This window comes from Scardinius erythrophthalmus (assembly GCF_964197995.2).
Source record: "Scardinius erythrophthalmus genome assembly, chromosome: 12".
In the NCBI taxonomy this organism is placed as follows: domain Eukaryota; kingdom Metazoa; phylum Chordata; class Actinopteri; order Cypriniformes; family Leuciscidae; genus Scardinius; species Scardinius erythrophthalmus.
In genome coordinates this window covers 28,601,592-28,673,680 of record NC_138232.1, presented here as the reverse complement: position 1 = coordinate 28,673,680, position 72,089 = coordinate 28,601,592, and the positions used below count along the sequence as shown (strand labels likewise).

Genomic DNA, 72,089 nt, shown 5'->3' with positions numbered 1-72,089 from the left:
AAACATTTTGTAACTGACTTTGACATACTCTTACTATATATACCTCCTTAAATGTACATTTCCCAACCATGCTCTGTCTTCCTAAAGCCACCGAGTGTTGATGGCACGGGTGCGAGGGCCCTTTCATCGCTGCTTGCAGCTTTAATTATTATTATTATTATTATTATTATTATTATTTTGTCAACCTTTCGGCCACTTTTGGGGCCCTTAACATGCTCGAAAACTCTTGAAATTTTGCACACAGGTCAGAACCAGCGGCCGTCAGGGCCGGACTGAAGCTGGTACCCGGGCGTGGCAGGGGGGCTCGACAGCGCCCCCTGGAACGGGATCCGAACACTTGTCCATAAATCAGACACGCTTGCATGTAATAATATGAAACTCGGTACACATATAGATCTCATCGGGCCGAACAACTTTCGTGCTCTAAGTTTTACGCCAGCCCAACAGGAAGTCGGCTATTTAGGGTTGTTTGGAAACGCATGCTGTGGAATTTAATGTACTCCTCCTAGGGAATTCATCGATTTGCCTCCAAACTCGGTGTGCATGAAGTCAAGACATTGAGGATGCTAAATTGCGGACGGATTTTTGATATCTCGAAAGGTTTGGCCGTGGCGAGGAAACGAATTTATGGCGAAAAAATGAAACAGGAAGTGTGTTATAACTTCTGCATACATTAACTGATCTTGATGAAACTTCAGCAGTGTGTTCGTTGTACGAGGCCGATCGCACAGATGTGACTATTGTGAGTCAAAGTTATAGCGCCACCAACATGCAGCAGGAAGTACATCACTATTAAAATGCTTTGAAATCACTGTCTTATTTTTACCAGATTTGCTTCAAATTTTATGTGTACAATGTAGACACACGGCAGATGTAAACCTGTGAAAGGATTATTGATATCTTAGATACTGTTGCCGTGGCAACGCATCAAACTTTAATATTCTTTTTTTATGCTTTTGAGACTCTTAACATACTTGAAATTGCATGAAACTCGACAGACACATCACATTTATTATCCAGTAGACATGTGCAAAGTTTCAGAAACGGGCGTGGTGAGGGGCTCAGTAGCGCCACCTTTAGTCATAAGTGGGGGGGTTAGTTTTATCAACAGCAACAAAACTTGGTATGTGTATTGTTCTCATCAAGACGGACAACTTTCTAATTTACATGAACCATCTCCGACCAACAGGAAGAGAGATATTTTGGTTTGAATGTGGATTTTCTGAAGAATTTTCTCTCCCTCTCTCTGTGTCTGTGTGTGTGTGAGGGGAGGGGGGGATTTGACTATTGCTTTTATATTGTTAATCAAGGTTTCAGGGGCTTTTGGGGTCCTTAACGTGCTCAAAAACTCCTGAAACTTTGCACACAGGTCAGAACCCATGGCCATCAGGGCCGGGCTGAAGCTGGTACCCGGGCGTGGCTGGGGGGCTCAACAGCGCCCCCTTGAACGGGGTTCTAAAACTTGATCCATATATCAAACACGCTCGCATGAATTAATATGAAACTCGGTACACATATAGATCTCATCGGGCCGAACAACTTTACCCCTGTCAAGTTTTACGCCAGCCCAACAGGAAGTCGGCTATTATGGGTTGTTTGGAAAACGCTTGCTGTGGAATGTGAAATACTCCTCCTAGAAAATTCACCGTGTCCCCTCCAAACTCGGTGTGCATGTAGTCAAGACTTTGAGGATGCTAAATTGCGGACGGATTTTTGATATCTCGAACGGTTTGGCTGTGGCGAGGAATCGAATTTATGGCGAGAAAAGAGAAACACGGAAGTGGAATAACTTCTGCATACATTAACTGATCTTGATGAAACTTCAGCAGTGTGTTCGTGGTAAGAGGCCGATCAGATGGATGTAGCTATTGTGAGTCAAAGTTATAGCGCCACCAACTGGCAGCAGGAAGTGTGTCACTTTCAACATGCTTTTGACAAAAGTGGGGGGGTTAGTTTTAACTACAGTAAAGAAAAAATAGTTTGTATATTGTTCTCATCAAGCCGGACAACTTTCTAATTTACATTCAATAGCTCTGGCCATCAGGAAGTCAGATATTTTGGTCTGAATGTGATTTTTTTTGCAAAATCAGCCTCTGAATTTTTAGCCACTCCTCTTAAACTATTTATTTTATTCGTACCAAACTTTTTCAACATGATGAAACTACATTAAATATGCTAAATTGTGAATGGATAATAAATATCTCAAACGGTTTTGCTATGGCGAGGGATTAAATAATGTCCAAAAACGAAACACTAAAAATCTTCTAAAAATGTAATTATATACCATTTATTTCTATATAAAAGTATACAAATATCACAACTAAACCCATTTTATTCTGTTTTTGCAATTCAAGAAGAATGAAAAAGTTAAAACAGGCTATTTATTGCTATTTGGTTCAACAAAAAAGCAAACATAGGGCTATACTGCCCTCTTGTGTCCAAAAGGACATCAAAATAGTATATAAAACTTTTTACCAGGTAGGCCAATATTGTATTTAAATATACATGTATTAGGTATGTGTCTGAGGATATTTTCCCACCGGTTAATCGACGTGTGACACGAGTGGGTGCTTTTAAATCGCTAATATAATAGTGTAAGAAAAATAATGATAATGTTGCACACACAAATCACACACATGTGGGAAAGAATGATGCTTTTAAACAACACTTAAACCGCCATTAGGTGTCGCCAGGCATCCATCTTAATAAGCGAGTCATTGATTCATTCGTTCAAACGATTTGTTCGAATGAGTCGATCATGATTAAGACAGATGTTTATGGATTGATCATTCAATCTTTGAGTCAACCGATTCGTTAAAAATGCTGAATCGTTCAGTTATGAGAAAACACGTGATGCGTGATGGTTCTGCCGTGATCTTTGTTTAACTATTTTCGCTGCTGAAACAGAACAAAAACAGTCAACATTGCATCTAAAATGTAAGTGACTTAATTGTAACTGTTTATTAACCTGTTGTATGAAATCTAGGGGTGGGAGAAAAAATTTATTCTTAGATGCATCGCGATGCGGACGTGGACGATTCTGAATCGATTCACAAATGTCAAAAAATCGATTCTCTAAAAAAATATTTTTCTAATAACGTAATATTGACGGAAGGCAAAAGGCGGAACTCTAAGCGGACGTGCGTGGAGTCTGTGGCGCGCACATAACAGAGAAGTTTCTTCTGCTCACCAAGGCTGCATTTATTTGATTAAAAATACAAACAAAAACAGTAATATTGTAAAATATTATTCCAATTTAAAACAGCTGCTTTCTATTTTAATATATTTTAAACTGTTATTTATTCCTGTGATCAAAGCTGAGTTTTCAGCATCATTACTCCAGTCGTCACTGTCACATGATCCTTCAGAAATTATTCTAATATGATGATTGATACTCAAGAAACATTCATTATTATTTTAAATGTCGAAAACAGTTGTGTACAGTCTTTGATGAATAGAAAGTTCAAAAGAACAGCATTTATCTGAAATCTAAAGCTTTTGTAACGTTAAACACTACCGCTCAAAAGTTTTGGGTTAGTAATAATTAAAATTTTATTTTTTGGGGAAATAAATAAAATAAATCAGTACTTTTATTTATGAAGGATGAGTTAAACTGATCAACAGTTACAGTAAAGACATTTATAATGTTAAAAATATATATATTTGAAATATATGCTGTTCTTTTGAACTTTACATTCATCAAAGCATTTTGAAAAAAAAATCTGTACACAACTGTTTTCAACATTGAAAATAATAATGAATATTTATTGAGCATCAATCATCATATTAGTATGATTTCTGAAGGATCATGTGACACTGAAGACTGGAGTAATGATGCTGAAAACTCAACTTTGATCACAGAAATGAATTACTATGTAAAATATTTAAAAATTGAAAACAGCTGTTTTAAATTGGAATAATATTTCACAATATTACTGTTTTTGTTTGTATTTTTAATCAATAAATGCAGCCTTGGTGAGCAGAAGTGACTTCTCCTAAAAACATTAAAAATCTTACTGACCCCAAACTTTTGAACAATAATATATATATATATATATATATATATATATATATATATATATATATATATATATATATATATATATATATATATATATATATATATATATATATATATATATATACATACATATATATGTATGTGTGTGTATGTATGTATGTATTTATATATATATATATTAGAGGTGGGCATAGATTAATTTTTTTAATCTAGATTAATCTAGATTAATTTTGAAATTAATCTAGATTAATCTAGATTAAAATGGCTCATTTGAATTCTGCCGAAGGCATTCAGAATATGTGTGCTACCCAAATAATGACTATAAAAGTAAGTCTTTGAGAACGGGTTTCTCAAGACAGGTGGCGCATTAGACCAGGGGCTCATCTCCTGTTTCCAAAATGCATCACAAACTGCTTGAGAAAGCTGTTCTACTCATAGACTGTAAAAGGTTACTACTGTACTGTTACCGTACATAGGCAACATTAGGTAGGCCTATGTTATTATCAACTACTATAGGCTATCAATTAGGGATGGGCTATATGGCCTAAAATCCATATTGTGATATACATTGCAGCCTCTTGCGATAACGATATTATAATAAAACCATTTCAGAACAGGTTACACAGACCCTGCTAAACAACTGCTAAATGTAATTTTTTTTTTTTTTTTTTGGAAAGGGTGTATGTAGTTTTGAGAACATATATTGTACAAAACTGTAAGTATACAACATAATTTTGCAGATAAATAAAATTTAAGTACACTAGCTGCAGAGACTTTTAGGTCTAATGTTTATTATGGCTTGGAGCTTATGAAACCCCAAATTTAAAATTTGAATATTGTCTAACTGATGTCTTTTCAGTTAAAAAGAAACACAACAACGATTCTTAAAATCGGGCGCTTTTAATAAAAAGAGATTATGTGCTACACCACTCACTAAGATATATTGGGAATAATACGCGCACGCTGGTATTCAGTGATATGTTTCGTTTTGAATTTGAGGTGGTAGAACGGATTAGTCGTGTGTTTACTTACCGAACTGTTACCCCACACAGTCTACGTCGGACGGCTTAAATCCGAACCAAGTCCAAATAATGAATGTTGCACCGATCTTTTACACCAGCTTTCACTTTCAGCCGTGTTTACTTAAGATGACGACGAATATGATGCGTTGCAGCCGGGTGTTCCTCGCGGCCGCGGGTAGATTGCGTCATCATAGCTTGTGTAGCTTGAGCCAGCTCCCAACCCAACTTGGAGAATAGATTAACGGCGATATTTTTTTTATCGCGCGATAAGAGTCTCGCGTTAACGCAGCGCGTTAACGCCGATAACGGCCCACCACTAATATATATATATATATATATATATATATATATATATATATATAAATATAGCTGCATGCAGCGATGGAGGGCCAAAGCCGGCGGTACCGCCACCCCGGTGCCTTTAGGTAACTAAAGGCACCGGGGTTGCGGTGCCGCCGGCTTGGGCCCGTAATCGCTGCTCGCAGCTATATTTATTATTATTATTATTATTTTGTCAACCTTTCGGGCACTTTTGGGGCCCTTAACATGCTCGAAAACTCTTGAAATTTTGCACACAGGTCAGAACCCGCGGCCATCAGGGCCGGGCTGAAGCTGGTACCCGGGCGTGGCAGGGGGCCTCGACAGCGCCCCCTGGAACGGGATCCGAACACTTGTCCATAAATCAGACACGCTTGCATGTAATAATATGAAACTCGGTACACACATAGACCTCATCGGGCCGAACAACTTTCGTGCTCAAAGTTTTACGCCAGACCAACAGGAAGTCAGCTATTATGGGTTGTTTGGAAACGCATGCTGTGGAATTTGATGTACTCCTCCTAGGAAATTCATCCATTCGCCTCCAAACTCGGTCGGCATGAAGTCAAGACATTGAGGATGCTAAATTGCGGACGGATTTTTGATATCTCGAACGGTTTGGCCGTGGCAAGGAAACGAATTTATGGCGAGAAAAGAGAAACACGAAGTGGAATAACTTCTGCATACATTAACTGATCTTGATGAAACTTCAGCAGTGTGTTCGTGGTAAGAGGCCGATCAGATGGATGTAACTATTGTGAGTCAAAGTTATAGCGCCACCAACTGGCAGCAGGAAGTGTGTCACTTTCAACATGCGTTTGACAAAAGTGGGGGGGTTAGTTTTACCAACAGTTACAAAAATCAGAATATATATTGGTCTCACCGAGCCGGACAACTTTCTAATTTACAGTTATTAGCTCAGAGCAAAAGGAAGTCAGATATTTTGGTTTGAATGTGGATTTATTTGCAAAATCGGCCTCTGAATTTTATATATATATATATTTTAAAGTGACAAGACAGAGAATATTACTTGTCCGATATATGTGTATATATATATATATATATATATATATTACATTTATATATATATATATATATATATATATATATATATATATATATATATATATATATATATATTTATAAATATAGCTGCGAGCAGCGATGGAGGGCTCAAGCCGGTGACACCGCCACCCCGGTGCCTTTAGTGTAACCAAACTTTTTCAACATGATGAAAATACATTAAAGATGCTAAAGTGTGAACGGATAATAAATATCTCAAACGGTTTTGCATTTAGCATGCATAGTTTAGCATTCTATGATAAAGAATAGTTTAGCATAATGTAACTAAAGGCACCAGGGTGGCGGTGCCACCGGCTTGGGCCCGCAATCGCTGCTCGCAACTATATTTATTATTATTATTATTATTTTGTCAACCTTTCGGGCACTTTTGGGGCCCATAACATGCTCAAAAACTCTTGAAACTTTGCACACATGTCAGAACCCGCAGCCATCAGGGCCGGACCGAAGCTGGTACACGGGCGTGGCAGGGGGGCTCGATAGCGCCCCCTGGAAAGGGATCCGAACACTTGTCCATAACTCAAACACACTTGTATGTAATAATATGAAACTCGGCACACATATAGATCTCATTGGGCCGAACAACTTTCGTGCTCTAAGTTTTACGCCAGCCAAACAGGAAGTCGGCTATTTAGGGTTGTTTGGAAACACATGCTGTGGAATTTAATGTACTCCTCCTAGAGAAATCATCCAATCCCCTCGAAACTCAGTGTGTATGAAGTCAAGACATTGAGGATGCTAAATTGCGGACAGATTTTTGATATCTCGAACGGTTTGGCCGTGGCGAGGAAACAAATTTAGGGCGAATAATGGAAACAGGAAGTGTGTTATAACTTCAGCATAAATTAACTGATCTTGATGAAACTTCAGCAGTGTGTTCGTTGTAAGAGGCCGATCACATGGATGTGACTATTGTGAGTCAAAGTTATATCGCCACCAACTGGCAGCAGGAAGTGTGTCACTTTCAAAATGCTTTGAAATCACCCTCTTATTTTAATCTGATTTGCTTCAAACTTTATGTGTATAATGTAGACACATGGCAGATGTAGACCTGTGAAAGGATTATTGATATCTTAGATACTGTTGCCGTGGCAACGCATCAAACTTTAATATTCTTTTCGGATGCTTTTGAGACTCTTTACATGCTTGAAAATGCATGAAACTCGACAGACACATCACATTTATTAGCCAGTAGACATGTGCAAAGTTTCAGAAATGGGCGTGGTGAGGGGCTCAGTAGCGCCACCTTTAGTCAAAAATGGGGGCTTAGTTTTTCCTAGAATCACAAAAATCGGTATGTATATTGTTCTCATCGAGCCGGACAACTTTCTAATTTACACTTATAAGCTCCAACCAACAAGAAGTCAGATATTTTGGTTTGAATGTGGATTTTCTGAAGAATTTTCTCTCTCTCTCTGTGTGTCTGTGTGTGTCTGTGTGTGTGGGGGGGGGGGTTTGTCTATTCCATTTAATCTTTGTTTTTCAAGGTTTTAGGGGCTTTTGGCACACTTAACGTGCTCAAAAACACTTGAAACTTTTCACACAGGTCAGAACCCACGGTCATCAGGGCCGGGCTGAACTGGTACACGGGCGTGGCAGGGGGGCTCAACAGCGCCCCCTTGAACACGGTCTGAAAACTTGGTCTATATATCAAACACGCTTGCATGAATTAATATGAAACTCGGTACACATATAGATCTCATTGGGCCGAACAACTTCCGCACTCTAAGTTATTAGCTCCGCCCAACAGGAAGTCGGCTATTATGGGTTGTTTGAAAAACGCATGCTGTGGAATTTGAAACACTCATCCTAGAGAATTCATCCGATCCCCACCAAACTCGGTCAGCATTAAATCAAGACATTGAGGATGCTAAATTGCGGATGGATTTTTGATATCTCGAATGGTTTGGCTGTGGCGAGGACACGAATTTATGGCGAGAAAAGAGAAACACAAAGTGTTATAACTTCTGCACACATTAACTGATCTTGATGAAACTTCAGCAGTGTGTTAGTGGTAAGAGGCTGATCATATGGATGTAACTATTGTGAGTCAAAGTTATAGCGCCACCAACTGGTAGCAGGAAGTGTGTCACTTTCAAAATGTTTTTGACAAAAGTGGGGGGGTTAGTCTTACCCACAATTACAAAAATAAGTACTTATATTGGTCTCATCGAGCCGGACAACTTTATAATTTACAGTCATTAGCTCTGACCAACAGGAAGGCAGATATTTTGGTTTGAATGTGGATTTGTTTGCAAAATCGGCCTCTGAATTTTATATATATATATATTTTAAAGTGACAAGACAGAGAATATTACTTGTCCGATATATATATATATATATATATATATATATATATATATATATATATATATATATATATAAATATAGCTGCGAGCAGCAGTGGAGGGCCCAAGCCGGTGACACCGCCAGCCCGGTGCCTTTAGGTAACTAGAGGCATCGGGGTTGCGGTGCCACCGGCTTGGGCCCATAATCGATGCTCGCAGCTATATTTATTATTATTTTGTCAACCTTTCGGGCACTTTTGGGGTCCTTAACATGCTCGAAAACTCTTGAAACTTTGCACACACGTCAGAACCCGCGGTCATCAGGGCCGGGCTGAAGCTGGTACCCAGGCGTGGCAGGGGGGCTCAACAGCGCCCCCTTGAATAGGGTCCGAAAACTTGGTCCATAAATCAAACACATGTGCATTTAATAATATGAAACTCGGTACACATATAGATCTCATCGGGCCGAACAACTTTCGTGCTCTAAGTTTTACGCCAGCCCAACAGGAAGTCGGCTATTATGGGTTGTTTGGAAACGCATGCTGTGGATTTTGATGTACTCCTCCTAGGAAATTCATCCAATCGCCTCCAAACTCGGTCAGCATGAAGTCAAGACATTGAGGATGCTAAATTGCGGACGGATTTTTGATATCTCGAACGGTTTGGCCGTGGCGAGGAAACGAATTTATGGCGAATAATGGAAACAGGAAGTGTGTTATAACTTCTGCATACATTAACTGATCTTGATGAAACTTCCGCAGTGTGTTCGTTGTAAGAGGCCGATCACATGGATGTGACTATTGTGAGTCAAAGTTATAGCGCCACCAACTGGCAGCAGGAAGTGTGTCACTTTCAAAATGCTTTGAAGTCACCCTCTTAATTTTACCCGATTTGCTTCAAACTTTATGTGTATAATGTAAACACACGGCAGATGTAGACCTGTGAAAGGATTATTGATATCTTAGATACTGTTGCCGTGGCAACGCATCAAATTTTAATATTCTTTTCGGATGCGTTTGAGACTCTTAGCATGCTTGAATTTGGATGAAACTCGACAGACACATAACACTTATTAGCCAGTAGACATGTGAAAAGTTTCAGAAACGGACGTGGCAGGGGGGCTCAACAGCGCCCTCTTGAACAGGGTCTGAAAACTTGGTCCATATATCAAACACGCTTGCATGAATTAATATGAAACTCGGGACACATATAGATTTCATCGGGCTGAACAACTTCCCCTCTGTCAAGTTTCACGCCAGCCCAACAGGAAGTCGGCTATTATGGGTTGTTTGGAAAACGCTTGCTGTGGAATTTGATGTACTCCTCCTAGAGAATTCATTCAATCACCTCCAAACTCAGTCAGCATGAAGTCAAGACATTGAGGATGCTAAATTGCGGATGGATTTTTGATATCTCGAATGGTTTGGCCATGGCCAGGAAACAAATTTATGGCGAGAAAAGAGAGAGACGAAGTGTTATAACTTCTGCATACATTAACTGATCTTGATGAAACTTTAGCAGTGTGTTCGTGGTAAGAGACCGATCAGATGGATGTAACTATTGTGAGTCAAAGTTATAGCGCCACCAACTGGCAGCAGGGAGTGTGTCACTTTCAAAATGCTTTTGACAAAAGTGGGGGAGCTAGTTTTACCAACAGTTACAAAAATCAGTATATATATTGGTCTCACCGGGCCGGACAACTTTCTAGTTTACAGTCATTAGCTCCGAGCAACAGGAAGTCAGATATTTTGGTTTGAATGTGGATTTTTTGGATATGTCAGACTCAGAGTTTTTAGCTACTCTTCCTAACTGGTTTATTTTATTCACACCAAACTTTTTCAAAATGATAAAAATACATTGAAGATATATATATATATATATATATATATATATATATATATATATATATATATATATATAATATAGCTGCGAGCAGCGATGAAGGGCCAAAGCCGGCGGCACCGCCTCCCCGGTGCCTTTAGGTAACTAAAGGCACCGGGGTTGCGGTGCCACCGGCTTGGGCCCGTAATCGCTGCTCGCAGCTATATTTTATTATTATTCTTATTTTTTTGTCAACCTTTCGGGCACTTTTGGGGCCCTTAACATGCTCGAAAACTCTTGAAACTTTGCACACAGGTCAGAACCCGCGGCCATCAGGGCCGGGCTAAAGCTGGTACCCGGGCGTGGCAGGGGGGCTCAACAGCGCCCCCTGGAACAGCATCCAAAAACTTGGTCCATAAATAAACACGCTTGCATGTAATAATATTAAACTCGGTACACATATAGATCTCATTGGGCCGAACAACTTTCATGCTCTAAGTTTTATGCCAGCCCAACAGGAAGTCGGCTATTCAGGGTTGTTTGAAAAACGCATGCTGTGGAATTTAATGTATTCCTCCTACAGAATTCATCCGATCCCCACCAAACTCGAGATTGAGGATGCTAAATTGCGGACGGATTTTTGATATCTCAAACGGTTTGGCCGTGGCGAGGAAACGAATTTATGGCGAGAAAAGAGAAACAGGAAGTTCTTCTGCATACTTTAACTGATCTTGGTGAAACTTCAGCAGTGTGTTCGTTGTAAGAGGCCGAACACAAGGATGTGACTATTGTGAGTCGAAGTTATAGCGCCACCAACTGGCAGCAGGAAGTGTGTCACTTTCAAAATGCTTTGAAATCACTCTCTTATTTTTACCCGATTTGCTTCAAACTTTATGTGTATAATGTAGACACACGGCAGATGTAGACCTGTGAAAGGATTATTGATATCTTAGATACTGTTTCCATGGCAACGCATCAAACTTTAATATTCTTTTTTGATGCTTTTGAGACTCTTAGCATGCTTGAAATTGGATGAATCTCGACAGACACATCACATTTATTAGCCAGTAGACATGTGCAAAGTTTCAGAAACGGGCGTGGTGGAATGGCTCAGTAGCGCCACCTTTAGTCAAAAATGGGGGCTTAGTTTTTCCTAGAATCACAAAAATCGGTATGTATATTGTTCTCATCGAGCCGGACAACTTTCTAATTTAGAGTTATTAGCTCCGACCAACAGGAAGTCAGATATTTTGGTTTGAATGTGATTTTTTGGAGAATTCTCTCTCTCTCTCTCTCTCTGTATCTGTGTCTCTGTGTGTGTGTGTGGGGTGTGGGGGATTTGTCTGTTAGGAGAAAGTTGCTTTTATAATTGTTTTTCAAGGTTTGGGGCCCTTAACATGCTTGAAAACTCTTGAAACTTTGCACACAGGTCAGAACCTGCGGCCATCAGGGCCAGGCTGAAGCTGGTACCTGGGTGTGGCAGGGGGGCTCGACAGCGCCCCCTTGAACGGGGTCTGAAAACTTGGTCCATATATCAAACACGCTTGCATGAATTAATATGAAACTCGGTACACATATTGATCTCATCAGGCCGAACAACTTCCGCACTCTAAGTTATTAGCTCCGCCCAACAGGAAGTCGGCTATTATGGGTTGTTTGAAAAACGCATGCTGTGGAATTTGATGTACTCCTCCTAGAGAATTCATCCAATCACCTCCAAACTCGGTCAGCATGAAGTCAAGACATTGAGGATGCTAAATTGCGGACGGATTTTTGATATCTCGAACGGTTTGGCCGTGGCGAGGACACGAATTTATGGCGAGAAAAGAGAAACACAAAGTGGTATAACTTCTGCACACATTAACTGATCTTGATGAAACTTCAGCAGTGTGTTCGTGGTAAGAGGTTGATCAGATGGATGTAACTATTGTGAGTCAAAGTTATAGCGCCACCAACTGGCAGCAGGAAGTGTGTCACTTTCAAAATGTTTTTGACAAAAGTGGGGGGGGGTACTTTTACCCACAGTTACAAAAATCAGTACCTATATTGTTCTCATCAAGCCGGACAACTTTCTAATTTACAGTCATTAGCTCCGACCAACTAGAAGTCAGATATTTAGGTCTGAATGTGGATTTTTTAGATATTTCAGACTCTGAGTTTTTACCTACTCCTCCTAAGGAACACGAGTAAAGTACAAATCCTATAATAAAGAATAGTTTAGCATCCAAATACATCGCAAATGTTGAAACATTTTGATTCTAATGGGAGGATTACATGAGCCCAACACTGTTGACCTTCTTTTTTATTTTTACATTAAATTTAAAGGATTTGTTGTGGAATATTTTGAGTGTATCACAAAAATCAGAATAAGGTAAGTCAAGTAATATTTTCTGTGTATATATATATATATATATATATATATATATATATAAATATAGCTGCGAGCAGCGATGAAGGGCCAAAGCCGGCGACACCGCCACCCCGGTGCCTTTAAGTAACTAAAGGCACTGGGGTTGCGGTGCCACCGGCTTGGGCCCGTAATCGCTGCTTGCAGCTATATTTAGGGCCCAAGCCCTGAAAGGGCGAAGGCCCTATTGTTTCCGTAAGGATTTTTTTTTTTCTTTTTTTTTTTTTCATTATTTTTTTTTTTTTGCCTTTTTGCCACTTTTGGGGCCCTTAACATGCTCAAAAACTCTTGAAATTTTGCACACACGTCAGAACCTGCGGCCATCAGGGCCGGGCTGAAGCTGGTACCGGGGCGTGGCAGGGGGGCTCAACAGCGCCCTCTTGAACAGGGTCTGAAAACCCTGAGAGAAAGGAGAGGAGACGAAGTGTTATAACTTCTGCATACATTAACTGATCTTGATGAAACTTTAGCAGTATGTTCGTGGTAAGAGGCAGATCAGATGGATGTAACTATTGTGAGTCAAAGTTATAGCGCCACCAACTGGCAGCAGGAAGTGTGTCACTTTCAACATGCGTTTGACAAAAGTGGGTGGGTTAGTTTTACCAACAGTTACAAAAATCAGTATGTATATTGGTCTCACCGAGCCGGACAACTTTCTAATTTACAGTTATTAGCTCAGAGCAAAAGGAAGTCAGATATTTTGGTTTGAATGTGGATTTTTTGGATATGTCAGACTCTGAGTTTTTAGCTACTCTTCCTAACTGGTTTATTTTATTCACACCAAACTTTTTCAAAATGATAAAGATACATTAAAAATGCTAAATTGTGAACAGATATTAAACATCTCAAACGGTTTTGCTATAGTGAGGGACTAAAGTAATGTACAAAAAGGAAACACTAAAAGCCTCATCTTCTAAAAATGTAATTAAACACCATTTATTTCTATATAAAAGTATAAAAATATCACAACTAAACCCATTTTATTCTTTTTTTTCAATTTAATTAATATTTATAAGTTTAAAAATAGTAATTGTACTATTTAGTCACATAAAAGTCAAGTCATACATAGGGCTATACTGCCCTCTTGTGTTCAAAATCAGGTAGGCCTATTGTATCTACATAAAAATATACTAGGTATGTGACGGTGCGAATATTTTACCACCGGTTAATCGACGTGTGACACCGCTGGGGGCTTTTGAATCGCCAACTTAAAAACGAAAGTAAAATATGTTCGTCCGCACTGACATTGATAGTGGTTGAGCGAGCGTTTCAAATGAATTCCTATGGAAGTAGGAATTAACTGAAAAACGTTCCCTCTGTTCTGCTCGTTCCTCGCCGTGGACGCACACCGTTATGAATGCCAGTGCAGCCATGAGCATTTTAGTTTAATTTTAAAATTAGCGCCTTTCGGGGGGTGGATTGCTTGAAATTATTTTACAAAAGCACAATGTTGTGTTTTATTGCGACTGTACACAAAGTTAACACTTTGCAGTTTGAATGTCGTCCTGTATAATGACGGAGTATGTTTTTATGTGTCCACTGTTCAATCGCGCCCACGCCACACACACACACCCACACACAAACACACACACGGTTTACTATCTTTGTGGGGACTCTCCATAGATTTAATGATTTTTATGGGACAGGTATCTGACCCAGAGATAATGGGTTCGAGCCCCGCATGGGATGATTTAAAAAAATTGTGTGTAATGTTGTGTCATGTCGATTCCTTTATTATTCAATGTTGTACTACTCTTTCTTCCTCTTGGATTAATGTATGTCTTGTTCATTATATGTTCATTCTCATCTGAACTTCTGTTCATTTTGAGTTAATTTTCACCTGTACTTCTAAACCAGCTCTTTTTTCTTCAATTTCTGCTGATTTACTATTCCTGCTCTTGCTGCTGCTTCAGGGGCTTGGCCCCGTATCGCTGCTTGCAGCTATATTTCCACTTGTTCCTTAACATGTAACCAAGAATACTAACACACACACAGACACAGTTTCTTCAAGATTGGATTTGGTGAGGAGGAGAGTCTTCTCAAAACATTAATAAAACATGTTATTTCTCTCAAGGAGAGGACACTTTAAATCTAACTGTAAAGTAAAGATTTTAACTAAGAAATGGTCTCTCAACTATAGGTTTCAATGACTCCTGAGACCATTGCTATCAGGGTAGCCTAGAAAAGCAGATGGATGTAGTGACACCTGTTAAAGAAGTCCATATTTCATCTCTGGAAGCCAGGCTAAATGAGCAAGCACTGTTACTGCATTCCTGGCATGGGCCAGACCCTTCAGTTACACCTCAGATATCAAATACAGACATTTAAAGAATGCATGAAATAACATTTTCGATAATCACACTGATAATTTCTATAACAAAGTAAAATCTCATAAGCCTAGAGAAGTCATTCAACTCTTTTGATATTTAGAAGGAAAACTATTGATTAATACCTTGATTATAATCACTCATTAGATATACTTTGAAGCAGCAGTGTGTTCCAGAATCCACTTCTTCAGGACTTCATAACAAAAACTTAACTTGAATCATTACAATAAGGGTGTTGCTTATTTATAACGCTGAAAATATGATTAACCTAAAATATCTGCTTTTTTTAATCAATGAAAGAATTGTGTTGTACAAGGAACAGCAGTTCTAATACATGCTTTTACCTAATACATTTATCAAAGTTAATTGAGTAGAGTGATCACTGGGAACATACTATAACCATTGGAACATGAAAAAAGGAGAAATTACAATAACTTTTTAATAATAATATATTTGTACTGGACTTACAGTAAGGTAGGTATTGGCAGTATTTAACATGTAGTAAGTCAGTCTGATCACTATGAAAGTACTACAACCTTTGGAATATATAAAAAATACTATAGGTGAATTACTGTAATTTTTTAAAAATTAATATTTGTTTACTGAACGTACAGTAAGGGAGCTATTGTCACAATTTCACCTGTAGTAAGTCAGTGTGGTCACTAGGAAAGCACTACAGCCTTTGGAACAGGAAAAAATACTTTAGGGGAATTACTGTAATTTTTTCTTAAACTTATTTGTTTATTGTACGTACAGTAAATGAGGTATTGTCAAAATTCCACCTGTAGTAAGTCAGTGTGGTCACTAGGAAAGCACTACCGCCTTTGGAACAGGAAAAAAATACTTTAGGTGAATTGCTGTAATTTTTTCTTAAACTTATTTGTTTATTGTACGTACAGTAAGGGAGGTATTGTCAAAATACCACCTGGAGTAAGTCAGTCTGGTCACTAGGAAAGCACTACAGCCTTTGGAACAGGGAAAAATACTTTAGGTGAATTACTGTAATTTTTTCTTAAACTTATTTGTTTATTGTACAGTAAAGGAGGTATTGTCAGAATTCCACCTGTAGTAAGTCAGTGTGGTCACTAGGAAAGCACTACTTCCTTTGGAACAGGGAAAAATACTTTAGGTGAATTACTGTAATTTTTTCTTAAACTTATTTGTTTATTGAACGTACAGTAAGGGAGGTATTGTCAAAATTCCACCTGTAGTAAGTCAGTGTGGTCACTAGGAAAGCACTACAACATTTGGAACAGGAAAAAATACTTTAGGTGAATTACTGTAATTTTTTCTTAAACTTATTTGTTTATTGTACGTACAGTAAAAGAGATATTGTCAAAATTCCACATGTAGTAAGTCAGTCTGATCACTATGAAAATACTACAACCTTTGGAATATATAAAAAATACTATAGGTGAATTACTGTATTATTTTTTTTAATTAATATTTGTTTACTGAACGTACAGTAAGGGAGGTATTGTCAAAATTTCACCTGTAGTAAGTCAGTGTGGTCACTAGGAAAGCACTACAGCCTTTGGAACATGAAAAAATACTTTAGGGGAATTACTGTAATTTTTTCTTAAACATATTTGATTATTGTACGTACAGTAAGGGAGGTATTGTCAAAATTCCACCAGTAGTAAGTCAGTGTGGTCACTAGGAAAGCACTACAGCCTTTGGAACAGGAAAAAATACTTTAGGTGAATTGCTGTAATATTTTTTAATTAATATTTGTATACTGAACGTACAGTAAGGAGGTATTGTCAAAATTTCACATGTAGTAAGTCAGTCTGATCAGTAGGACCATACTACAACCTTTGGAACATGAAAAAAAATCCCTTTGGTGAATTACTGTAACTTTTACATAAAACATATTTGCGTACTGTATGTACAGTAGCCTACACAAAAGTACACTAAAGCAGTCAACAAGTCAACAAGTACACTAAAACAATATGCAGCAAATATCAAACCTGAAACTATTTCTACCCTGGTTGGCAACTTTATTTATTTATTTTTTAACTTAACTATGTTCAAGGTGCTGTCCACGTATGTGGTCCTGAAGGTCCTACATGATCAAGTCTGCAACTTGGGTAAAGTTGATTTTATATTCGCATATTCGCGGAGTTCCGCGTTCAATATCTCGTGAGCTGAATATTGTTACTACATAAATAACATTGTTTTAATATTTAAATCTTCCTCAAAACGAGCTTTCCTTCGGGTTTGCACTTTGCAGATGGTCCCTTCTTAGCAGCCTGCGCATAGAGATCAATGTATTTTGTCCAGTGCGAAGGAAAGATCGTTTTGAGGAAAATTATGTTGTACCTTCTGGTGTTTAATCTGTAGTTATATGTGATAGGTGTTTTGTGTAGCAACAACGTTTAGTTCACGAGTTATTGAACGCGGAAGTCCGCGAATGTGCGAATATGCGAATATAAAACCAACTTTACCTAAGTTATTCACGGGACATCACAGCCCACCTGTCTTTATCAGAAATGTCCTGTTTACTTTCTCACTGTTACACACTTAGTTAAGGGTCTTTCTCAAGGGCACCACAGTGGTATTGAGGAGGCAGGGGACAAATGCTGTTCCCCCCGCCCCCCTGTCACAGTGTCTGGTTTATGTTCCTTGGGTCACCACTAGATGTCCTCCTTCCTCACGGTGTCCAGCACACTCTTGCACTACATTCCCCATGATCCTTGTCTGTTCATTGCACTCAGCTGTCCCTCATCACTGATCATTGCACTCAGCCTGTTTCCCATTATCATTGTCATTTCCCTGTGTATAAATACCCTGCCTGTTTTGTGTTTGTTACGGATTCCTTGTTATTCATCACGCCACTTGTGAGGTCTGTTCCACTCGTTGTTCCTGTTTATTGTTTTATGTTTTGGACAGCCTTTTTGTATTATTGACCCCTGCCTGGACTGTTTTCTGATTTACGGATTTCCCTATTAAATTCCATTTTTGCACTATTGGATCTTCCTGTGTTTCCCTGAGTGTGGATCGTGACAGAAGGAATCCGTCACATATAAGATCCAGCATTATGGGGTTTCGTATCTCTCCCCCTAAGACGGAGAAGGAGAGGAGGGGACGGGTCCAAAATTTGATGGGTCTACACCAGCAGGGCCAGACGGTGGGTTGTCTGGCTCAGACTTTTTGGACCCTCTCTAGAGGCATGGACTACAATGATGCAGCTTTAAAGGATTTTTTTAATGGCTGCCTGGATGACCCATTGCCTGGGTGGGAGATGAAGGGGTTGGAGGTCCTGGACTTTTGGGGGTTCACCAAATACCTCCATCATCGGAGCCAGTGGGACACACCAGTCACGCCAACCATCAAGCCAGCCACCGGATCTGTCTATTGCTGTCCAGGACTGGTTTCCAGTGTGGCCGATTCTCCGCTGATGTCGGCGCGTGTTGCCAGGAGGGCCATCGTGTCTGGGTCTCGTCCCACCAGGGCCGTCCTGCCTGAGTGTCTTCCCACCGAGCCTGCACTTCACGTCACGTCTGCCCAGCCAGAGACTGTTCACGTCACGTCTGCCCAGCCAGAGACTGTTCACATCACGTCTGCTGAGCCGGTGTCTTCGGACAAGATGGCCGCCGCCGAGAGTGTTCCCGTCACGTCTGCCGAGCCTGTGTCTTCGGACAAGATGGCCGCCGCCGAGAGTGTTCCCGTCACGTCTGCCGAGCCTGTGTCTTCGGACAAGATGGCCGCCGCCGAACCTGTTCACGTCACGCCTGCCGAGCCTGTGTCTTCGGACAAGATGGCCACTGCCGAGCTTGGGTCTTTGGACAAGATGGCCGCTGCCGAGCCGGAGCCAGTGTCTGTTCCTGAGCCGGAGCCAGTGTCTGTTCCTGAGCCGGAGCCAGTGTCTGTTCCTGAGCCGGAGCCAGTGTCTGTTCCTGAGCCGGAGCCAGTGTCTGTTCCTGAGCCGGAGCCAGTGTCTGTTCCTGTGTCTGTTCCTGTGTCTGTTCCTGTGTCTGTTCCTGTTCCTGTGTCTGTTCCTGTGTCTGTTCCTGTGTCTGTTCCTGTGTCTGTTCCTGTGTCTGTTCCTGTGTCTGTTCCTGTGTCTGTTCCTGAGCCGGTGGTGCCAGTTCCAGTGTCTGTCCCTGTACCTATGTCTGTTCCTGAGCCGGTGAGGTCGGTGCCTGAGCCGGTGGTGCCAGTTCCAGTGCCTGAGCCGGTGGTGCCAGTTCCAGTGCCTGAGCCGGTGGTGCCAGTTCCAGTGCCTGAGCCGGTGGTGCCACTTCCAGTGCCTGAGCCGCTGGTGCCAGTTCCAGTGCCTGAGCCGCTGGTGCCAGTTCCAGTGCCTGAGCCGCTGGTGCCAGTTCCAGTGCCTGAGCCGCTGGTGCCAGTTCCTGGGCCTGAGCCCTGGCCGCCCGAGAGGCCTTCTCCGCCCTGGCCGCCCGAGGGGTCTTCTCCGCCATGGCCGCCCGAGGGAAAGTCTCCGCCATGGCCGCCCGAGGGGTCGTCTCCGCCCTGGCCGCCCGAGGGGTCGTCTCCGCCCTGGCCGCCCGAGGGGTCTTCTCCGCCCTGGCCGCCCGAGGGGTCTTCTCCGCCCTGGCCGCCCGAGGGGTCTTCTCCGCCCTGGCCGCCCGAGGGAGAGTCTCCGCCCTGGCCGCCCGGGGGAGAGTCTCCGCCCTGGCCGCCCGGGGGAGAGTCTCCGCCCTGGCCGCCCGAGGGAGAGTCTCCGCCCTGGCCGCCCGAGGGAGAGTCTCCGCCCTGGCCGCCCGGGGGAGAGTCTCCGCCCTGGCCGCCCGAGGGAGAGTCTCCGCCCTGGCCGCCCGGGGGAGAGTCTCCGCCCTGGCCGCCCGGGGGAGAGTCTCCGCCCTGGCCGCCCGGGGGAGAGTCTCCGCCCTGGCCGCCCGAGGGAGAGTCTCCGCCCTGGCCGCCCGAGGGAGAGTCTCCGTCCTGGCCGCCCGATGGACCCTCTGCTCCGCCCTGGCCGCCCGATGGACCCTCTGCTCCGCCCTGGCCGCCCGATGGACTGTCGTCCCCGTCCTGGCCGCCAGATGAGCTGTCACTCCCTGTTTCTGTTCCCCTCCATGGACCTGGCCCCCCATCCCTCCCCCTGATCCTCCACCGTTCCACCTCCCGCCTGGACTCTTGTTTTGTTTGTTTCTATGTCTTGGAGCGTCTGGTAGCCGCTCCGTAGAAGGGGGGTCATGTCACAGTGTCTGGTTTATGTTCCTTGGGTCACCACTAGATGTCCTCCTTCCTCACGGTGTCCAGCACACTCTTGCACTACATTCCCCATGATCCTTGTCTGTTCATTGCACTCAGCTGTCCCTCATCACTGATCATTGCACTCAGCCTGTTTCCCATTATCATTGTCATTTCCCTGTGTATAAATACCCTGCCTGTTTTGTGTTTGTTACGGATTCCTTGTTATTCATCACGCCACTTGTGAGGTCTGTTCCACTCGTTGTTCCTGTTTATTGTTTTATGTTTTGGACAGCCTTTTTGTATTATTGACCCCTGCCTGGACTGTTTTCTGATTTACGGATTTCCCTATTAAATTCCATTTTTGCACTATTGGATCTTCCTGTGTTTCCCTGAGTGTGGATCGTGACACCCCCCAACTGATCTAACACCAATTTAAAGCAGAACATCTTTTATACAATAAAATAAAATGTAATGCATGTTGATTACCTTTTTCTAATGTTTCATTCATGATTAATTCATCTTGTTCCATGTTTTTTTTAAATATAGCTTAAGACCATAAAAATATTTTGAAAATAAGTGCATGTCATTTACCTCAAATTTTTAATTTTCATTTATTTTAAAAATAAATATGTTCTCTTCCCTTAGATGCTGTGAAGAGGTGGAGCCCATATGCTACAGACACTGAAATTGATGCAGCAATGGCAGAACACCTGAAACACACTCCAGGAAGAGCTGGGGGGGTGGTGGATACAACAAATGAGCCAAACAATGTGTTTAAGCGATAGTTCACCCAAAAATGAAAATTGTCATCATTTACTAAACCTCATGTTTCAAACCTGTATACCTTTCTATGTTATGTTTGGAAGAATGTTTGTAACCAAGCAGGTGTCGCTTCCCATTAACTACCATAATAATTTTTTCTCCAATAATGGTAGTCAATGGATGCTCTATTTGCTTGGTTACAAACATTCTTCAAAATATCTTCTTTTGTGTTCAGCAGAAGAAAGAAACTCATACAGGTTTGGAATTTGGTGAGTAAATTACATAATTTTCATTTTTGGGTGAACTGTCTTTATATAATAATTCAGTATTTTGCAATTGGTATTTTAGTTTGGTTAACAAATCGAGAGCTTAGAATTATAAGGTTCTATCTCCGTTTATTGTAGTTTATTGAGGATCAAAGTTTTTAACTCGGTTTATGTTTTGTGAGATGGAACTTTTTTATTTTATTAATAACTACTAACAAAATATTTTTTTTACAAAAATAACACCACACAGGCATTAATAAACACCTAATGGATCATATTGTCAAAAACTCAATTTCGACCAAAAGTGGAGATTATAATTCTAAGCTCACGAAATGTTAAACATTGAAAAAAATAAAGAGAAATTTTGTCTGTTCAAGATCAATAAAATGTTGTGCTTAATCAGAACATGCTTCTTTTTTGCTTATGTCCACAAATAATGTGTTATTGCTTTTGATGTACACGTGATTAAAACGTTTTATTGACATTCAGGTCTGACTGGACCAATTTTGGACCTTTTTAGAACCTTTGTCAAGATGTGTAAACCTCAAGACTTGATTGCCTTTCACGATGTTACACAATAGGTGTGTGATTATTTTGTATGCAGGCTTATATATACACTTAAATTATGCAGCAACACATTAAACACATATGACGACGCATTTAAACGTCCAGGGACGCGCAGAAGAGACGTGGAATTCACGGCCAGAAAAGACGTGGAATTCACGGCCAGAAAAGACGTCGGTTCAACTTCCATTTTGGAACTATTTTTCAACCATGACGGGACGTCTCTGTCGGACGTCTTTTCAACGGTCATTAAACGTCCAAATGTTTGCTGGGTATCATCATGTGGCGAACACAGTAGATAAGACGTGTTTAGAGTCTTCAATCTTCGTTAAGTTTCGCGCTCAGGCTCACCTTGTTCGGCTGAGACGGGGAGGGGGGGCGTGGGGGAAGGAGGACGTGGGTGTGCAACAGCCGCTGAATCTGTGTCTACGATACATGATAACCCGGAGACAGCAGAGATGTTATGATTGTTGGATGTAATGTAAATCATAATTCAGTAATTATTTTACTAAGCTAGCTAGATAAAAGCGGGTCATGATGTAGCAACAAAAATAAGTAACTCTGAAAGTTTTGGAATACAGGAATAGGGCAAGCTACCTTTCTTTTTGAAAAACTGTGTGACATAGGCTACTGTTGACTTCGGCGTTCTCTGTCTTCTCTTTCCTTCTTTTCTTTCCGTTTTTGATGCCCTGACTTTTGATGTGACATGCCTGCGTGTGTCACTGTCTGCGCTGCATCATAGCAAGTGCAATAAGCAAGAGACGCTACACTAGCGATCGTAGCTCGGACAGCGCAGGTGGAATGAACCATTGTGAGGGGGAGGGGTGTGACTGAAACAGTAAATACATTTTTTTTTATATATATATATATATTATATCTATGGTCAAAACGGACAAAATACACATTTAGTGCATGAGGGGCCCTAGCACATTAAAAAGAGAAAATAAATAAGAAAAGAAAAAGTGGGTCTGCTCTTCTGGGCCCTAAATCAGCCTGGGCCCTTAGAATCGTCCTCACCTTCCACCCCTTTACGGCGCCCTTGGTTTTAAGCAACGTACGAAAAATGTGCCCGTGCCCCAGTAGAGCTTCACGACTAGAACGCCCCTGGGTGGGGGCTTACTATGATATTAGACTACATAGCCTATAAAAGATGATGAATTTCAAACCTGAACCAAGCATATTTTTATTTAAAGTTCAACAGTCTGTCTTTAGTCTGCCACACAAAACAACAACTTTAACCTAACTTACCACATAACAAACTTTTTAAATTGTCATGTGTTAAAATGTGTTAGCACTGAAAATATTGCTAAGGCAAAAACAAAAACAATTATAAACAACAGGTTTTTGGAAGCCACTGATGGATGATGTCCTGGGAACACAGGCTAAGTCACTGATGTCTCTAAAGTAATGTCAACGCTGACAATGTTGACATTCGTCAACATCTTCTGGTCAAATCAATCAGGCCTTGGAGTCCAGACTTAAAATCTTCTGGTTGATTGTTGACAGCATTGTCCAACATTACAGTCACATCTGGCCATTGCAGAGAAAATTCCCTCTGCAGTTTCCTGGTCCTGTGCACTCTGAAAGGGGTTGGTGCCAAAGTGTGATACTAGGCAAAAAACAAATAAATGACTTCAAAATTCGTTTTCCACATGTGGGCGGCCTGACACGCCCCCTTCCGCCGAGTGGTCAAGCAAATCTGAGCATGTGACGTTATGAGTTGTCGCTCAGGTCTGTTCAACAAAATAATAGTCCTCTACTATGGCTACAGATTCTTAAACTGTACAGGGCAGGTCCTATTGGGCTTTCTTCTGTGCAACTTTACACGTTCCACAGAAATCTTTACATCAGAAATATTAATTATTAGTCTGCCACCAGCCTGTTTTATTTAGCTGTGCGGAGTTAAATCTGTGTGGTGAAGCTGCGCTGGACAGCGCCGAGCGGGAGAGGCTCACTGACCAATGTTCAGGCAGCAGTCAGAACTTTTCTTTTAGACGCTCCGTTTTGACACGGAATGGTGATTGCAAATACTGTAATGCCAATCGGCTGAGGGTGGGTACCGATGATGGTGAAATACATTTTTATACATTGAAACTGTAATCATATCCGCGACCTGTGAGAATGGGACGATAGCGCAGGCAATTAAAGGCGCAAGATAACTTCTGTTAACAAAAAAAAAAAAAACATAAATAAAAAAGTGTTTAATATAAGTGACTTTGTCTTTGTTTTATTGTTTTTGTTGTTTTTAATCAAATAAGTGTGAACCACAAACTGAGCCTTCGTTTTTTAAAGGGCAATTCCAAATATATATATATTTATTTATTTATTTTTTTGTTATAATATGGGCATTTTATAATACAGCATAAATAAAAACAAATGTGTAATATGTGCAAAACACCACAGTTTTTTGGTTTTGTTTGTGTGAACTTTTATCCCCAACCATATTTCTTCATGGGCTCCACGCCAGGGGTCATGCTCAGCACCCCTATTTCCCATGGTACTAACTGTAATTAACAGTATGCTGACCCAGTTTATATGTAAAATCTTTGGTATATGTAATCTGTATGTAATATCTTAAAACACTTTACAGTGTGATGGAAATAAACTTTATTTATTAAAATAAAATGCTTCACCAAACTCAGCTCAGACCTTCAGACTGGTCTGACTCGCTTATATCTTTTCTAACTGGTCAGACTTACTTTCCCAAAAAAGCCATTGATTTGCGTTCTCTGAGCAATGAAGGCCGTAATACTTAATGCTGTCCACTAGAGGGAGCGACAGGATAATTAGTGTTTTCTACTCTCTTTCCCTGTTTGCATCAGTTTAAATGCATGAATGAATAAATGCATGAATTTCATTCATAAATAGGCCATATCTGTGTATGAGAACAAGATTTACACTTCAAGCTTTACAACTAATGACTTTAACCCTACTTCAAAGTTTGCCACTCTGTCGTTTCTTTTAAGATATTGTTATTCCACTGGTTTTTGCATTTAATGTTTGTCCATCTGGAACTTTTATTTGGCATGAGCTCTATATTTAAGATGTACTAGAAAAAAATATGATTCAACAACACAAACTCCGTTTTTACTCGGCAAATTTGTTTTCCTTTCAAGTAGGGTATTAGACTACAAGTTATCTTGCTTTCTGCAGGCTTGCCACACTGCCCAGAATAAATTTTCTCGACACGAGATGTTTAAAAACCCTGCATGTAGTTTTTGTGAAGACGAGTCGAATCTTACAAAGCTTCCAGTTTTGTTTAGGCTATTGTAGTTTGTAATGCTTGTTATGTTCCTTAATTTAGATCTATCTGTCTGTCTGTCTGTCTGTCTGTCTATCTGTCTGTCTGTCTGTCTGTCTGTCTGTCTGTCTGTCTGTCTGACTATAACACACCACCTTTTTTAAACTTGTTATTTAAAAATCTGCTATATTTCACAAAGGAAGCCCATTTGTGAGGTCGTTGGCGTTATACGAGAATGACATTCTGAATATGAGCCTACTGTTAGCTGGCTTAAAAATGCGGATTGATCATTGCAGAGTTATTCCTTATTGCAGTGCAATACAAGAAGTGCTTAGCCTATGTTATTCTTCAGTGCACAACGTTAGATCGTTTGAGCAATGCAATGCAATGCAACAACTCATGTCATCTCTTTAAGTCATGGGAATGACTTAGTTCTGGTTTGCAATGCAATGCAATGTGAAATGTGAGTGTTGATTATTCTTCACTGCACAACGTTAGATCGTTCGTGCAATGCAATGCAATGCAATGCAATGCAACAACACATATGTCATCTCTTTAATGAACTTTGGATTTAGTTAGTTTTGGTGTGCAATGCAATGCAATGCAAGAAGTGCATACCCTTTGTTATTCTTCAATGATGCACAACGTTAGATCATTGAAGAGTAACATAGGCTATGCACGTTTTGCATATTGCATTGCATTGCACACTGAAACTAACTCCTTCCCATGTTCAGTAAAGAGATAACATGGTGAATTGCATTGCATTGTAGAAAACGATCTAACGTTGTGCATTGAAGAATAACATATAGGCTATGCACTTTTTGCTTTGCATTGCATTGCACAACAGAACTAATTCCTTCCCATGTTCATTAAAGAGATAACATGTTGCATTGCACAAACGATTTAACGTTGTACATTGAAGAATAACATATAGTCTATGCATTTTTAGCATTGCACACCAGAACTAACTCCAAATGTTTATTAAAGAGAAACATTTTGCATTGCATTGCACAAACGATCTAACGTTGTGCATTGAATAACATTTAGGGTATGCACTTTTTGCATTGCATTGCACACCAGAACTAACTCCAAATGTTTATTAAAGAGATAACATTTTGCATTGCATTGCACAAACGATCATAGACTCATCGACACCCTCTGATGCTTTATAAGCCAGATATAGATGTCCATATCTGACCTTTCGTACTTATTTGTGGTCAAAGTGTCCTCCAAATTTTTTAAACTATATAAAGTTATATACTCCTTTTGATGATAAATCGAGCCCGATGATAAATCAGCTATTCAGAGGTCCCCTTTTGACCTCCTGAACATATTTCTGGCCAAAGAGTCCTAAAAGATTAATGCAGTATACATTCAGACCGATATATTCGGATATGATATCATCCTGACAAAAGTCCATATTTGACATACTGAATTTTTTCTGGCCAAGGAGTACTCGAAACTTGACCTTTCCATATATACTCGTTGACTCGTTCTGATGTTACGTCAACCATACAGAAGTCCATTTTGACCCAAGGAATATAGAGTCCTCGATCTTGGGCTTTCTATACATACTCATAGACTGGTGCAATGCAAAAAGTGCATAGCCTATATGTTATTCTTTAGTGCACAGCATTAGGTCGTTAGTTCAAAACTAAACAATGTTGCATAACATCTGTTATCTCTTTACTGAACATGGGAAGGAGTTAGATCTGGTGTGCAATGCAATGCAAAAAGTGCATGGCTATGTTTACTATTCAATGCACAACGTTAGTTGTGCAATGCAATGCAAGAATTGCATAGCCTATATTATTCTTCAATGCACAACGTTAGATCGTTTGTTGCAATGCAATGCAAAATGTTATCTCTTTAATAAACATTTGAAGGAGTTAGTTCTGGTGTGCAATGCAAAGCAATGCAAAAAAGTGCATAGCCTATGTTATTCTTCAGTGCACAGCGTTAGATCGTTTGTGCAGTACAATGCAACAACACTTGTTATCTCTTTAACGAACATGGGAATGAATTAGATCTGCAATGCAATGCAATCCAAGAAGTGCATAGCCTATATGTTATTGTTCAGTGGACAACGTTAGATCCTTTGTGCAATGCATAAATGTTATATCTTTAATGAACATGGGAAGGAGTTAGTTCTGGTGTGCAATGCAATGCAAAAGTGCTTTATCTATATGTTTATTCTTCAGTGCATTCTAACGTTGCCCAACGACAGAATGCACTTAAGAAATGATGTTTTATTAACAAAGTTCGGGAGGAGCACGTTCAAATAATCAAGTAATCAATCAACTCATCAAACAATTACCATGTCTACCCTATCAGCATGAGAGGAAGCATATATATATTCACTCTGTCAACTCATCTAACTTCCTTGACAGTTTTCAGCATCCCTCCACCACCCCGACTCCTCACTCTTGGCTTGTTCTTTCACAGCCAGGAATACGGGGGGAGTACTCTGGGTTCGGGCCGAATACCGAGCCCGGAGCCCTCTCCTGGGACAGCACGCCAAATACGCATTTATTCTATCTGACTTATTTGTAAGTGTGAACTCGTGAATAAACATAGACAAAGCACTTTTCGCATTGCATTGCACACCAGAACTAACTCCTATAATTGTGTCCATTGTAAAGCAACAGCTAGTGCAATGATTTTCCTTCACTGCACATTAACCTACTTATACATTCAGTCAACTGATGTTAACTTTCTATACATACTCTTCGACTCCTGATGTACGTAAGTACATGTTTGACCAAAGTAACATATTTCTGGCCAAACAGTACTCGATTTCTATACATACTCATTGACTCCTGATGCTTCATAAGCCAATATAGATATCCATACAGATATGGCTTATGGCTTACCTTTTGAAATTATTTCTGCTCAAAGTGTCCTCAAAATTTTTCAAACTATGTAAAGTTATAGTCTCCTTCTGATGATAAATTAGCTATACAGAGGTCTCCTTTTGACCTCCTGAACATATTTCTGGCCATAGAGTCCTCGATCTTGGGCTTTCTATACATACTCATAGATTCCTTCTGATGCTTCATAAGCCATATAGATGTCCATATCTGACCTTTTGAACTTATTTGTGGTCAAAGTGTCCTCAAAAAATTTTCAAACTATATAAAGTTCCTTTTGATGATAAATCAGCTACTCAGAAGTCCCCTTTTGATCTACTGAACATATTTCTGGCCAAAGAGTCCTAAAAGATAAATACAATACATTCAGACTGATATCTTCGGATGTTATATCCTCCTGACAAAAGTCCATATTTGACATACTGAATTTTTTTCTGCCCAAGGAGTATTTGAAACTTGGGCTTTCAATACATACTTGTTGACTCTTTCTGATGTTACGTCAACCATACAGAAGTCCATTTTTTAACCAAGGAATATATTTCTGGCCAAAGAGTCCTCGATCTTGGGCTTTCTATACATACTCATAGATTCCTTCTGATGCTTCATAAGCCATATATATGTCAATATCTGACCTTTTGAACTTATTGTCAAAGTGTCCTCAAAATTTTTCAAACTATATAAAGTTATAGAATTCTTTTGATGATAAATCAGATATTCAGAGGTCCCCTTTTGACCTCCTGAACATATTTCTGGCCAAAGAGTCCTCGATATTGGGCTTTCTATACATACTCATAGACTCTTTCTGATGCTTCATAAGCCATATATATGTCCATATCTGACCTTTTGAACCTATTTGTGGTCAAAGTGTCCTCAAAATTTTTCAAACTATATAAAGTTATAGAATTCTTTTGATGATAAATCAGCTATTCAGAGGTACCCTTTTGACCTCCTGAACATATTTCTCGCCAAAGAGTCCTCGATCTTGGGCTTTCTATATATAGTCATAGACTCCCTCTGATGCTTCAAAATCTATATAGATGTCCATATCTGAACTTTTGAACTTATTTCTGGTCAAAGGGTCCTCAAAATTTTTCAAACTATATAAAGTTATAGAATTCTTTTTATGATAAATCAGCTATTCAGAGGTCACCCTTTTGACCTCCTGAACATATTTCTGGCCAAAGAGTCCTCGATATTGGGCTTTCTATACATACTCACAGACTCTTTCTGATGCTTCATAAGCCATATAGATGTCCATATCTGACCTTTTGAACCTATTTGTGGTCGAAGTGTCCTCAAAATTTTTCAAACTATATAAAGTTATAGAATTCTATTGATGATAAATCAGCTATTCAGAAGTCATTTGACCTCCTGAACATATTTCTCGCCAAAGAGTCCTCGATCTTGGGCTTTCTATATATACTCATAGACTCCCTCTGATGCTTCAAAAGCCATATAGATGTCCATATCTGACCTTTTGAACTTATTTCTGGTCAAAGGGTCCTCAAAAGTTTTCAAACTATATAAAGTTATAGACTCTTTCTGATGATAAATCAGCTATTCAGAGGTTTTGACCTCCTGAACATATTTCTGGCCAAAGAATCCTAGATCTTGGGCTTTCTATACATACTCATAGACTCCTTCTGATGCATCATAAGCCATATAGATGTCCTTATCTGACCTTTTGAACGTATTTGTGGTCAAAGGGTCCTCAAAATTTTTCAAACTATATAAAGTTATAGAATCCTTTTGATGATAAATCAGCTATTCAGAGGTTTTGACCTCCTGAACATATTTCTGGCCAAAGAGTCCTCGATCTTGGGCTTTCTATACATACTCATAGACTCCGTCTGATGCATCATAAGCCATATAGATGTCCATATCTGACCTTTTGAACTTATTTGTGGTCAAAGGGTCCTCAAAATGTTTCAAACTATATAAAGTTATAGAATTCTTTTGATGATAAATCAGCTATTCAGAGGTCCCCTTTTGACCTCCTGAACATATTTCTCGCCAAAGAGTCCTCGATCTTGGGCTTTCTATACATACTCATAGACTCTTTCTGATGCTTCAAAATCTATATAGATGTCCATATCTGACCTTTTGAACTTATTTCTGGTCAAAGGGTCCTCAAAATTTTTCAAACTATATAAAGTTATAGAATTCTTTTTATGATAAATCAGCTATTCAGAGGTCCCCTTTTGACCTCCTGAACATATTTCTCGCCAAAGAGTCCTCGATATTGGGCTTTCTATACATACTCATAGACTCCCTCTGATGCTTCAAAAGCCGTATAGATGTCCATATCTGACCTTTTGAACTTATTTCTGGTCAAAGGGTCCTCAAAAGTTTTCAAACTATATAAAGTTATAGACTCTTTCTGATGTGTTATATCCTCCTGACAAAAGTCCATATTTGACATACTGAATTTTTTTCTGGCCAAGGAGTATTCGGAACTTGGGCTTCTATCCTTCTGATGCTTCATAAGCCATATAGATGTCCATATCTGACCTTTTGAACCTATTTGTGGTCAAAGTGTCCTCAAAATTTTTCAAACTATATAAAGTTATAGAATTCTTTTGATGATAAATCAGCTATTCAGAGGTCCCCTTTTGTACTGAACATATTTCTGGCCAAAGAGTCCTAAAAGATTAATACCATACATTCTGACTGATATCTTCGGATGTTATATCCTCCTGACAAAAGTCCATATTTGACATACTGAATATTTTTCTGGCCAAGGAGTATTCGAAACTTGGGCTTTCTATACATACTCCTTCTGATGCTTCATAAGCCATATATATGTCCATATCTGACCTTTTGAACTTATTTGTGGTCAAAGGGTCCTCAAAATGTTTTAAACTATATAAAGTTATAGAATCCTTTTGATGATAAATCAGCTATTCAGAGGTTTTGACCTCCTGAACATATTTCTGGCCAAAGAGTCCTCGATCTTGGGCTTTCTATACATACTCATAGACTCCTTCTGATGCATCATAAGCCATATAGATGTCCATATCTGACTTTTTGAACTTATTTGTGGCCAAAGGGTCCAGTAGCACCTCAATGCAGTACATAAGATCCGGATCTTATATAAGGGGTGGAGATTGGTAGGTTTAGGGGTGGAGATGGGTAGCTTTAGGGGTGGGTTTAGGGATCAGGGGGTGGAGATTGGTAGGTTTAGGTATGTAAGGTGGGAGGAGTTGGATCTAGATCCGACTCCTCACCCCGGATTTTATGCTCTGCATTGAGGACCATCTCAAAGGGTCCTCAAAATTTTTCAAACTATATAAAGTTATAGAATTCTTTTTATGATAAATCACCTATTCAGAGGTCCTCTTTTGACCTCCTTAACTTATTTCTGGCAAAAGAGTCCTCGATCTTGGGCTTTCTATACATACTCAAAGACTCCTGATGCTTCATAAGCCATATGACCTTTTGAACTTATTTGTGGTCAAAGGGTCCTCAAAATTTTTCAAACTATTTAAAGTTATAGAATTCTTTTGATGATAAATCAGCTATTCAGAGGTCCCCCTTTGACCTACTGAACATATTTCTGGCCAAAGAGTCCTAAAAGATTAATACAATACATTCAGACTGATATCTTCGGATGTTATATCCTCCTGACAAAAGTCCATATTTGACATACTGAATTTTTTTCTGGCCAAGGATGAATTCGAAACATGGGCTTTCTATACCTTCTGATGCTTCATAAGCCATATATATGTCCATATCTGACCTTTTGAACTTATTTGTGGTCAAAGTATCTTCAAAATATTTCAAACTATATAAAGTAATAGACTCCTTTTGATGATAAATCAGCTATACAGAGGTCCCCTTTTGACCTCCTGAAAATATTTCTGTTGAGGACACTTCGACCACAAATAAGTTCAAAAGGTCAGATATGGACATCTATATGGCTTATGAAGCATCAGAAGGAGTCTATGAATAGAAAGCCCAAGATCGAGTACTCTTTGGCCAGAAATATGTTAAGGAGGTCAAAAGGGGACGTCTGAATAGCTGATTTATCATCAAAAGAATTCTATAACTGTATATAGTTTGAAAAATTTGGAGGACACTTTGACCACAAATAAGTTCAAAAGGTCAGATATGGACATCTATATGTCTTATGAAGCATCAGAAGGAGTCTATGAGTATGTATAGAAAGCCCAAGATGGAAGACTATTTGGCCAGAAATATGTTCAGGAGGTCAAAACCTCTGAATAGCTGATTTATCATCAAAAGGATTCTAGAACTTTATATAGTTTGAAAAATTTTGAGGACACTTTGACCACAAATAAGTTCAAAAGGACAGATATGGACATCTATATGGCTTATGAAGCATCAGAAGGATTCTATGAGTATGTATAGAAAGCCCAAGGTCGAGGCCTCTTTGGCCAGAAATATGTTCAGGAGGTCAAAAAGAGGACCTCTGAATAGCTGATTTATCATTCTGTAACTTTATATAGTTTGAAAAATTTTGAGGACACTTTGACCACAAATGAGTTCAAAAGGTCAGAGATGGACATCTACATGGCTTATGATGCATCAGAAGGAGTCTATGAGTATGTATAGAAAGCCCAAGATCGAGGACTCTTTGGCCAGAAATATGTTCAGGAGGTCAAAACCTCTGAATAGCTGATTTATCATAAAAAGGATGTGGTAAGGATGGTCTTAGTTGTAGCTAGGCAGGCAGCAAAAAAAAGTAAAAACTCTGAAGTCTCTTAAAGATGATTTAATTTTCTTGTCAGGCATGCTCCAACAGTGTAACAGGGTTCCATCCACCAAAATTTCAACACAGGAAAAATAAAGTACAAACAAAATAAAAGGGAAAAAAAACAAACAAATAATATTTACATAAGGAACATCAAACACGTTGGCTACTGGCCCAACAGTCACCCTTTGTTCCCCTCCGGTCCAAACAATTAGACTCTTTATAGTTGAGGCTCCTCCCCTCAAATTCAAACATACCAATGGCAAGGCTATCTCAATTACAATATACATAAGATTATTTATGAGACCAGATTTAACATCAACATTCAAACATGAATATTAGCATCTTCTTTATCAAGCTCCATTTTCATCATGAAAATCAACGAGAATCTTAAAAGACATGCATTCAATGTAATAACATTTCACATTCTCAATACTTGAACTCCTCCTCCTTTGGGAAGGTATAAATCAGGCTTCCTGTTCGCGAGCCCCTCCTATTAGGATGTTCCAGGAAGAAGGTAAGACAAAAGATTCACCATTAACAAACAAATCATTATTTGTATAATTTACATTCACCTTTTCTTATTTCCAGGCACAAAAGGCTAAGACAGACAAAACATGAGTCGCACTGGAATGTGCACCTTCCATTCGACACATGTGTGAGACAAAACAGTGAATAAAATCATCTTGAACACACAACCCATTGTTTGGTTCTTTGAATTGAAAGTTACAAACCTCATTTTATCACATTTCTCCCTTCCCCCCCCCCCTCTGAATGAGATTAGTCTGGTGAACGGGATAAGTAATCAGCAATGAGATTTTTCTTACCTGGACAATGCTCAATTGTAAATTTATATGGTTGCAGAGCCAGACACCAGCGCAGTATCCTCGAATTACTATTCTGCATGGTTTGCATCCATTTCAAGGCTCGGTGGTCAGTTTGCAGGGTGAATTCCCGCCCAAGTAGATAGTATCGGAGAGAGTCAATAGCCCACTTGATCGCAAGGCCTTCCTTTTCAATCGTGTAATATCTCTTCTCTCTGTCGAAAAGTTTTCTGCTCAAGAACAGTACTGGCCTCTCACTCCCAGACTCTCCTTGGGCCAAAACTGCTCCCAGTCCGACATCCGAGGCATCCACCTGCACAAGAAACCTCTTCAAGAAATCAGGGCCCTGCAACACTGCCTCTTGACATAACATATCTTTAAGTGCTGTGAAAGCTCTTTCGCACTCCACTGTCCAGTGAAACTTAGAAGGACTCTTTTTGGTTAAATCAGTCAATGGGGTAGCCAAAGATGCGAAATGTGGAATAAAACGGCGGTACCACCCAATTAAACCAAGGAATGATCTCACTTGTTTCTTTGTCTGTGGCCTTTGAATGTTTTGAATACACTTAAGCTTCTCCACCTGTGGCTTTATCTGACCATGGCCAATGAGGTATCCCAAATACTTTACCTCTGTTTGTGCCCACGAGCATTTGGTGGTGTTAATTGTGAGTCCAGCTTGCTGAAGCCTTCTTAGGATCTCACTAAGATGATCTAAATGTTCCTGCCATGTGCCACTATATATTACTACATCATCTAAATATGCTGCTGCATATTGATCACATCCAGCAAGTACATCGTCCATAAGTCTCTGGAACGTTGCTGGTGCTCCGTGTAACCCGAAAGGCATCACATTATACTGATATAGTCCTGTGGGGGCACGGAATGCAGTGTATGGCTTACAAGATGGGTCAAGGGGCACTTGCCAGTATCCTTTACATAGGTCTAGTGTAGTCATGTAATGTGCTTTACCCAGCCTTTCAATCAGTTCGTCTATTCGAGGCATTGGGTAGGAATCAAAGCAGGATACGCTGTTCAGTTTTCTAAAATCGGTACAGAACCTCAGTCCACCATCTTTCTTAGGAACCAGAAGTATGGGACTTGACCACTCACTTTGGGAAGGTTCGATGATTCCCATCTCCAGCATCGTTTCAATCTCCTCCTTCAGTTTCTCTACCATCCTCTCGGGAACTCGATAAGGCTTCTGTCGAATTGGAACTTTCTCTTTCAAGATAATGTTATGAGTGACTACTTTGGTATGCCCCGGTCTTTCCTGGAAGAGAGATGGAAAAGATTGACGTACCTCAGCCAGTTGTTGTTCACTTAAATGTGAATTAAGGCCAGGATCTTCTGCTGAAAGTCGAGTTGGCTCCATTTCTAATTCATCTTCTTCCTCCACGACTGCCCGCACCATCAGTACTACTTGATCTTTAGGTTCAAGCCCCCTCTCCTTAAACTCCCGCAACAGGTTGACATGAAGGATCTGTTTAGGATGCTTTCTTTCAGGACACAGAATTTCATATGTTACAGGGCCAAGTTTTCGGGTTATGACATACGGACCTTGCCACTTGGCCAACAGTTTGCACGCACCTGAAGGTAACAATACTAGAACTTTCTGTCCAGGTTTCAGGTCTTTTTCTCTGGCATGATTGTCGTACCATACCTTCTGTCTCTTCTGGGCATCTTGTAGATTTTCTTTGGCCAAAGTCCGGAATGTCTCCAACTTGTCCCTCATCTGCAGTACATAAGAGACGACACTGCGCTGGGCTGGTTTCTCTGCCGTCCACTCCTCTTTGAGCATGTCCAGGGGACCTCGAACTTGCCTGCCATACAAAAGCTCAAAAGGAGAGAAACCAGTTGAACATTGGGGCACCTCTCTGTATGCAAACAAAAGGAAAGGAATCCATTTTTCCCAATCTCTACCTGTCTCAGCCACAAATTTTTTAAGCATGCTTTTCAGTGTGCCATTAAAACGCTCAACTAACCCATCAGTTTGAGGATGAAACGGTGAATAAAATCATCTTGAACACACAACCCATTGTTTGGTTCTTTGAATTGAAAGTTACAAACCTCATTTTATCACAAAGGATTCTATAACTTTATATAGTTTGAGAAATTTTGAGGACACTTTGACCACAAATAAGTTCAAAAGGTCAGATATGGACATCTATATGGCTTATGAAGCATCAGAAGGAATCCATGAGTATGTATTGAAAGCCCAAGATCGAGGACTCTTTGGCCAGAAATATGTTCAGGAGGTCAAAAGGGGACCTCTGAATAGCTGATTTATCATCAAAAGAATTCTATAACTTTATATAGTTTGAAAACTTTTGAGGACACTGACCACAAATAAGTTCAAAAGGACAGATATGGACATCTATATGGCTTATGAAGCATCAGAAGGAGTCTATGGGTATGTATAGAAAGCCCAAGGTCGAGGACTCTTTGGCCAGAAATATGTTCAGGAGGTCAAAAGAGGACCTCTGAATAGCTGATTTATCATCAAAAGAATTCTATAACTTTATATAGTTTGAAAAATTTTGAGGACACTTTGACCACAAATGAGTTCAAAAGGCCAGAGATGGACATCTATATGGCTTATGAAGCATCAGAAGGAGTCTATGAGTATGTATAGAAAGCCCAAGATCGAGGACTCTTTGGCCAGAAATATGTTCAGGAGGTCAAAACCTCTGAATAGCTGATTTATCATTAAAAGGATTCTAGAACTTTATATAGCTTGAAAAATTTTGAGGACACTTTGACCACAAATAAGTTCCAAAGGTCAGATATTGACATATATATATGGCTTATGAAGCATCAGAAGGAGTCTATGAGTATGTATAGAAAGCCCAAATTTCGAATACTCCTTGGCCAGAATTGAATTCAGTATGTCAAATATGAACTTTTGTCAGGAGGATATAGAATCCGAAGATATCAGTCTGAAGATATCAGTATTAATCTTTTAGGACTCTTTGGCCAGAAATATGTTCAGGAGGTCAAAACCTCTGAATAGCTGATTTATCATCAAAAGAATTCTATAACTTAAACTACTTACTACTTTAAACTACTTAAACTATATATAGTTTGAAAAATTTGGAGGACACTTTGACCACAAATAAGTTCAAAAGGTCAGATATGGACATCTATATGGCTTATGAAGCATCAGAAGGAGTCTATGAGTATGTATAGAAAGCCCAAGATCGAGGACTCTTTGGCCAGAAATATGTTCAGGAGGTCAAAACCTCTGAATAGCTGATTTATCATCAAAAGGATTCTAGAAATTTATATAGTTTGAAAACTTTTGAGGACACTTTGACCACAAATAAGTTCAAAAGGACAGATATGGACATCTATATGGCTTATGAAGCATCCAGAAGGAGTCTATGGGTATGTATAGAAAGCCCAAGGTCGAGGACTCTTTGGCCAGAAATATGTTCAGGAGGTCAAAAGAGGACCTCTGAATAGCTGATTTATCATTAAAAGGATTCTAGAACTTTATATAGCTTGAAAAATTTTGAGGACACTTTGACCACAAATAAGTTCCAAAGGTCAGAGATGGACATATATATGGCTTACAGTATGAAGCATCAGAAGGAGTCTATGAGTATGTATAGAAAGCCCAAATTTCGAATACTCCTTGGCCAGAATTGAATTCAGTATGTCAAATATGAACTTTTGTCAGGAGGATATAGAATCCGAAGATATCAGTCTGAAGATATCAGTATTAATCTTTTAGGACTCTTTGGCCAGAAATATGTTCAGGAGGTCAAAACCTCTGAATAGCTGATTTATCATCAAAAGAATTATATAACTTAAACTACTTACTACTTTAAACTACTTAAACTATATATAGTTTGAAAAATTTGGAGGACACTTTGACCACAAATAAGTTCAAAAGGTCAGATATGGACATCTATATGGCTTATGAAGTATCAGAAGGAGTCTATGAGTATGTATAGAAAGCCCAAGGTCGAGGACTCTTTGGCCAGAAATATGTTCAGGAGGTCAAAAGAGGACCTCTGAATAGCTGATTTATCATCAAAAGAATTCTATAACTTTATATAGTTTGAAAAATTTTGAGGACATTTGACCACAAATGAGTTCAAAAGGTCAGAGATGGGCATCTATATGGCTTATGATGCATCAGAAGGAGTCTATGAGTATGTATAGAAAGCCCAAGATCGAGGACTCTTTGGCCAGAAATATGTTCAGGAGGTCAAAACCTCTGAATAGCTGATTTAACATCAAAAGGATTCTAGAACTTTATATAGTTTGAAAATTTTGAGGACACTTTGACCAGAAATAAGTTTAAAAGGTAAGCCATAAGCCATATAGATATCCATATAGATATCCATGGCTTATGAAGCATCAGGAGTCAATGATGTATGTATAGAAATCGAGGACTCTTTGGCCAGAAATATGTTACTTTGGTCAAATATGGACTTCTGTATTGGCTGATCAGGAGTTGAAGAGTATGTATAGAAAGTTAACATCAGTTGACTGAATGTATAAGTAGATTAATTAATGTGCAGTAAAGGAAAATCATTGCACTGGGTTTTGCTTTACAATGGACACAATTAACTCATTCCGTTGGACAACGATAGAATACCGGAACATATAGATGCACTTTTCGCATTGCATTGCACACCAAAACTAACTCCTTCCCATGTTCATTAAAGAGATAACATCTGTTGTTGCATTGCATTGCACAAACGATCTAACGTTGTGCAATGAAGAGTAACATAGGCCATGCACTTTTTGCATTGCATTGCACACCAGATCAAACTCCTTCCCATGTTCAATAAAGAGATAATATGTTGCATTGCATTGCACAAACGATCTAACGTTGTGCATTGAAGAATAACATACAGGCTAAATGCATGCATTGTATTGCATTGCACACCCGAACTTACTCCTTCACGTTCATTAAAGAGATAACATATGTTATGCAACATTGCATTGCTTTGCACAAACGATCTAACGATGTGCACTGAAGAATAACATTTATGCACTTTTTGCATTGCATTGCACAGCAAAACTAACCTCTTCCCATGTTCATAAAGAGATAACATTTTGCATTTCATTGCACAAAACGATCGTTTGTCTCAACGATCAATGTTGTACATTGAAGAATAACATATAGGCTAAATGCATGAAATGTATTGCATTGCACACCAGAACTAACTCCTTCCCATGTTCATTAAAGAGATAACACATGTTGCATTGCATTGCATTGCATTGCATTGCAGAAACGATCTAACGTTGTGCATTGAAGCATAACATTTATGTACTTTTTGCATTGCATTGCACACTGAAACTAACTCCTTCCCATGTTCAGTAAAGAGATAACATGTTGCATTGCATTGAATTGCATTGCATTGCAGAAACGATTTAACGTTGTGCACTGAAGAATAACATTTAGGGTATGCACTTTTGGCATTGCATTGCACACCAGATCAGGCGTAATCCTTCAAATGTTCATTGAAGAGATAACATTTTGCATTGCATTGCGCAAAGGATCTAACGTTGTGCATTGAAGAGAAACATAGACCATGCACTTTTTACATTGCATTGAATTGCACACCAGAACTAACTCTTTCCCATGTTCACTAAAGAGATAACATGTTGCATAGCGTTGCATTGCATTGCAGAAACGATCTAATGTTGTGCACTGAATAATAACATTTATGCACTTTTTGCATTGCATTGCATTGCACACCAGAACTAACTCCTTCAAATGTTAGAAAAGTTAGTTATGGTGTGCAATGCAATGCAAATGCAAAACGTTAGATCGTTTGTGCATAACATATGTTATCTCTTTAATGAACATGGGCAGGAGTTCTGGTGTGCAATGCAATACAATGCATGCATATAGCCTATATGTTATTCTTCAATGCACAACGCTATGCAATGCACAATGCAATTCAAAATGTTATCTCTTTAATAAGCATTTGAAGGTGTTAGTTCTGGTGTGCAATGCGATGCAATGCAAAAAGTGCATAAATGTTATTCAGTGCACAGCGTTAAATCGTGTGTGCAAAGCAATGCAATGTTGCATAACATATGTTATCTTTTTAATGAACATGGGAAGGAGTTAGTTCGGCTGTACATGCAACACAATCCATGCATTTAGCTATGTCAACTATGTCATTCTTCAATGCACAACGTTAGATCGTGTGTGCAATGCAATGCAACATGTTATCTCTTTAATAAACATTTGAAGGAGTTAGTTCTTGTGTGCAATGCAATGCAAAGCAATGCAAAAAAATGCATGGCCTATGTTACTCTTCAATGCACAACGTTAGATCGTTTGTGCAATGCAATGCAAAATGTTATCTCTTTAATAAACATGGGAAGTAGTTAGTTCTGGAGTGCAATGCAATGCAATGCAAAAAGTGCATAGCCTATATGTTATTCTTCAGTGCACAGCGTTAGATCGTTTGTGCAATGCAATGCAACATGTTATCCCTTTAATGAACATGGGACGGAGTTAGTTCGGGTGTGCAATGCAAAAATGCATAAATGTTATTCTTTAGTGCACAGTGTTAGGTCGTTTGTGCAAAGCAATATAATGTTGCATAACATATGTTATCGTTTGTGCAATGCAATACAACATCATTGCACCTTATTTCTTTAAAGAAAATGGGATTGATTCAGTTCTGGTGTGCAATGCAATGCAAGAATTGCATAACCTATATTATTCTTCAATGCACAACGTTAGATCGTTTGTGCAATGCAAAATGTTATCTCTTTAATAAACATTTGAAGGAGTTAGTTCTGGTGTGCAATGCAATACAATGCAAAAAGTGCATGAATATTCTTCAGTGCACAACGTTAGATCGTTTCTGCAAACCAATGAAATGTTGCATAACATATGTTATCTCTTTTATGAACATGGGAAGGAGTTAGTTCGGGTGTGCAATGCAATACGATGCATGCATTTAGTCTATATGTTATTCTTCAATGCACAAAGTTAGATCGTTTGTGCAATGCAAAATGTTATCTCTTTAATAAATATTTGAAGGAGTTAGTTCTGGTGTGCAATGCAATGCAATGCAAAAAGTGCATGGCCTATATGTTATTCTTCAGTGCAGAAATATGCACTATTAATTCATTCCGTTGGACAACGATAGAATGCACGGTAGAATACCGGAACATATAGATAATGCACTTTTCGCATTGCATTGCACACCAGAACTAACTCCTTCCCATGTTCATTAAAGAGATAACATTTATGTTTTTGCATTGCATTGCACAAATGATCTAACGTTGTCCACTGAACAATAACATATAGGTTATGCACTTCTTGGATTGCATTGCATTGCACACTACAACTAATTCATTCCCATGTGCATTTAAGAGATAACATCTGTTGTTGCATTGCACAAACGATCTATCGTTGTGCATCATTGAAGAAAAACATATGCACTTCTATCCCTGCATTGCACACCAAAATTAACTCCTTCCCTTGTTCATTAAAGAGATAAACATCTGTTGTTGCATTGCATTGCACAAACGATCTAACGTTGTACAATGAAGAGCAACATAGGCCATGCACTTTTTGCATTGCATTGCACACCAGATCAAACTCCTTCCCATGTTCAATAAAGAGATAATATGTTGCATTGCATTGCACAAACGATCTAACGTTGTGCATTGAAGAATAACATACAGGCTAAATGCATGCATTGTATTGCATTGCACACCCGAACTAACTCCTTCACATGTTCATTAAAGAGATAACATCTGTTGTTGCATTGCATTGCACAAACGATCTAACGTTGTGCAATGAAGAGTAACATAGGCCATGCACTTTTTGCATTGCATTGCACACCAGATCAAACTCCTTCCCATGTTCAATAAAGAGATAATATGTTGCATTGCATTGCACAAACGATCTAACGTTGTGCATTGAAGAATAACATACAGGCTAAATGCATGCATTGTATTGCATTGCACACCCGAACTTACTCCTTCACGTTCATTAAAGAGATAACATGTTATGCAACATTGCATTGCTTTGCACAAACGATCTAACGATGTGCACTGAAGAATAACATTTATGCACTTTTTGCATTGCATTGCACAGCAAAACTAACCTCTTCCCATGTTCATAAAGAGATAACATTTTGCATTTCATTGCACAAAACGATCGTTTGTCTCAACGATCAATGTTGTACATTGAAGAATAACATATAGGCTAAATGCATGAAATGTATTGCATTGCACACCAGAACTAACTCCTTCCCATGTTCATTAAAGAGATAACACATGTTGCATTGCATTGCATTGCATTGCATTGCAGAAACGATCTAACGTTGTGCATTGAAGCATAACATTTATGTACTTTTTGCATTGCATTGCACACTGAAACTAACTCCTTCCCATGTTCAGTAAAGAGATAACATGTTGCATTGCATTGAATTGCATTGCATTGCAGAAACGATTTAACGTTGTGCACTGAAGAATAACATTTAGGGTATGCACTTTTGGCATTGCATTGCACACCAGATCAGGCGTAATCCTTCAAATGTTCATTGAAGAGATAACATTTTGCATTGCATTGCGCAAAGGATCTAACGTTGTGCATTGAAGAGAAACATAGACCATGCACTTTTTACATTGCATTGAATTGCACACCAGAACTAACTCTTTCCCATGTTCACTAAAGAGATAACATGTTGCATAGCGTTGCATTGCATTGCAGAAACGATCTAATGTTGTGCACTGAATAATAACATTTATGCACTTTTTGCATTGCATTGCATTGCACACCAGAACTAACTCCTTCAAATGTTAGAAAAGTTAGTTATGGTGTGCAATGCAATGCAAATGCAAAACGTTAGATCGTTTGTGCATAACATATGTTATCTCTTTAATGAACATGGGCAGGAGTTCTGGTGTGCAATGCAATACAATGCATGCATATAGCCTATATGTTATTCTTCAATGACGCTATGCAATGCACAATGCAATTCAAAATGTTATCTCTTTAATAAGCATTTGAAGGTGTTAGTTCTGGTGTGCAATGCGATGCAATGCAAAAAGTGCATAAATGTTATTCAGTGCACAGCGTTAAATCGTGTGTGCAAAGCAATGCAATGTTGCATAACATATGTTATCTTTTTAATGAACATGGGAAGGAGTTAGTTCGGCTGTACATGCAACACAATCCATGCATTTAGCTATGTCAACTATGTCATTCTTCAATGCACAACGTTAGATCGTGTGTGCAATGCAATGCAACATGTTATCTCTTTAATAAACATTTGAAGGAGTTAGTTCTTGTGTGCAATGCAATGCAAAGCAATGCAAAAAAATGCATGGCCTATGTTACTCTTCAATGCACAACGTTAGATCGTTTGTGCAATGCAATGCAAAATGTTATCTCTTTAATAAACATGGGAAGTAGTTAGTTCTGGAGTGCAATGCAATGCAATGCAAAAAGTGCATAGCCTATATGTTATTCTTCAGTGCACAGCGTTAGATCGTTTGTGCAATGCAATGCAACATGTTATCCCTTTAATGAACATGGGACGGAGTTAGTTCGGGTGTGCAATGCAAAAATGCATAAATGTTATTCTTTAGTGCACAGTGTTAGGTCGTTTGTGCAAAGCAATATAATGTTGCATAACATATGTTATCGTTTGTGCAATGCAATACAACATCATTGCACCTTATTTCTTTAAAGAAAATGGGATTGATTCAGTTCTGGTGTGCAATGCAATGCAAGAATTGCATAACCTATATTATTCTTCAATGCACAACGTTAGATCGTTTGTGCAATGCAAAATGTTATCTCTTTAATAAACATTTGAAGGAGTTAGTTCTGGTGTGCAATGCAATACAATGCAAAAAGTGCATGAATATTCTTCAGTGCACAACGTTAGATCGTTTCTGCAAACCAATGAAATGTTGCATAACATATGTTATCTCTTTTATGAACATGGGAAGGAGTTAGTTCGGGTGTGCAATGCAATACAATGCATGCATTTAGTCTATATGTTATTCTTCAATGCACAAAGTTAGATCGTTTGTGCAATGCAAAATGTTATCTCTTTAATAAATATTTGAAGGAGTTAGTTCTGGTGTGCAATGCAATGCAATGCAAAAAGTGCATGGCCTATATGTTATTCTTCAGTGCAGAAATATGCACTATTAATTCATTCCGTTGGACAACGATAGAATGCACGGTAGAATACCGGAACATATAGATAATGCACTTTTCGCATTGCATTGCACACCAGAACTAACTCCTTCCCATGTTCATTAAAGAGATAACATTTATGTTGTTGCATTGCATTGCACAAATGATCTAACGTTGTCCACTGAACAATAACATATAGGTTATGCACTTCTTGGATTGCATTGCATTGCACACTACAACTAATTCATTCCCATGTGCATTTAAGAGATAACATCTGTTGTTGCATTGCACAAACGATCTATCGTTGTGCATCATTGAAGAAAAACATATGCACTTCTATCCCTGCATTGCACACCAAAATTAACTCCTTCCCTTGTTCATTAAAGAGATAAACATCTGTTGTTGCATTGCATTGCACAAACGATCTAACGTTGTGCAATGAAGAGTAACATAGGCCATGCACTTTTTGCATTGCATTGCACACCAGATCAAACTCCTTCCCATGTTCAATAAAGAGATAATATGTTGCATTGCATTGCACAAACGATCTAACGTTGTGCATTGAAGAATAACATACAGGCTAAATGCATGCATTGTATTGCATTGCACACCCGAACTAACTCCTTCACATGTTCATTAAAGAGATAACATATGTTATGCAACATTGCATTGCTTTGCACAAACGATGTGCACTGAAGAACAACATTTATGCACTTTTTGCATTGCATTGCTCAGCAGAACTAACCTCTTCCCATGTTCATAAAGATATAACATTTTGTATTGCATTGCACAAAACGATCGTTTGTCTCAACGATCAATGTTGTGTATTGAAGAATAACATATAGGCTAAATGCATGCATTGTATTGCATTGCACACCAGAACTAACTCCTTCCCATGTTCATTAAAGAGATAACACATGTTGCATTGCATTTCATTGCAATGCAGAAACGATCTAACGTTGTGCATTGAAGAATAACATTTATGTACTTTTTGCATTGTATTGCACACCGAAACTAACTCCTTCCCATGTCCAGTAAAGAGATAACATGTTGCATTGCATTGAATTGCATTGCATTGCAGAAACGACCTAACGTTGTGCACTGAAGAATAACATTTAGGGTATGCACTTTTGGCATTGCATTGCACACCAGATCTTACTCCTTCAAATGTTCATTGAAGAGATAACATTTTGCATTGCATTGCGCAAACGATCTAACGTAGTGCATTGAAGAGAAACATAGACCATGCACTTTTTACATTGCATTGAATTGCACACCAGAACTAACTCTTCCCCATGTTCACTAAAGAGATAACATGTTGCATTGCGTTGCATTGCATTGCAGAAACGATCTAATGTTGTGCACTGAATAATAACATTTATGCACTTTTTGCATTGCATTGCATTGCACACCAGAACTAACTCCTGCAAATGTTAGAAAAGTTAGTTATGGTGTGCAATGCAATGCAATGCAAAAAGTGAATAGCCAATGTTACTCTTCAATGCAAAACGTTAGATCGTTAGTGCATAACATATGTTATCTCTTTAATGAACATGGGCAGGAGTTCGGGTGTGCAATGCAATACAATGCATGCATATAGCCCTATATGTTATTCTTCAATGCACAACGTTATGCAATGCACAATGCAATTCAAAATGTTATCTCTTTAATAAGCATTTGAATGTGTTAGTTCTGGTGTGCAATGCGATGCAATGCAAAAAGTGCATAAATGTTATTCAGTGCACAGCGTTAAATCGTTTGTGCAAAGCAATGCAATGTTGCATAACATATGTTATCTTTTTAATGAACATGGGAAGGAGTTAGTTCGGCTGTACATGCAACACAATCCATGCATTTGGCTATATCAACTATGTCATTCTTCAATACACAACGTCAGATCGTTTGTGCAATGCAATGCAAAATGTTATCTCTTTAATAAACATGGGAAGTAGTTAGTTCTGGAGTGCAATGCAATGCAATGCAAAAAGTGCATAGCCTATATGTTATTCTTCAGTGCACAGCGTTAGATCGTTTGTACATCATTTCTTTAATAAACATTTGAAGGAGTTAGTTCTGGTGTGCAATGCAATGCAAAGCAAAAAGTGAATAGCCTATGTTACTCTTCAATGCACAAACAATGAAATGTTGCATAACATATGTTATCTCTTTAATGAACATGGGACGGAGTTAGTTCTTGTGTGCAATGCAATGCAATGCAAAGCAATGTAATTTATTTATTTACATGCATGGCCTATGTTACTCTTCAATGCACAACGTTAGATCATTTGTGCAATGCAATGCAAAATGTTATCTCTTTAATAAACATGGGAAGTAGTTAGTTCTGGAGTGCAATGCAATGCAATGCAAAAAGTGCATAGCCTATATGTTATTCTTCAGTGCACAGCGTTAGATCGTTTGTACATCATTTCTTTAATAAACATTTGAAGGAGTTAGTTCTGGTGTGCAATGCAATACAATGCATGCATTTAGTCTATATGTTATTCTTCAATGCACAAAGTTAGATCATTTGTGCAATGAAATGCAAAATGTTATCTCTTTAATAAATATTTGAAGGAGTTAGTTCTGGTGTGCAATGCAATGCAATGCAAAAAGTGCATGGCCTATATGTTATTCTTCAGTGCACAAAGTTAGATCGTTTGTGCAATGCAATGCAAAATGTTATCTCTTTAGTAAACATTTGAAGGAGTTAGTTCTGGTGTGCAATGCAAAGCAATGCAAAAAATGCATAGCCTATATATTATTCTTCAATGCACAGCGTTAGATCGTTTGTGCAGTACAATGCAATGCAACATGTTATCCCTTTAATGAACATAGGAAGGAGTTAGTTCTGGGGTGCAATGCATAAAGTGCATAGCCTGTATGTTATTCTTCAATGCACAACGTAAGATCGTTTGTGCAATGCAATGCAACAACACTTGTTATCTCTTTAATGAACATGGGAATGTTCTGCAATCTACTGTGCAATGCAATGCAATCCAAGAAGTGCATAGCCTATATGTTATTGTTCAGTGGACAACGTTAGATCCTTTGTGCAATGCATAAATGTTATATCTTTAATGAACATGGGAAGGAGTTAGTTCTGGTGTGCAATGCAATGCGAAAAGTGCTTTGAAGAATATGTTTATTCTTCAGTGCATTCCAAAGTTGCCTAACGACAGAATGCACTTAAGAATAAACATATAGATAAAGCACTTTTTGCATTGCATTGCACACCAGAACTAACTCCCATAATTGTGTCCATTGTAAAGCAATAGCTAGTGCAATGATTTTCCTTCACTGCACATTAACATACATACATTCAGTCAACTGATGTTAACTTTCTATACATACTCTTCGAATCCTGATGTACGTAAGTACATGTTTGTCCAAAGTAACATATTTCTGGCCAAACAGTCCTCGATTTCTATACATACTCATTGACTCCTGATGCTTCATAAGCCAATATAGATATCCATACTGATATGGCTTATGGCTTACCTTTTGAAATTATTTCTGCTCAAAGTGTCCTCAAAAATTTTCAAACTATGTCTTCTTTCTACTAGTCTTCTTCTGATGATAAATCAGCTATACAGAGGTCTCCTTTTGACCTCCTGAACATATTTCACTGCATGAAAAGACTCAAATCCGGCAAAATACGGGCATGGTAAACTCCTGTGTAATTTGATGTTTGCCGGATGTATGCGGGAAAAAGCGGATCAGAGTAACATGGAACAGTATATTTCCAGATAAACCCGGAAACCTCACATATGCGGACATATACAGGAATCCGTGAAATTTCACGGACATATACAGCTGAAACACTGCTGGGTGTGAGAGGACTGACAACTGTTAGGTGTGAAGACCTTTCATATGTTAATGACTGACACTAAAGGTGCTGGCTGTTCTCAGAGGGAGGGGTGGCCAGGGAGGACTTCAGGGTTGAGAATTATCTCTGGATTACTATAGGCTAAAGCAAACAAGCTTTTTGTACAGAAAAATAAATAAATTCTTAAGGACCTGAAACACAAAACCGACGTCAAAGAACTAGCAATGACTAAAGCCGACTCTAGGGTTGGCTCACGTCGCCTGTGCCAGGGCCTTAAAACCACTGCATGAAAAAAAGTCTCTTAATCAAATATTTTTTATAAAAACAGGACAAAATAAACACCCAGTCTGAACATATACGTTCACAAAAACATCTGAATATTTAATGAAATAAACAAAGGAATTTAATTAGTGCTGGGAAAAAATTAATCGCATCCAAAATAAAAGTTTGTGTTTGCATAATATATGTGTGTGTACTGTGTATAATTATTCTGTAAATACACACATATGCATGTATTTATTTAAGAAATATCTGCATGTATATACTGTATATACATTTATACACAATTTATATTATATATAAATATAAATAATAATAAAAAAAAAATCTTAAATATATACATGCATATGTGTGTATTTATATATACAAAATAATTATATACAGTACACGCACATATATTATGCAAACACAAACTTTTATTTTGGATGCGATTAATCGCGATTAATTTTTTTCCCAGCAATAAATTTAATGGAACAAATAAAGAAAAATGAACCAAACATTTCAGAATATCTCAAATTTTATTGTGAAGTTTTACAAATTGCAGACAACAACAATTGTCACCTTTTTTACAATTGGCTTTTAGCTTGCTTAGTTGGGGAAATTTAATTTAATATTCAACAATATTATTGATCTTCCTGCGTTGACACTATTATATGAGATCTGAGCTGAGCTGGACGATTATGGGGCGCCGTTTGTAAAGAGGCTCACGCTGAAAATAACAGCAACATTTTGTCACATTTAGCTTCAAACAATGTTTAAAAAACTGGTATGAATTTTTGACGGTCACTTTTTACCACATTTACAATAATATTTGTCAACTTAGAGATATTTTAAATAGTTAAATCTAAATATTAAATGTTACACCTAAATGTTAAATGTTAAATCTAAATGCTAAATCTAAATCTAAATGTTAAATCTAAATCTAAATGTTAAATATAAATCTAAATCTAAATGTTAAATCTAAATGTTAAATGTTAAATCTAAATCTAAATGTTAAATCTAAATATTAAATCTAAATCTAAATGTTAAATCTAAATGTTAAATCTAAATCTAAATGTTAAATCTAAATGTTAAATCTAAATGTTAAATCTAAATGTTAAATCTAAATCTAAATGTTGAATCTAAATATAAATGTTAAATCTAAATGTTAAATCTAAATGTTAAATCTAAATCTAAATGTTGAATCTAAATATAAATGTTAAATCTAAATGTTAAATCTAAATCTAAATCTAAATGTTGAATCTAAATCTAAATGTTAAATCTAAATCTAAATGTTGAATCTAAATGTTTGGGTTGAAACTAAATATTTAACTAATATGCAAATTCAAAATGCCGGTAACAGGAAGTGCCAAAATAAAAGCTCGAGGTGGTCAGTGTGTGTTTATAGCATGGTTTATAGTGTCAAATAACGAATAAAAACCATCTCATCCGAGGAAATGGACTCTTGGACATAGATTATCGTGATAATAACTACCTAAAATAATAAACACGTTTGGAGAAACTGTATTTGAAGAGTTGGCTAGTGTCACTTTTATGAAAAGTGCGGGACTTATGACCTGTAGCCATAATAGCCAGCCACTAGGGGGCTCACTTTGACTGAATGTCATGTCATTACTCTCATCACGATACTCTACAGTTTCTCCAAACGTGTTTATTATTTTAGGAAGTTATTATCGTTATATTATAGTTATTATTATGAGATGGTTTTTATTCATTATTTGACACTATAAACCATGCTATAAACACACACTGACCACCTCGAGCTTTTATTTTGCCACTTCCGGCATTTTGAATTTGCATATCAGTTAAATATTTAGTTTCACCCAAAACATTTAGATTCAACATTTAGATTTAGATTCAACATTTAGATTTAGATTTAGATTTAACATTTAGATTTAACATTTAGATTTAGATTTAACATTTATATTTAACATTTAGATTTAGATTTAATATTTAGATTTAACATTTAGATTTAGATTTAACATTTAACATTTAGATTTAACATTTAGATTTAGATTTAATATTTAGATTTAACATTTAGATTTAGATTTAACATTTAGATTTAACATTTAGATTTAGATTTAACATTTAGATTTAGATTTAACATTTAACATTTAGATTTAACATTTAGATTTAGATTTAACATTTAGATTTAGATTTAACATTTAGATTTAGATTTAACATTTAGATTTAGCATTTAGATTTAATATTTAACATTTAGGTGTAACATTTAATATTTAGATTTAACTATTTAAAATATCTCTAAGTTGACAAATATTGTTGTAAATGTGGTAAAAAGTGACCATCAAAAATTCATACCAGTTTTTTTAACATTGTTTGAAGCTAAATGTGACAAAATGTTGCTGTTATTTTCAGCGTGAGCCGCTTTAAAAACGGCGCCCCATAGACGATGACATCACGGTTTTCTCCAAAGTGGCTATATATATCCACATTTAAATTTATTTATTTATTTATACAACAAAATGAATCACCACTGAACTGACTTAAGCTGGACTGTGAAGCTATTTTCTTCTGGAAACAAACTGTCTTGCATTACTTTCCTGTTATCTCTGTAAAGCAACTTTGAAACAATCTGTATTGTAAAAAGCACGGTGACTTGATATTTATTAAAAAGGTAGAAGGAACCTGAGCTTTTCTACTCCACTGAATTGAAGACCGAGGTCACTACAGTTAAAATCTCTTGCTGATTTAATCCACCTTTAAACTATTAATGTCTATGAACAAATAGCCTATGTATTTTTATGTTTGTGTGCCTCAGCGTTTCTGAGTGAACACCGCTGGTTTACTCACTATTTTAAAGTGTACTGTCGATCACGTGATATGACGTCATGACGTGCAGCTGACGTTACCTGAAAAATCTGTCCAAGATGGCTACCCTCTTGAGCGACGTGTATCAAGAATGAAACAACTTGTAAGTAAACCAAAACACTTCAAAACTACTTTGCTTGATATTTGACTTAGACGAGGCTATTTTTAAGTTGCAAGCGCGGTGCCGCGGGCGCGATTGCCGTCAGTCCGCCTGCTAGTTACAGATAATATCCTGTGTACTGTTAATGTCGTGGCAGGGCAATAATGTTAACGTTAGTCAATAACTCTTTTCAGCAAGCGATAGTCCTTCTGTTTTTGAGTGTGTTGCTGCTGTTTGTGTTAAGCGCCCTGCTCTGGCAAGTTCAATGTGATGTTATCTACATGCTGATGCACCCAAATGAGCTAGTGGCTAACGTTAGCAGTTACGTTAACTTTTACTCAAACAAAGTTAAGGTTATGGACATAATAGTTACCGAATGAACTATGCAAGTTTTTATTAAACCCTTTACAAACGTCTTTTCATTATAGGTTTAAGTGGAAGGAGTGCAGTGAGCATCCCCAAAATCAAGGTGACTCAAATGTTAATTTAGTCTGTAACTATTTTTCACCATTTCTTTTATTTGGAGCCTAATTCATTAGCATCAATCAAACGTCTCTTAAAAATTAAATCTCTTGCTGTCTGTTTTTGTGTGCATGTGCAGACCTACATTGTCACCAGAGAGCAACTTTATCGGTAAGTTACATTCACTTGAAATTCTGTATCATTAATTTGTCATTAAAGAGGTTGATTGCATAATTTGACTGGTTTCATATTGATTGTTTTATCTGTGCAGGTGAAGGACTTCTTGGGGAAATGGCCAGCTCTTCGGATTGAATCACAGGTAAAACAGACTCACTTCTCTTTTCTGCCACTCTTCACACATATTTCACTGCCAAATTTTTAATATGTATCACATTCAAATGGAACAGCAAATGCCACTATTCACTGTGTGTAAGAACTATCACTTTGCATGTGACCATGTTGCTCAACAATGTATTTTAACGGAACGTGTTGCATCACAAATGTGTTTTCTGTTGCAAATCGAGTATTAGTCTTTTTATATAATTATTTTTGTTTGTTTTTGTAGCTTTGTGCTGAGTTCCAACGCATCACAAACGTCAACATAAGGAACCAGTTCTATGCTGTGCTTGACCAACACACACCTGCACTGGTGGCCTTGTATAGGCAGAAGGCGGCACGAACCGGTAAGATATCAGAGGCGCTGAGTGACATCTTAAAGACTTATGAACTGATATGTTTTGTCTCTTATGTTTACTGTGATGGCCAACTTATTCAAACTGAAAATTCACTTTTGAGGTTCTTGCAGATTGTGAATCCATTTAAACACTTTTTAATTTCAAACTTTACAGGAACCCGTAAAGCGCCTCCATAATTCAGAGAACAACCCACACAAATACGATCCACAAACCGGGTAAGACTGCGTATTGTATACTGTAAATGTTAGTTTAATCTACCACTATATGGATTTGAAATACTAAAACTGAATTTCATTAATGATGCCTGCAACTTTTTCCCCCAGAATAAATTCATCACATAACCTGGCTGTGACCACTTATCTCTTCAAAGAATTAAGGACAACTTTTACAGACGTTGACCCTGAATGTGCAAAAGGTAATCTTAAAGATGTTGTAATCATTTTAATGTCCTCTGTTTTACTTAGTTTTATTGGCATTACATTTATTTATGATTTATTTAACAGGTTGCAAGACGTATTTTGAGACTTTGCGGAGGAAGTATTCTTTGGCTCAGCCTGAAAAGGCCAAGAAAAGAAACACTATGAAGAACACTGCAAAGAACCGTCAAAGAAAGAGACGGGTAAGTTAAGAAACTGGTTAAGCAGTTGTTGTTTTTTTCTTCTTCAGAATGTAACTGTCCTCCTCTCTGTGTTTTAGTGGTTAAATTACTGTCATGTTTTGCAGTTGCTGGAGACCATGTCCAGTGTTGTACAAACCCAACACATAAAGGGAACTGTGGAAGACTGCAACAATAGAACTGATGTCTGATGAAGATGCTATTGTTGATGGAAGGCCAGTGTGGATGCTGAGGTCTCCACCAAACAGAACCACAGAGTTATCTGCTCTCTGCCAGGTACTACAAACCAGACTAGAGGCTGACCCACGCTACGTCACACCACCAGTGCATCATGGCAGTTTGAAAAAATTAATATTTACATATATACACTTTAATTTCTATATTTATTTATTGATTTTAAATTGTTTTATATTGTATACTTTGTATATTTGTTCCTTTTTGATGTGCATGTTGCTGATCTCCACGTTTTGTATTTTATTCCTTTACACCTTTAACATTTCTTTTTCCCCATTCATTTTAATGTATGTTTATAATGTTCATGTTATATTTGTTTTTGTTCCTTTAAATTTTCATCCCCTCAAATATTTTTGTTCCCCCATTCCTTTTTAATGCTTGTTTATAATGCTCTTTGTAATGTTTTATTTACCTTAATAAAAATGTAAGACTTTCTCATTGTTCTTTGTGTGTGTTTTTAAAATTATATTTGAATGTATTAAAATTGGGGTAAGGGGGGTTTAGTGTATACTGAGCAATATCTGCATAGCTGGCCTATAACCAATCAAATCACTGTGCGAAAAGGCCTAGGGTGGGTTATGTTCTAAAAGTAACCAATCAAATCACTTTCCTGGGTTTTCAATGTATCCTGTCCTCCAATAGTGGTCTGGGTAATGGGAGTGGTTTTAAAAGAAAAGGACCAATAGGGGGGAAGGCCAAAAGGTGCACAAAGGTGTGAAAATGTTCTCTTGAAAAAACCTTTGGGGGATTACTTGCCATGGCAACAAATGGCTGTAGCACGGGAGTATACGTCCACAACATACATCCGATTTGGTATCATTTCGGATGTATACGGATATATACAGACCCATGGAATTTGAGCTATCCGGCCAGTATACTCCCGGATTCTTCCGAATTCCAGCAGTGTATACAGGAGTATACTGGTCCGGATACACCTCTTTTCATGCAGTGTTTCTGGCCAAAGAGTCCTCGATCTTGGGCTTTCTATATATACTAATAGACTCCCTTTGATGCTTCAAAATCCATATAGATGTCATTATCTGACCTTTTGAACTTAATTTTGGTCAGTGTCCTCAAAATTTTCAGTAGCACCTCAATGCAGTACACAAGATCCGGGGGGAGGAGTCGGATCTTGTATAAGGGGTGGAGACTGGTAGGTTTAGGGGTGGAGATGGGTAGGTTTAGGGGTGGGTTTAGGGATCAGGGGGTGGAGATTGGTAGGTTTAGGTATGTAAGGTGGGAGGAGTTGGATCTGGATCCGACTCCTCCCCGTGGATTTTCATGTTCTGCATTGAGGACCATCTCAAAATTTTTCAAACTATATAAAGTTACAGAATTCTTTTGATGATAAATCAGCTATTCAGAGGTCCCCTTTTGACCTCCTGAACATATTTCTGGCCAAAGAGTCCTCGATCTTGGGATTTCTATATATACTAATAGACTCCCTTTGATGCTTCAAAATCCATATAGATGTCCATATCTGACCTTTTGAACTTATTTGTGGTCAAAGGGTCCTCAAAATGTTTAAAACTACATAAAGTTATAGAATCCTTTTGATGATAAATCAGCTATTCAGAGGTTTTGACCTCCTGAACATATTTCTGGCCAAAGAGTTCTCGATCTTGGGCTTTCTATACATACTCATAGACTCCTTCTAATGCTTCATAAGCCATATAGATGTCCATATCTGACCTTTTGAACCTATTTGTGGTCAAAGTGTCCTCAAGATTTTTCAAACTATATAAAGTTATAGAATTCTTTTGATGATAAATCAGCTATTCAGAGGTCCCCTTTTGACCTCCTGAACATATTTCTGGCCAAAGAGTCAGATATGGACATCTATATGGCTTATGAAGCATCAGAAGGATTATGTATAGAAAGCCCAAGTTTCGAATACTCCTTGGCCAGAAAAAAATTCAGTATGTCAAATAGGTCCCCTTTTGACCTCCTGAACATATTTCTGGCCAAAGAGTCCTCGATATTGGGCTTTCTATACATACTCATAGACTCCTTCTGATGCTTCATAAGCCATATAGATATCCATATATGACCTTTTGAACTTATTTGTGTTCAGTGTCCTCAAAATTTTTCAAACTATATAAAGTTATAGAATTCTTTTGATGATAAATCAGCTATTCAGAGGTCCCCTTTTGACCTCCTGAACATATTTCTGGCCAAAGAGTCCTCGATATTGGGCTTTCTATACATACTCATAGACTCCTTCTGATGCTTCATAAGCCATATAGATATCCATATATGACCTTTTGAACTTATTTGTGTTCAGTGTCCTCAAAATTTTTCAAACTATATAAAGTTATAGAATTCTTTTGATGATAAATCAGCTATTCAGAGGTCCCCTTTTGACCTCCTGGACATATTTCTCGCCAGAGTCCTTGATCTTGGGCTTTCTGTACATACTCATAGACTCCTTCTGATGCTTCATAAGCCATATATATGTCCATATCTGACCTTTTGAACTTATTTTTGGTCAAAGGGTCCTCAAAATGATTTAAACTATATAAAGTTATAGAATCCTTTTGATGATAAATCAGCTATTCAGAGGTTTTGACCTCCTGAACATATTTCTGGCCAAAGAGTCCTCGATCTTGAGCTTTCTATATATACTCATAGATCCCTCTGATGCTTCAAAAGCCACATAGATGTCCATATCTGACCTTTTGAACCTATTTCTGGTCAAAGTGTCCTCAAAATATTTCAAACTATATAAAGTAATAGACTCCTTTTGATGATAAATCAGCTATACAGAGGTCCCCTTTTGACCTCCTGAAGATATTTCTGTTGAGGACACTTCGACCAGAAATAAGTTCAAAAGGTCAGATATAGACATCTATATGGCTTATGAAGCATCAGAAGGAGTCAATGAGAATGAATAGAAAGCCCAAGATCGAGGACTCTTTGTCGGGAAATATGTTCAGGAGGTCAAAAGGGGACCTCTGAATATCTGATTTATCATCAAAAGAATTCTATAACTTTATATAGTTTGAAACGTTTTGAGGACACTTTGACCACAAATAAGTTCAAAAGGTCAGATATGGACATCTATATGGCTTATGATGCATCAGAAGGAGTCTATGAGTATGTATAGAAAGCCCAAGATCGAGGACTCTTTGGCCAGAAATATGTTCAGGAGGTCAAAACCTCTGAATAGCTGATTTATCATCAAAAGGATTCTATAGCTTTATATAGTTTAAAACATTTTGAGGACCCTTTGACCAGAAATAAGTTCAAAAGGTCAGATATGGACATCTATATGGCTTATGAAGCATCAGAAAGAGTCTATGAGTATGTATAGAAAGCCCAATATCGAGGACTCTTTGGCCAGAAATATGTTCAGGAGGTCAAAATGGGACCTCTGAATATCTGATTTATTATCAAAAGAATTCCATAACTTTATATAGTTTGAAACATTTTCAGGACCTTTTGACCACAAATAAGTTCAAAAGGTCAGATATGGACATCTATATGGCTTATGATGCATCAGAAGGAGTCTATGAGTATGTATAGAAAGCCCAAGATCGAGGAATCTTTGGCCAGAAATATGTTCAGGAGGTCAAATGACTTCTGAATAGCTGATTTATCATCAAAATAATTCTATAACTTTATATAGTTTGAAAAATTTTGAGGACACTTCGACCACAAATAGGTTCAAAAGGTCAGATATGGACATCTATATGGCTTATGAAGCATCAGAAAGAGTCTATGAGTATGTATAGAAAGCCCAATATCGAGGACTCTTTGGCCAGAAACATGTTCAGGAGGTCAAAAGGGGACCTCTGAATAGCTGATTTATCATAAAAAGAATTCTATAACTTTATATAGTTTGAAAAATTTTGAGGACCCTTTGACCAGAAATAAGTTCAAAAGGTCAGATATGGACATCTATATAGATTTTGAAGCATCAGAGGGAGTCTATGAGTATATATAGAAAGCCCAAGATCGATGACTCTTTGGCGAGAAATATGTTCAGGAGGTCAAAAGGGGACCTCTGAATAGCTGATTTATCATCAAAAGAATTCTATAACTTTATATAGTTTGAAAAATTTTGAGGACATTTTGACCACAAATAGGTTCAAAAGGTCAGATATGGACATATATATGGCTTATGAAGCATCAGAAGGAGTATGTATAGAAAGCCCAAGTTTCGAATACTCCTTGGCCAGAAAAATATTCAGTATGTCAAATATGGACTTTTGTCAGGAGGATATAACACATCCGAAGATATCAGTCTGAATGTATTGTATTAATCTTTTAGGACTCTTTGGCCAGAAATATGTTCAGTAGGTCAAAAGGGGACCTCTGAATAGCTGATTTATCATCAGAAAGAGTATATAACTTTATATAGTTTGAAAACTTTTGAGGACCCTTTGACCAGAAGTAACTTCAAAAGGTCAGATATGGACATCTATATGGCTTTTGAAGCATCAGAGGGAGTCTATGAGTATATATAGAAAGCCCAAGATCGAGGACTCTTTGGCGAGAAATATGTTCAGGAGGTCAAATGACTTCTGAATAGCTGATTTATCATCAAAAGAATTCTATAACTTTATATAGTTTGAAAAATTTTGAGGACACTTCGACCACAAATAGGTTCAAAAGGTCAGATATGGACATCTATATGGCTTATGAAGCATCAGATAGAGTCTATGAGTATGTATAGAAAGCCCAATATCGAGGACTCTTTGGCCAGAAACATGTTCAGGAGGTCAAAAGGGGACCTCTGAATAGCTGATTTCTCATAAAAAGAATTCTATAACTTTATATAGTTTGAAAAATTTTGAGGACCCTTTGACCAGAAATAAGTTCAAAAGGTCAGATATGGACATCTATATAGATTTTGAAGCATCAGAGGGAGTCTATGAGTAGAAAGCCCCAGATCGATGACTCTTTGGCGAGAAATATGTTCAGGAGGTCAAAAGGGGACCTCTGAATAGCTGATTTATCATCTAAAGAATTCTATAACTTTATATAGTTTGAAAAATTTTGAGGACCCTTTGACCACAAATAAGTTCAAAAGGTCAGATATGGACATCTATATGGCTTATGAACCATCAGAAAGAGTCTATGAGTATGTATAGAAGGCCCAATATCGAGGACTCTTTGGCCAGAAATATGTTCAGGAGGTCAAAAGGGGACCTCTGAATATCTGATTTATCATCTAAAGAATTCTATAACTTTATATAGTTTGAAACATTTTGAGGACCCTTTGACCACAAATAAGTTCAAAAGGTCAGATATGGACATCTATATGGCTTATGATGCATCAGAAGGAGTCTATGAGTATGTATAGAAAGCCCAAGATCGAGGACTCTTTGGCCAGAAATATGTTCAAGAGGTGAAAACCTCTGAATAGCTTATTTATCAATCAGAAGAAGACTATAATTTTACATAGTTTGAAAATTTTTGAGGACACTTTAAGCAGAAATAATTTCAAAAGGTAAGCCATAAGCCATATCTTGTATGGATATCTATATTGGCTTATGAAGCATCAGGAGTCAATGAGTATGTATAGAATTTGAGGACTGTTTGGCCAGAAATATGTTACTTTGGACAAACATGTACTTACGTACATCAGGAGTCGAAGAGTATGTATAGAAAGTTAACATCAGTTGACTGAATGTATAAGTAAGTTAAAGTGCAGTGAAGGAAAATCATTGCACTAGCTGTTGCTTTACAATGGACACAATTATGGGAATTAGTTCTGGTGTGCAATGCAATGCAAAAAGTGCTTTATCTATATGTTTATTCTTAAGTGCATTCTGTCGTTGGGCAACTTTGGAATGCACTGAAGAATAAACATATAGTAAAGCACTTTTCGCATTGCATTGCACCAGAACTAACTCCTTCCCTAGTTCATTAAAGATATAAAATGTATGCATTGCACAAAGGATCTAACGTTGTCCACTGAACAATAACATATAGGCTATGCACTTCTTGGATTGCATTGCATTGCACAGTAGATCTAATTCATTCCCATGTTCATTAAAGAGATAACAAGTGTTGTTGCATTGCATTGCACAAACGATCTTACGTTGTGCATTGAAGAATAACATACAGGTTATGCACTTTATGCATTGTACACCAGAACTAACTCCTTCCCATGTTCATTAAAGGGATAACATGTTGCATTGCCTTGTACTGCACAAACGATCTAACGCTGTGCATTGAAGAATAATATATAGGCTATGCACTTTTTGCACTGCTTTGCATTGCACACCAGAACTAACTCCTTCAAATGTTTATTAAAGAGATATCATTTTGCATTGCATTGCACAAACGATCTAGCGTTGTGCACTGAAGAATAACATATAGGCCATGCACTTTTTGCATTGCATTGCATTGCACACCATAACTAACTCCTTAAAATATTTATTAAAGAGATAACATTTTGTACGATCTAACGTTGTGCATTGAAGAATAACATATAGGCTAAATGCCCATGTTCATTAAAGAGAAAACATTTATGTTGTTGCATTGCATTGCACAAACGATCTAACGTTGTCCACTGAACAATAACATATATGCTATGCACTTCTTGGATTGCATTGCATTGCACACTACAACTAATTCATTCCCATGTTCATTAAAGAGATAACATATGTTGTTTCATTGCACAAACGATCTATTGTTGTGCATCATTGAAGAAAAACATATGCACTTCTATCCCTGCATTGCACACCAAAACTAACTCCTTCCCATGTTCATTAAAGAGATAACATCTGTTGTTGCATTGCATTGCACAAACGATCTAACGTTGTGCAATGAAGAGTAACATAGGCCATGCACTTTTTGCATTGCATTGCACTGCACTCCAGATGCACTCCTTCCCATGTTCAATAAAGAGATAATATGTTGCATTGCATTGCACAAACGATCTAACGTTGTGCATTGAAGAATAACATACAGGCTAAAATGCATGCATTGTATTGTATTGCATTGCACACCCGAACTAACTCCTTCCCATGTTCATTAAAGAGATAACACATGTTGCATTGCATTGCACAAACGATCTAGCGTTGTGCACTGAAGAATAACATATAGGCCATGCACTTTTTGCATTGCATTGCATTGCACACCATAACTAACTCCTTAAAATATTTATTAAAGAGATAACATTTTGCATTGCATCGCACAAACGATCTAACTTTGTGCATTGAAGGATAACATATAGACTAAGTGCATGCATTGTATTGCATTGCACACCCGAACTAACTCCTTCAAATGTTTATTAAAGAGATAACATTTTGCATTGCACAAACGATCTAACGTTGTGCATTGAAGAATAATATAGGTTATGCAATTCTTGCATTGGATTGCACACCAGAACTAAATCAATCCCATTTTCTTTAAAGAAATAAGGTGCAATGATGTTGTATTGCATTGCACAAACGATAACATATGTTATGCAACATTATATTGCTTTGCACAAACGACCTAACACTGTGCACTAAAGAATAACATTTATGCATTTTTGCATTGCATTGCACACCACAACTAACTCCTTCAAATGTTTATGAAAGAGATAACATTTTGTACGATCTAACGTTGTGCATTGAAGAATAGCATATAGGCTAAATGCCAATGTTCATTAAAGAGAAAACATTTATGTTGTTGCATTGCATTGCACAAATGATCTAACGTTGTCCACTGAAAAATAACATATATGCTATGCACTTCTTGGATTGCATTGCATTGCACACTACAACTAATTATTCCCATGTTCATTAAAGAGATAACATATGTTGTTTCATTGCACAAACGATCTATTGTTGTGCATCATTGAAGAAAAACATATGCACTTCTATCCCTGCATTGCACACCAAAACTAACTCCTTCCCATGTTCATTAAAGAGATAACATCTGTTGTTGCATTGCATTGCACAAACGATCTAACGTTGTATTGCGTTCACTTTTTGCATTGCATTGCACTGCACTCCAGATGCACTCCTTCCCATGTTCAATAAAGAGATAATATGCTGCATTGCATTGCACAAACGATCTAACGTTGTGCATTGAAGAATAACATGCAGGCTAAATGCATGCATTGTATTGTATTGCATTGCACACCCGAACTAACTCCTTCCCATGTTCATTAAAGAGATAACACATGTTGCATTGCATTGCATTGCATTGCAGAAACGATCTAACGTTGTGCAACATTTATGTACTTTTTGCATTGCATTGCACACTGAAACTAACTCCTTCCCATGTTCAGTAAAGAGATAACATGTTGCATTGCATTGCAGAAACGATCTAACGTTGTGCACTGAAGAATAACATTTAGGCACTTTTGGCATTGCATTGCACACCAGATCTTACTCCTTCAAATGTTCATTGAAGAGATAACATTTTGCATTGCATTGCGCAAACGATCTAACGTTGTGCATTGAAGAGAAACATAGACCATGCACTTTTTACATTGCATTGAATTGCACACCAGAACTAACTCTTTCCCATGTTCACTAAAGAGATAACATTTTGCATTGCGTTGCATTGCATTTCAGAAACGATCTAATGTTGTGCACTGAATAATAACATTTATGCACTTTTTGCATTGCATTGCATTGCACACCAGAACTAACTCCTTCAAATGTTAGAAAAGTTAGTTATGGTGTGCAATGGAATGCAATGCAAATAGTGAATAGCCAATGTTACTCTTCAATGCAAAACGTTAGATCGTTTGTGCATAACATATGTTATCTCTTTAATGAACATGGGCAGGAGTTCGGGTGTGCAATGCAATACAATGCATGCATATAGCCTATGTTATTCTTCAATGCACAACGTTATGCAATGCACAATGCAATTCAAAATGTTATCTCTTTAATAAGCATTTGAAGGTGTTAGTTCTGGTGTGCAATGCTATGCAATGCAAAAAGTGCATAAATGTTATTCAGTGCACAGCGTTAAATCGTTTGTGCAAAGCAATGCAATGTTGCATAACATATGTTATCTTTTTAATGAACATGGGAAGGAGTTAGTTCGGCTGTACATGCAACACAATCCATGCATTTAGCTATGTCAACTATGTCATTCTTCAATGCACAACGTTAGATCGTTTGTGCAATGCAATGCAACATGTTATCTCTTTAATAAACATTTGAAGGAGTTAGTTCTTGTGTGTAATGCAATGCAAAGCAATGCAAAAAATGCATGGCCTATGTTACTCTTCAATGCACAACGTTAGATCGTTTGTGCAATGCAATGCAAAATATTATCTCTTTAATAAACATGGGAAGTAGTTAGTTCTGGAGTGCAATGCAATGCAATGCAAAAAGTGCATAGCCTATATGTTATTCTTCAGTGCACAGCGTTAGATCATTTGTGCAATGCAATGCAACATGTTATCTCTTTAATGAACATGGGAAGGAGCTAGTTCTGGTGTGCAATGCAATGCAAAGCAAAAAGTGAATAGCCTATGTTACTCTTCAATGCACAAACAATGAAATGTTGCATAACATATGTTATCTCTTTAATGAACATGGGACGGAGTTAATTCGGGTGTGCAATGCAATGCAAAAATGCATAAATGTTATTCTTTAGTGCACTAAAGAAATGCAACATTTCATTGTTTGTGCATTGAAGAGTAACATAGGCTATTCACTTTTTGCTTTGCATTGCATTGCACACCAGAACTAGCTCCTTCCCATGTTCATTAAAGGGATAACATGTTGCATTGCATTGCACAAATGATCTAACGCTGTGCACTGAAGAATAACATATAGAAGAATAACATATACCATGTTCAGTGTTAGGTCGTTTGTGCAAAGCAGTATAATGTTGCATTAACCATAACTAACTTTTCTAACATTTGAAGGAGTTAGTTCTGGTGTGCAATGCAATGCAATGCAAAAAGTACATAAATGTTATTCTTCAATGCACAACGTTAGATCATTTCTGCAATGCAATGCAATGCAATGCAACATGTGTAATATCTTTAATGAACATGGGAAGGAGTTATTTCTGGTGTGCAATGCAATACAATGCATGCATTTAGCCTATATGTTATTCTTCAATGCACAACATTGATCGTTGAGACAAACGATCGTTTTGTGCAATGCAATGCAAAATGTTATGAGTTAAAATCTCTTTATGAACATGGGAAGAGGTTAGTTCTGCTGTGCAATGCAATGCAAAAAGTGCATAAATGTTATTCTTCAGTGCACATCGTTTGTGCAAAGCAATGCAATGTTGCATAACATATGTTATCTCTTTAATGAACATGTGGAGTTAGTTAGGGTGTTCAATGCAATACAATGCATGCATATTTAGCCTGTATGTTATTCTTCATTGCACAACGTTAGATCGTTTGTGCAATGCAATGCAACAACAGATGTTATCTCTTTAATGAACATGGGAAGGAGTTAGTTTTGGTGTGCAATGCAGGGATAGAAGTGCACATGTTTTTCTTCAATGATGCACAACGATAGATCGTTTGTGCAATGCAACAACATATGTTATCTCTTTAATGAACATGGGAATGAATTAGTTGTAGTGTGCAATGCAATCCAAGAAGTAGCCTATATGTTATTGTTCAGTGGACAACGTTAGATCGTTTGTGCAATGCAAAGCAACAACATATTGTTATCTCTTTAATGAACATGGGAAGGAGTTAGTTCTGGTGTGCAATGCAATGCGAAAAGTGCATTATCTATATGTTCCGGTATTCTACCGTGCATTCTATCGTTGTCCAACGGAATGAGTTAATTGTCCATTGTAAAGCAAAACCCAGTGCAATGATTTTCCTTTACTGCACATTAATTAATATACTTATACATTCAGTCAACTGATGTTAACTTTCTATACATACTCTTCAACTCCTGATCAGCCAATACAGAAGTCCATATTTGACCAAAGTAACATATTTCTGGCCAAAGAGTCCTCGATTTCTAAACATACATCATTGACTCATGATGCTTCATAAGCCATGGATATATATATGGATATCTATATGGCTTATGGCTTACCTTTTAAACTTATTTCTGGTCAAAGTGTCCTCAAAATTTTTCAAACTATATAAAGTTATAGAATTCTTTTGATGATAAATCAGATATTCAGAGGTCCCCTTTTGACCTCCTGAACATATTTCTTGTCAAAGAGTCCTCGATATTGGGCTTTCTATATATAGTCATAGACTCCCTCTGATGCTTCAAAATCTATATAGATGTCCATATCTGACCTTTTGAACTTATTTGTGGTCAAAGGGTCCTCAAAATGTTTCAAACTATATAAAGTTATAGAATTCTTTTGATGATAAATCAGATATTCAGAGGTCCCCTTTTGACCTCCTGAACATATTTCTCGCCAAAGAGTCCTCGATATTGGGCTTTCTATATATAGTCATAGACTCCCTCTGATGCTTCAAAATCTATATAGATGTCCATATCTGACCTTTTGAACTTATTTCTGGTCAAAGGGTCCTCAAAATTTTTCAAACTGCATAAAGTTATAGAATCCTTTTGATGAAAAATGAGCTATTCAGAGGTTTTGACCTCCTGAACATATTTCTGGCCAAAGAATCCTCGATCTTCGGCTTTCTATACATACTCATAGACTCCGTCTGATGCATCATAAGCCATATAGATGTCCATATCTGACCTTTTGAACTTATTTGTGGTCAAAGGGTCCTCAAAATGTTTCAAACTATATAAAGTTATTAAATTCTTTTGATGATAAATCAGCTATTCAGAGGACCCCTTTTGACCTCCTGAACATATTTCTGGCCAAAGAGTCCTCGATCTTGGGCTTTCTATACACACTCATAGACTCCTTCTGATGCTTCATAAGCTATATCATAAGCTTCATAAGTCCATATCTGACCTTTTGAAATTATTTCCTTTCGAAGTGTCCTAGACAGAAATATTTTCAGGAGGTCAAAAGGGGACTTCTGTATAGCTGATTTATCATAAAAAGAATTCTATAATTTTATATAGTTTGAAAAATTTTGAGGACCCTTTGACCACAAATAAGTTCAAAAGGTCAGATATGGACACCTATATGGATTTTGAAGCATCAAATGGAGTCTATGAGTATGTATAGAAAGCCCAAGATCGAGGAGTCTTTGGCCAGAAATATGTTCTGGAGGTCAAAACCTCTGAATAGCTGATCATCAAAAGGATTCTATAACTTTACATAGTTTGAAAAATTTTGAGGACACTTTGACCACAAATAAGTTGAAAAGGTCAGATATGGACATATATATGGCTTATGAAGCATCAGAAGGAGTATGTATAGAAAGCCCAAGTTTCGAATACTCCTTGGTCAGAAAAAAATTCAGTATGTCAAATATGGACTTTTGTCAGGAGGATATAGAATCCGAAGATATCAGTCTGAAGATATCGGTATTAATCTTTTAGGACTCTTTGGTCAGAAATATGTTCAGTAGGTCAACAGGGGACCTCTGAATAGCTGATTCATCATCAGAAATAATCTATAACTTTATATAGTTTGAAAACTTTTGAGGACCCTTTGAATATATCAGTCTGAAGATATCAGTATTAATCTTTCAGGACTCTTTGGCCAGAAATATGTTCAGTAGGTCAACAGTGGACCTCTGAATTGCAGATTTATCATCACAAAGAATCTATAACTTTATATAGTTTGAAAACTTTTGAGGACACTTTGACCACAAATAAGTTCAAAAGGTCAGATATGGACATCTATATGGCTTATGATGCATCAGAAGGAGTCTATGAGTATGTATAGAAAGCCCAAGATTGAGGACTCTTTGGCCAGAAATATGTTTAGGAGGTCAAAACCTCTGAATAGCTGATTTATCATCAAAAGGATTCTAGAACTTTATATAGTTTGAAAATTTTTGAGGACACTTTGACCACAATTAAGTTCAAAAGGTCAGATATGGACATCTATATGGCTTATGATGCATCAGAAGGAGTCTATATGTATAGAAAGCCCAAGATCGAGGACTCTTTGGCCAGAAATATGTTCAGGAGGTCAAAAGAGGACCTCTGAATAGCTGATTTATCATCAAAAGAATTCTATAACTTTATATAGTTTGAAAAATTTTGAGGACAATTTGACCACAAATGAGTTCAAAAGGTCAGATATGGACATCTATATGGCTTATGATGCATCAGAAGGAGTCTATGACTATGTATAGAAAGCCCAATATCGAGGAACCTTTGGCCAGAAATATGTTCAGGAGGTCAAAAGGGGACCTCTGAAATGCTGATTTATCATCAAAAGAATTCTATAACTTTATATAGTTTGAAAAATTTGGAGGACACTGACCACAAATAAGTTCAAAAGGTCAGATATGGACATCTATATGGCTTATGACGCATCAGAAGGAGTATGTATAGAAAGCACAAGTTTCGAATACTCCTTGGCCAGAAAAAAATTCAGTATGTCAAATATGGACTTTTGTCAGGAGGATATAACATACGAAGATATCAGTCTGAATGTATTGTATTAATCTTTTAGGACTCTTTGGCCAGAAATATGTTCAGTAGGTCAAAAGGAGAACTCTGAATAGCTGATTTATCATCAGAAAGAGTCTATAACTTTATATAGTTTAAAAACTTTTTAGGACCCTTTGACCAGAAATAAGTTGAAAAGGTCAGATATGGACATCTATATGGCTTTTGAAGCATCAGAGGGAGTCTATGAGTATATATAGAAAGCCCAAGATCGAGGACTCTTTGGCGAGAAATATGTTCAGGAGGTCAAATGACCTCTGAATAGCTGATATATCATCAAAAGAATTCTATAACTTTATATAGTTTGAAAAATTTTGAGGACACTTTGACCACAAATAAGTTCAAAAGGTCAGATATGGACATCTATATAGATTTTGAAGCATCAGAGGGAGTCTATGAGTATATATAGAAAGCCCAAGATCGATGACTCTTTGGCGAGAAATATGTTCAGGAGGTCAAAAGGGGACCTCTGAATAGCTGATTTATCATCAAAAGAATTCTATAAGTTTATATAGTTTAAAAACTTTTTAGGACCCTTTGACCAGAAATAAGTTCAAAAGGTCAGATATGGACATCTATGTGGCTTTTGAAGCATCAGAGGGAGTCTATGAGTATATATAGAAAGCCCAAGATCGAGGACTCTTTGGCCAGAAATATGTTCAGGAGGTCAAAAGGGGACCTCTGAATATCTGATTTATTATCAAAAGAATTCCATAACTTTATAAAGTTTGAAACATTTTGAGGACCCTTTGACCACAAATAAGTTCAAAAGGTCAGATATGGACATCTATATGGCTTATGATGCATCAGAAGGAGTCTATGAGTATGTATAGAAAGCCCAAGATCGAGGACTCTTTGGCCAGAAATATGTTCAGGAGGTCAAAACCACTGAATAGCTGATTTATCATCAAAAGGATTCTATAACTTTATATAGTTTAAAACATTTTGAGGAGCCTTTGACCACAAATAAGTTCAAAAGGTCAGATATGGACATATATATGGCTTATGAAGCATCAGAGGGAGTCTATGAGTATATATAGAAAGTCCAAGATCGAGGACTCTTTGGTGAGAAATATGTTCAGGAGGTCAAATGACTTCTGAATAGCTGATTTATCATCAAAAGAATTCTATAACTTTATATAGTTTGAAAAATTTTGAGGACACTTCGACCACAAATAGGTTCAAAAGGTCAGATATGGACATCTATATGGCTTATGAAGCATCAGATTGAGTCTATGAGTATGTATAGAAAGCCCAATATCGAGGACTCTTTGGCCAGAAACATGTTCAGGAGGTCAAAAGGGGACCTCTGAATAGCTGATTTATCATCAAAAGAATTCTATAACTTTATATAGTTTGAAAAATTTTGAGGACCCTTTGACCAGAAATAAGTTCAAAAGGTCAGATATGGACATCTATATAGATTTTGAAGCATCAGAGGGAGTCTATGAGTAAATATAAAAAGCCCAAGATCGATGACTCTTTGGTGAGAAATATGTTCAGGAGGTCAAAAGGGGACCTCTGAATAGCTGATTTATCATCAAAAGAATTCTATAACTTTATATAGTTTGAAACATTTTGAGGACACTTTGACCACAAATAGGTTCAAAAGGTCAGATATGGACATCTATATGGCTTATGAACCATCAGAAAGAGTCTATGAGTATGTATAGAAAGCCCAATATCGAGGACTCTTTGGCCAGAAATATGTTCAGGAGGTCAAAAGGGGACCTCTGAATATCTGATTTATCATCAAAAGAATTCTATAACTTTATATAGTTTGAAACATTTTGAGGACCCTTTGACCTCAAATAAGTTCAAAAGGTCAGATATGGACATCTATATGGCTTATGATGCATCAGAAGGAGTCTATGAGTATGTATAGAAAGCCCAAGATCGAGGACTCTTTGGCCAGAAATATGTTCAAGAGGTCAAAAGGGGACCTCTGAATAGCTGATTTATCATCAAAAGAATTCTATAACTTTATATAGTTTGAAAAATTTTGAGGACATTTTGACCACAAATAGGTTCAAAAGGTCAGATATGGACATCTATATGGCTTATGAAGCATCAGAAAGAGTCTATGAGTATGTATAGAAAGCCCAATATCGAGGACTCTTTGGCCAGAAACATGTTCAGGAGGTCAAAAGGGGACCTCTGAATAGCTGATTTATCATAAAAAGAATTCTATAACTTTATATAGTTTGAAAAATTTTGAGGACCCTTTGACCAGAAATAAGTTCAAAAGGTCAGATATGGACATCTATATAGATTTTGAAGCATCAGAGGGAGTCTATGAGTATATATAGAAAGCCCAAGATCGATGACTCTTTGGCGAGAAATATGTTCAGGAGGTCAAAAGGGGACCTCTGAATAGCTGATTTATCATCAAAAGAATTCTATAAGTTTATATAGTTTAAAAACTTTTTAGGACCCTTTGACCAGAAATAAGTTCAAAAGGTCAGATATGGACATCTATGTGGCTTTTGAAGCATCAGAGGGAGTCTATGAGTATATATAGAAAGCCCAAGATCGAGGACTCTTTGGCCAGAAATATGTTCAAGAGGTCAAAAGGGGACCTCTGAATATCTGATTTATTATCAAAAGAATTCCATAACTTTATATAGTTTGAAACATTTTGAGGACCCTTTGACCACAAATAAGTTTAAAAGGTCAGATATGGACATCTATATGGCTTATGATGCATCAGAAGGAGTCTATGAGTATGTATAGAAAGCCCAAGATCGAGGACTCTTTGGCCAGAAATATGTTCAGGAAGTTAAAACCTCTGAATAGCTGATTTATTATCAAAAGGATTCTATAACTTTATATAGTTTAAAACATTTTGAGTAGCCTTTGACAAAAAATAAGTTCAAAAGGTCAGATATGGACATATATATGGCTTATGAAGCATCAGAGGGAGTCTATGAGTATATATAGAAAGCCCAATATCGAGGACTCTTTGGCCAGAAATATGTTCAAGAGGTCAAAAAGGGACCTCTGAATAGCTGATTTATCATCAAAAGAATTCTATAACTTTATGTAGTTTGAAACATTTTGAGGACCCTTTGACCACAAATAAGTTCAAAAGGTCAGATATGGACATCTATATGGCTTATGATGCATCAGAAGGAGTATGTATAGAAAGCCCAAGTTTCGAATACTCCTTGTCCAGAAAAATATTCAGTATGTCAAATATGGACTTTTGTCAGGAGGATATAACATCCGAAGAAATCAGTCTGAATGTATGGTATTAATCTTTTAGGACTCTTTGGCCAGAAATATGTTCAGTAGGTCAAAAGGGGACCTCTGAATAGCTGATTTATCATCAGAAAGAGTCTATAACTTTATATAGTTTATAAACTTTTTAGGACCCTTTGACCAGAAATAAGTTCAAAAGGTCAAATATGGACATCTATGTGGCTTTTGAAGCATCAGAGGGAGTCTATGAGTATATATAGAAAGCCCAAGATCGAGGACTCTTTGGCCAGAAATATGTTCAGGAGGTCAAAAGGGGACCTCTGAATAGCTGATTTATAATCAAAAGAATTCTATAACTTTATATAGTTTGAAAAATTTTGAGGACCCTTTGACCAAAAATAAGTTCAAAAGGTCAGATATGGACATCTATATGGATTTTGAAGCATCAGTGGGAGTCTATGAGTATATATATAGAAAGGCCAAGATCGAGGACTCTTTGGCCAGAAATATGTTCAGGAGGTCAAAAGGGGACCTCTGAATATCTGAATTATTATCAAAAGAATTCCATATCTTTATATAGTTTGAAACATTTTGAGGACCCTTTGACCACAAATAAGTTCAAAAGGTCAGATATGGACATCTATATGGCTTATGATGCATCAGAAGGAGTCTATGAGTATGTATAGAAAGCCCAAGATCGAGGACTCTTTGGCCAGAAATATGTTCAGGAGGTCAAAACCTCTGAATAGCTGATTTATCATCAAAAGGATTCTATAACTTTATATAGTTTAAAACATTTTGAGGAGCCTTTGACCACAAATAAGTTCAAAAGGTCAGATATGGACATATATATGGCTTATGAAGCATCAGAGGGAGTCTATGAGTATATATAGAAAGCCCAATATCGAGGACTCTTTGGCCAGAAATATGTTCAAGAGGTCAAAAGGGGACCTCTGAATAGCTGATTTATCATCAAAAGAATTCTATAACTTTATATAGTTTGAAACATTTTGAGGACCCTTTGACCACAAATAAGTTCAAAAGGCCAGATATGGACATCTATATGGCTTATGATGCATCAGAAGGAGTATGTATAGAAAGCCCAAGTTTCGAATACTCCTTGTCCAGAAATATATTCAGTATGTCAAATATGGACTTTTGTCAGGAGGATATAACATCCGAAGATATCAGTCTGAATGTATGGTATTAATCTTTTAGGACTCTTTGGCCAGAAATATGTTCAGTAGGTCAAAAGGGGACCTCTGAATAGCTGATTTATCATCAGAAAGAGTCTATAACTTTATATAGTTTATAAACTTTTTAGGACCCTTTGACCAGAAATAAGTTCAAAAGGTCAAATATGGACATCTATGTGGCTTTTGAAGCATCAGAGGGAGTCTATGAGTATATATAGAAAGCCCAAGATCGAGGACTCTTTGGCCAGAAATATGTTCAGGAGGTCAAAAGGGGACCTCTGAATAGCTGATTTATAATCAAAAGAATTCTATAACTTTATATAGTTTGAAAAATTTTGAGGACCCTTTGACCAGAAATAAGTTCAAAAGGTCAGATATGGACATCTATATGGATTTTGAAGCATCAGTGGGAGTCTATGAGTATATATATAGAAAGCCCAAGATCGAGGACTCTTTGGCCAGAAATATGTTCAGGAGGTCAAAAGGGGCCCCATGAAATACTGATTTATCATCAAAAGGAGTCTATAGCTTTATATAGTTTAAAAACTTTTTAGGACCCTTTGACCACAAATAAGTTCAAAAGGTCAGATATGGACATCTATATTGCTTTTGAAGCGTCAGAGGGAGTCTATGAGTATATATAGAAAGCCCAAGATCGAGGACTCTTTGGCCAGAAATATGTTCAGGAGGTCAAAAGGGGACCTCTGAATAGCTGATTTATCATCAGAAAGAGTCTATAAGTTTATATAGTTTGAAAATTTTTGAGGACACTTTGACCACAAATAGGTTCAAAAGGTCAGATATGGACATGTATGTGGCTTTTGAAGCATCAGAGGGAGTCTATGAGTATACATAGAAAGCCCAAGATCGAGGACTCTTTGGCCAGAAATATGTTCAAGAGGTAAAAAGGGGACCTCTGAATAGCTGATTTATCATCAAAAGAATTCTATAACTTTATATTGTTTAAAACATTTTGAGGACCCTTTGACCACAAATAAGTTCAAAAGGTCAGATATGGACATATATATGGCTTATGAAGCATCAGAAGGAGTATGTATAGAAAGCCCAAGTTTCGAATACTCCTTGTCCAGAAAAATATTCAGTATGTCAAATATGGACTTTTGTCAGAAGGATATAACATCCGAAGATATCAGTCTGAATGTATGGTATTAATCTTTTAGGACTCTTTGGCCAGAAATATGTTAAGTAGGTCAAAAGGGGACCTCTGAATATCTGATTTATCATCAAAAGAATTCTATAACTTCATATAGTTTGAAAAATTTTGAGGACCCTTTGACCACAAATAAGTTCAAAAGGTCAGATATGGACATCTATATGGCTTTTGATGCATCAGAAGGAGTC

The 72,089-nt window shown here is 37.6% G+C and overlaps 1 protein-coding gene across 1 annotated transcript; it reads left to right on the top strand.

Annotated features, from left to right (window-relative positions):
• Positions 1 to 51,891: 51,891 nt before the first annotated feature.
• LOC308700111 (uncharacterized protein) lies at positions 51,892 to 53,098 on the top strand. The gene is made up of 5 exons (XM_081381487.1): positions 51,892 to 52,011; positions 52,177 to 52,238; positions 52,347 to 52,438; positions 52,527 to 52,642; positions 52,747 to 53,098. Exons 1-5 carry the CDS (start codon positions 51,946 to 51,948, stop codon positions 52,828 to 52,830), a joined length of 420 nt encoding a protein of 139 aa, XP_081237613.1. The 5' UTR covers positions 51,892 to 51,945; the 3' UTR covers positions 52,831 to 53,098.
• The last annotated feature ends 18,991 nt before the right edge of the window (positions 53,099 to 72,089 follow it).

What these genes read in the sequence shown, in the direction of transcription:
- LOC308700111 (XM_081381487.1), top strand. Translation starts at nt 51,946, where the DNA reads ATGCTGTGCTTGACCAACACACACCTGCACTGGTGGCCTTGTATAGGC. An exon ending in GCAGAAGGCGGCACGAACCG is followed by an intron (nt 52,012 to 52,176) that starts GTAAGATATCAG and finishes CAAACTTTACAG; the next exon opens with GAACCCGTAAAGCGCCTCCA. An exon ending in TGACCCTGAATGTGCAAAAG is followed by an intron (nt 52,439 to 52,526) that starts GTAATCTTAAAG and finishes TTTATTTAACAG; the next exon opens with GTTGCAAGACGTATTTTGAG.